The sequence below is a fragment of the Amblyomma maculatum genome, chromosome 2 (genome assembly GCF_055883805.1).
Source record: "Amblyomma maculatum isolate TAMU_Amacu chromosome 2, ASM5588380v1, whole genome shotgun sequence".
Taxonomy (NCBI): Eukaryota; Metazoa; Arthropoda; class Arachnida; order Ixodida; family Ixodidae; genus Amblyomma; species Amblyomma maculatum.
The window spans coordinates 69,086,791-69,158,879 of record NC_139345.1 but is presented as its reverse complement, the minus strand read 5'-3'; the positions used below and the strand labels follow the sequence as shown (position 1 = coordinate 69,158,879).

General features: G+C 46.9%; 3 protein-coding genes across 3 annotated transcripts; all 3 read left to right on the top strand.

Moving 5' to 3' along the window:
- The first annotated feature begins 4,593 nt into the window (after window positions 1–4,593).
- LOC146198935 (uncharacterized) lies at window positions 4,594–6,225 on the top strand. Its single transcript, XM_084592676.1, has 3 exons — window positions 4,594–4,633; window positions 5,062–5,664; window positions 6,072–6,225. Exons 1-2 carry the CDS (start codon window positions 4,625–4,627, stop codon window positions 5,644–5,646), a joined length of 594 nt encoding a protein of 197 aa, XP_084448802.1. The 5' UTR covers window positions 4,594–4,624; the 3' UTR covers window positions 5,647–5,664; window positions 6,072–6,225.
- Window positions 6,226–45,594: 39,369 nt separating this feature from the next.
- On the top strand, window positions 45,595–49,038 carry LOC146198934 (uncharacterized). The gene is made up of 2 exons (XM_084592675.1): window positions 45,595–45,690; window positions 47,424–49,038. The coding sequence occupies exons 1-2, from the start codon at window positions 45,682–45,684 to the stop codon at window positions 48,675–48,677; spliced, it is 1,263 nt and encodes a 420-aa protein (XP_084448801.1). The 5' UTR covers window positions 45,595–45,681; the 3' UTR covers window positions 48,678–49,038.
- Window positions 49,039–61,425: 12,387 nt separating this feature from the next.
- LOC146198933 (uncharacterized) lies at window positions 61,426–63,771 on the top strand. Its single transcript, XM_084592674.1, has 3 exons — window positions 61,426–61,540; window positions 62,791–63,057; window positions 63,449–63,771. Exons 1-3 carry the CDS (start codon window positions 61,532–61,534, stop codon window positions 63,647–63,649), a joined length of 477 nt encoding a protein of 158 aa, XP_084448800.1. The 5' UTR covers window positions 61,426–61,531; the 3' UTR covers window positions 63,650–63,771.
- The last annotated feature ends 8,318 nt before the right edge of the window (window positions 63,772–72,089 follow it).

Below are 72,089 nucleotides of genomic sequence, written 5' to 3'. Positions count from 1 at the left end.
GCGCGCCGAAGAAAGCGCGGGACGGGGGCACGAGCTTGCACCTCCAAGTCATTTGTTCCGGCAGACGCCAGTCAGAGCGAACGGGCGTGAGAAAATATCGAGAGTGTGTGCGGGATGGCAGAGAGGTGCTCTTCACCGCACAGCCTCCTCTTTTAGCGCCGAAAGAGAACGATGAGGAAGGACTTCCGTGCCGCAGGCAGTGGGCGGACGATGAGACCGTTACGGTCATCGCGCAAGACAAATAGGCGCGCGTGAGCGCCACGCTAGAATGCGACGCCATATTTCACGGCAACGACACGGACGACACAGCTGGACGAAAAAAAAAAACGAAAACAAAGTAATTATGAGGTAGGAGAGGCCCAGTGAGTGCGAATCACACGTGACTGGACAGTGAGTGTGGTACATGGAGCTGCGCAACCAGCTGTAAGGGGCTCAGCAGTCATCGACAGGGAAGGGGGCGTGCGCGCTGCGGATAAGGTTGAGCATTGCCCAGCCGAGGGGGTTATCTAATGTGGGCTCCGGTCCAAATCACTGTACGCTTGGGATCCTCCCACACCAGCCAATTAGTGAAAGTCGAAGTGTAAAGCCTTATCTGAGAGGCTCATTGAAAAGAAGAGAAACAAATTTAGAAAGCCCCTCATCAACACTTTCTTCGGCGATAAGTGATTCACTCGCCCGCGATTTGAAATACTATAGCATTGCCAATTTTTCAAGACGCAGCTGTGATCTCTAACAAAGTTTTATCTTTTCCGACACTACACAAGAAGTTATATGTATTTATCAGATACATATCGAACGAAAATTAACTGAGCCACAACCTTTAGATAAAACAAATACATTTGTGAATTAATTTGTAGAATTACAGTTGATATGCTATAACATGGTATGGTATGGTATGGTATGGTATGGTATGGTATGGTATGGTATGGTATGGTATGGTATGGTATGGTATGGTGTGGTATGGTATGGTATGGTATGGTATGGTATGGTATGGTGTGGTATGGTATGGTATGGTATGGTATGGTGTGGTATGGTATGGTATGGTATGGTATGGTATGGTATGGTATGGTATGGTATGGTATGGTATGGTATGGTATGGTATGGCATGGCATGGTATGGTATGGTGTGGTATGGTATGGTATGGTATGGTATGGTATGGTATGGTATGGTATGGTATGGTATGGTATGGTATGGTATGGTATGGTATGGTATGGTATGCAGAGTTTAATGTGGTCATTATATGGGAACGCCTTTCTTAAAGTCTGAAGATCAATTTTGCCAGCCAGGGCCACCGGAGCATGGGATTTTACAAGATACCAGGGCTCGGCCTCGTGTATTGGTGAAACAAGAAACCTTGATCAGCGAATCAGGAAAGGCAAGAATGGTTAATCAACTCGGAAAGCAAGCCTCTCGCCGAGCACTGTGAATGGGCCGACCACAGAATCGTCTTCCAGTAGGTGAGCGTCCTGGCCGTGGAGCGCAACCCGTTAAAAATATTGTCATAGTCCAACCGGCTCACAGCGGCGACAGTGTATGGGAATATACGAACGCTACCCTCCGCATACATCGATGAACTCCGCTACGTGTTGGAAATTGGAAGCGAAGGCTTCCACAATCGCCCTTGATGGAGGGACCGAATTGGTTCCGAAAAGTTGAGTTAAAATACATTTTTTTATGTGTTTTTTTTTTCAAAAGTTTTGTTCCAAGAACCCAACTAAGCGGATTTCCGCCGAGGATGTTCTCGTTCAAATGCACTCACGCATTCTTTGAGCCGAGCAAGTATTCACTAAAACATTGCAGAGGATTAATGTGGCTAAACCTAGTATAAAGACTGAAAGATACTACTTTGACGTATACTTTATCTTGGTAAATGGTAGATACAGATGATGTCGCCGTCTTGTCGTTCGCTGTTGTTCGCACCGCTCAGCCGGAAGTATCTCAACTGCCGACGTCACCCACAAGGGACTAGGCTCACTATCCATTGCAAACTGGACTTAGTTCATCCGGCTCGCCACGCGTGCTTGTACGATTGATCCACATGCCACGCTCGTCGCACACATATTTAGTGCAAGCAAACCTGAAAACAAATCTTTACGACAGGTGACGTCAGAGAAACCGCCAACCGATCAATGTCCGCCCATGTTATCTGTCACATACCACCTGTCAGATGCACGTTCGCGAGGAGGACTATTATGTATACTGCCCTAATTGCCAAGAGTGATATATATATATATATATATATATATATATATATATATATATATATATATATATATATATATATATATATATATATATATATATATAAAGCCCTATTTCAAGCAATCGGTACAAACACGTCTGTGTAGGCCTAGGAGCAGCATTTCTAACTCGAGATCCATAGGTCCTGGAAGGCTGTATTTTGATCTTACCTTCGCATTACAATGCTGGAGCCTTATCTGACACGGTCTCGGCAGAGGGTTCGTAAAGACACCGGCCAAACGTTTCTTGTTAGCATAGTAGAGCTTTCGCTGTAAAAGATGCCTAGTCGGCGAAGAATATGACGGGTGAAGAATCTTAAAAAGTACTTACCGAAGCTCTTTTTCGTTCAATGAAAGGGGCCCACCGCCCGGAATATCGCTCCTTTGAGCCAAGACAATCTCATCTTGGCTTTACATGATTTACATCTCTGCAGTAAAACGGTCAAGAAGAGAAAGGTCACCTTTGTTTGTTTGCGTTCTCTTTTCTTTGTGTGTGTGTGTGTGTGTGTGTGTGCGGGGGGACGGGGGAGAAAGGGGGCTATCCTTGCGAAACAGATGTCATTTTCAAATATGCGTAAAGGGGAAAGTCATGGTAAACATTTCCCCCATTGCCGTTTCACATATGGAAGAGTACTTCCAAAGATTCGGCCGTGGGCGGACCATTGTCACTGTTTACAAGAGTCCACCCCACTAACCAACTCATATGAGCGAAAGGGTGAAAAAGACCATCCGAAACAGGCGACGACGTTTGCTCTGTAAACGTTTAAAGAGGCGCGCGAGGGCTGTTTTCAAAATGAAGGTGAAAACAAAAAAATCGCAAAGCCTAAGTATCGCATTTGCATCTCTTGCTTTACAAGGTAGCGGGCGATCAGTGATTTCCCTGTTGAAGAAACTAGCAACTGGTTGCGTAAATTACTGAGCTACACCATTCCGCAATTAGTAATTGCCACGAGTTTATTTATTCGTGGCTACCTGGATGCTTCGACATCAAAGGCAATCAAACGATGAAAAAGTAGCGCGAATGTCCCAAAAGTAGGGCGTTCGCGTGTCCATCCCCTTTTTGAAGAGCAGACGCTGCGAATAGACTTCGGACACTGAAGGGGAAATCACGATTCCACATTTCGAACCGACGCCTTCTATCTCTGAACCCTAACCTAAAGCTCCGACTTCCACCAGGCTATACCACGATGAGATGAATCTTTCCTGTGTCGCATGTGGCTTGCTGTATAAACCCTTCTTTTTGTTATCCGCATACATGGCAACCCTGCGGGAGACATAGTAAGGAAACCATTTCGCGTGTGCTTTGTGAGTGTCCTGAATACTGTGCCGAAAGACGGCCTTTAAGCCGTGCACTGAAGTATCTAGTCATACGTCCGCTGACGGAGGAAAGACCCTGTGACAGCAGCGGCCATCATCTCTGATGAAGGCCTGCAAGGCACCTCTACGTTTCCTAAGAGCGTGGGGCCTGCACAACAGGCTGCGAATTTACAATGTATAGGAACTTCAATTCACTCTTTAAACAAACGCAGCACAGACGAGAGGCAAATGGAGGGAGCAAGAAGAGTGCTGACTCGCGACTGAAGGCTTATTCCGTATTTTTAAAAAACAAACAAACATAATCGCAACCAGGTAGCGCTTGCTGCAAACACGGAGAGGAAAACAAATTTGCGCATTTATAATAAATTTGTAGAGGTGCACCAGCTCTTTAAAATACAAAAAAAAAACGATTAGCCCGCCCATTAGCCCACGTTCTTGTGGGCATCTTTGGTCAGTAGTTGAACGGGTCAAGTTTACTATGTATTAGGCCGATGATGCCAATGAGGGACAAGACGAACCACACAGAAAGTTCGTACAAGCGTTGCCACAGAAAGCCACTCGTCATCAAAGTTCATGGGATCGCATGTTATCTCTCCGCACGCCTTTCAATAGAAGAATACCGCAGCTGCGATCGTCACCCCACCGGCTCCTTGGAGGCCAAAGTCTACGCGACAGCGCATTACAAGAGCGCGCGCGCGTGCTAAGGAAAGAGGAAGAACGAGGAAGGGTGCTCACGGCGCGCAGCTGACCGCCACGGCGTCCGGCGAGGGCCGAACGCCGGCGAAAGGGGCGCCGTATTGTCCGAGGGCCTCCGCCTTCTCCCTGAACCAGATTCGCCGCCCATTCCACACACGCCCCGGCATCCGATAGCTCGCCGATAAACGGAAAGCATGTTGCGTAGACGCACGCGGCGGCCGGCCTCACCTCCTCCTCGCGTCCCCAGTGGCGGCGAAGGCGAGGGCGCGGAAGGTGAAACGAGAAACGGCCACTTGGCCGAGGTATATAAGCCTGGCCAGGAGCAGAGGACAGTCAGTCTGGACACCTGCTCCACCGAGACAACACACATCATGAACACCGTGAGTATCCTACGTGCTTCACACCTAGGCAAACGCGCAGTGGGCCGGACAGAGCCATTATTCCTTGGAGGAAAATACGCCGCCAACGTCAACAGTGTCTGTTCCTACCATCCGACCAATTCACGACCTTTGGGATAGATGCCTTGAAAATGAACAACAGCCAGTGGCTACGAGCAACAATTAGGGGCACAGCCGAAGTGATCCCACCGAGAATGTGATGTCACGTCTGCAACCTACACGACGAAGCTCGAGACGTTGTAGTTAAAGGTATAAGGTGCTAGAAGTCCCAGAAGATCGCTTTCGAGGCGCAGCCCTGTTAAAGCTAATTCCGCGTGGCCAATTCCATATGACAGTACAAGTCGCCCCGCACTTCCTGCGGGTCCGAACTGCCGCGCTGCTATCATAACACCAACCGTTTTTTCTTGCAGTTCACCGCCCTCGTTGTTCTGGCTCTTGCCTATTCCGCCAACGCCGGCGTCGTCGGCCTCGGCTACGGCGGCTATGGCGGCTATGGCGGCTACGGCCACGGCGGTCTCGGCTATGGCGGTCTCGGCTATGGCGGTTATGGCTACGGACACGCCGTCGCTGCCCCCGTCGCTGTCGCTGCCCCCGCCGTTGTTGCTGCCCCCGCTGTCGCTAAGGTCGCCGTCGCTGCCCCCGCTGTCGCGAGGGTGGCCTACGCTGCCCCTGCCCGCTCCTACGCCTACCGCAGTGACAGCTTCGGACCCGCCGTCGCTGTGACCCGCGCCGTTGCCGCTCCCGCTGTCGCTGTCGGACACGGATATGGTCTTGGCCTCGGCTATGGCGGTTATGGTTATGGCGGCTATGGCTATGGTGGTCTCGGCTACGGACACGCCGTCGCTGCCCCCGTCGCTGTCGCTGCTCCCGCTGTTGCCAAGGTTGCTGTCGCTGCCGCCCCTGTCGCTGTCGGCTACGGCTACGGACACGGATTCGGCCACGGATACGGACTCGGCCACGCCGGCTACGGCTATGGTGGAAAGTTCTACGGTTGAATCACCCCAAAATCTCAGGTATCTGCTGCTTGAATAAAGGCTGAAACTTGATTTGGAACAGAAAACTATTCTTCTGTGAAAGAAGGCTGGAGATGACGGTCGTGGCGCAGTATTCAGTAAAAGGGTGCTAGAACGCTGAGGGTTTCAGGCTTTCAAATAAACCGTGACACATTAGGGTCGCATTTAAGACTGAAAGAGCCAGATTTTACCATTTATTTATTTGTCCTCTTATGAGCTTTCAGTGCGAGTGCTTCGGCAGCCAAATAGCTTTGCTCTTTTCCTCGAGTTCATTGCCTTATTTATTCAGTGGCCATAAGCGCAACGAAGCTAAACACACCTATTCTTAACTAACTAGACCACCGGCTTCGTCTGTGGTCTGAAGAACTGTGCTTTAACCTGTGGTCTCTATTTTCTTCCCCCTACAGCACACCTGAGGTCCTGGGCAGTGGAGCGCGAGTGTCCAGACGCATCTTCACCGGAGGGGCGCCACCGTTCCGCCAACCAGGATCTTCTTCGCCCTCCCCTCTCTCTTTATAGGACAAATAAATTATTTTACGTTTGTTTACTCATGCTCCATAATACTGGTCTGCTTCTTTCATTAGTTTGCTGCGGTGCCTGTAGCTCTCATAAAGGAGCGAAACGCGATGCCTACATGAGGTTAGGTTTAGAGTCCCGGCGGCACTCTGAGGTCCGTCGGATGTATACATTTCGCACAAGGAGTGGAGTTAGATGTCTAACTCGAAGTTATTTGGCGGGTGGGCCACGGCGGCGCGTCGAAATCTCCCCGGGGTGAGATCGAAAGAGTTTCGCCTGATCTTTCTCCTCAGAATCTGAGCCCTGAGTTAGAAAGGAAGTGAAAGATGTAACAACGAAATCATGAATGCTAATACACCTGGCGCAACTGTAATGTATGCCAAGTTTAGCGAACAGCGTCCAGAGCGTTAACGTAAAATTCATAATCAGGGATAAGGCGCTTTGTCAAAACAGCTCGCCATCTCCACTGGTTATAAACTTCGCGTAGCGCATGAAGGGGGTTTTGTCAGGTGCACGGGGCACCGGGGTCAGGTAAATACAGAAAAGAAATCAACCCCAGGCAAAGCGTCTCCCCTAATTCGATTATTCGGTTAAAGGAAAGCTTTCTGATTTGTTATTTCCGAGAAATTAGTCCTGTTTCAAAAGTTTCAAGCTGGGATTTGCTGCCTTCGAATTTAAACTTCACTCAAGGGTGGCTGTGTGTTCACTGGAAACATCGTAACAGTTCCTTTGCTCAAAGCAGAATGAGCGGATAGGCCGAATTAAACCCGACTTCAGTCAGCAGTTCGCAGTTCTCCGGCGGGACTTTAGCGACTTCTTGTCCAAGCACGGTTTGTAATAGAGAACTGCGCGGACTCTGGCCTACCGCAAAGCCATGGCAGAGTAGCACGCATTCACTTCGTATACCTGTGGAGGTACTCGTTGAGTGTGGCCTTTTCCAGAGCTCTAGAACAAGATGCGTTTCTTTTAAGCCCGCATGAGCTTCACCTTCCTCGAGTTTGGACCAGAAGAGCCCATTGAAGAAGGGCCCATGCTATAGCACCAACAGTTTGTCATTATGCAGAAGACAAAATAGAGCGGACATTAAGACTGTCGGGTGGGGGTGCAGAGCTGTCTTCTGCAAGAAGCCGAGTTCGAGTCGTGTGGACAAAAAAAAAAAAAAAACAAGCAAAAACAGTCTTGATGAGAGAATAGAAATTGTCTGCTATATATATATGCCTTGAACACATGGACGACCGCATTCCTGCGCTAGTATCCCTGTATTGTTTAGTTTTATATTGATTAGCAGATGATGTGTAGTTTCATTTCATTTGTGGCATGACTTCAAAAGGCAACGCTTACATGCACAGTGTGTTTACATTCAGCGTTATTCATTTCGCAATACACTAGAAGTTGACAACTTCTCTTGTCTGCATTCCAATTTATGTAGCTTTAACGTGCGTCCTGTGTTAAATTTACATCAAACAGCTATTTACTACGCATTGCTACTCACTGCTTACTAGTCAGTCCTCAGTCATAAGGCGCCTATTTTTTGTGTGCCCCAGCTATTATTTTTTTAGGAGTTCAGTCGCCCACTGATACTTATTCTGCGCAACAGCCACTTTCTGTCACTGCCCACCATAGATGCATGACATCTCAAAAGCGATCATGACTGATGCATCTCAAATGCAATGTAAGGTAAGCGAATCAACAATACCTTCTGAGCGAGTAGATAGAGTAGGTGACATTCTCAAAGGAACATAGTTGGTACTTACCAGAATCCGAAGGATTTCTGTGGAGGCAAAAACGATGAAGATCCGATAGTCCTGGCGATGAAAACATTGCAGCTAAGGTAGAGGGTAGCCGCCGGTACGATAAAAGAGTTGAGGACTTCAAAGGAAAAACGCCAATGTTAGCCCCTTATAGCAGGCACGTCTCGTGCGAAGGATTTTGCCACCGCTTTGCTGCTGTTTAACATGCGAACACGTGACAACATATACTCTATACGACAACAGTCTACGAGTGGCTGCAGATCAAATATTACAGTCCACTGCTCTAGCTACCAGCTTCACATTTGAAATAAGCGTACAGCTACATAGAACACAAACCCAAGTTTGGATTCTTAGTGGGGCACTGACTTGGCGCCCTGGCGGAGGAGAGCGTCTAACATTAGAAACTATATAGGTGATCCCTGATGAAGTTTAGCCCGCATGTCTATCGAAGCAGAACTTTCTGCGCCACCTGTCTGATTTTATAAACATTCATTCATACATGTCATAATTATTTTTTAAAGGAATTGAATTACATTAGTAATTACTCTGATAAAATGTATTTAAGTTACATCACTAATTACTGTTCCCAAAATTAAGTGCATTATATTACAATTACTTCTGCGAAATAAGGCAATTATTTTTAAGCTACTCTTCAGTTTTCGCCCCGCTGCCCTGGTGCAGTGGTTAGGGCGCTCGGCTGCTGTTCCCAAGGGTGCGGAGGCTAAAAGCAAGGCGACCGTGTAGAGTGCGATATCAGTTCACACTAAAGAAAGTCACGTGGTCAAAATTTTCGGAACCCTCGACTACGGCATTTCTAACAGCCTGAGTCGCTTTGGGACGTTAAACCCAATAAACCAATAAGCCTTCTCGTTTTCATCCATGCAAAAATTATGTAAACAAAGTAAACAAAACAAAAACCCCTCTGCAGACCTGACGCGCACATTCTTTCGTCTTCCCGCAAAATTTAGCCCCGATAGTTATTCTCTCCCTCTTTCCTACTGGTTATAACCATATAAAGAAATGGGAAAAACAAAAAACAAGGAAAAAAAGCATGGTCAAAAGCTGGTTCCTATCATTGTGCTCAAGGCAAAAACAAGCGAAGAAATTGGCATCTTGCTGACCCGGAGCTGTCTCCACCGGTTGAAGTTCCTGAAACAGGTTATTTATTGTTTCCGTGGTCCCAGGAATCGACCTCGGCACATTGTGCTCAAAAATGTTCGTGCCACGGATATTCCCGTATGGTTTTCCCCATCCCCGTCCCTATTCCAGCCCTCCCTCCCCCCGTGGCGACGAGTGTAACACAGTGCCCTAGCCGACGTAACAGTGAGCACCAGTACGCAATCTCATCTAGTTTTAAACGAAGGCCGTCTTGCACCGTATTTCCCTTCTGCGTCCCCATCTTGCTGCTTGGAGAATTGTTGCGACTACAGCCTAGGATAGCGGCAGTATGTAGCCCAGCAGCACGGGACACCGCAGGCCTCAGACGCATACTACTCACTTATGTCTCTTTTTGCCGATCTGTTACCCTGGCCTACGCTTGCCGCGCGCCGGTCCTGCTTTCGCAGCACTTTACCGTGATGTCTAGAAAAAAAAATTCAGTTTAGCAAGTAGGTAAAAGTAATTTGGAATGTAATGAATTACTTTTGCACTCAGAAAAACTGCCCTCAATATTTAATTACATTATAAATTACCAACTTGAAAAAGTAATTCCCTACAGTATAATTACAGGGAAAGGTAAATAATAAATTAGAGTAACCTCTTGCTCTAATTCAATTACTGCCATATCTGGAAATGACACCCCCCGCAGCCACTGGGAAACTTAGCTGTCAAACACGAGGGCTGTGAAACGCAAAAAGCCTTGGGGCTCTGCGATGTCAGTACACATTAAAGATGCGATCGATATTAGTCTGTCACTCTCACTAAGAAGTCTCATATAGGCAATATCTCTTAGAAGTTAAACCCCATATATCATACCGTACACCATACCATACCATACCATACCATACCATACCATACCATACCATACCATACCATACCATACCATACCATACCTTACCATACCTTACCATACCAGACGTATGGGGCTCCAATTTCTCTCGATGCCCACAACTGACCATATTACGTCGGGAGAGCTTAGTCAAAGAACGTTATCGGCTGAATGCACGCTACTAATATTGCAGAATGGGGTCTCGAATTTTTCTTGTCCAATCGGCTGATGTTAGCAGATTTCAGTCCCTCAATCAGCACCACCTGTATATTGCCAATACAGGGTCACTCAGTTTGCGCGCGCCGCATTTGCACCTCAAATTACTCGTGATCTACATCTCAGAGATGGCTAAAGCTTTCTCGGCATAGGAATTTAGCGCGATCACGAATGAACAAGTGATCGCAAAGTGCACTGACTGCTGGCGCCGAAAGCGCCGCCTGACTCAGGCTGGGTGGTCTCGGCCTGAATATGAGATGGTTCTGCAATGATAATGGCCGTTTATAAATGCGCCGATGGTTCAGTTCCTTACTTCTTTTCCTCTCGCCATGAAACAATAAACCCACATCGTTTCGATCAGTTTCTTATCTTCCTGCTTTATCTATGCTGAAGCACAATGGCGCCCGCATTACATTTTTTCGTCACGTAGAGCATGTTATTCCACCCCTGTTGCGCGACCCATAGAACTTTTTCGCAAAAAATCACAAATACACACGGCTAATTGTACCGGGGTCAAGAACGTTCCCAATTAGTTGTGAGGCCTAAACGGCATACCTTCTAGAACCCAGCCAGCTGTTCTGAACCAACAATTACCGCCCGCGCCTATGGCTTTCGCAGACGTTGACTTTAAATATGGGCGTAAGTTTACCCATAAGGAGTTCACTTTCGAGTTCTTCGCCTTGTTGCTTGCTGCAGCTACATTCCTGCCTGTCGTTGCCGCTTTGTTGGAAAGGCTGAAGGAAGACGTAACTTATAACAATAAAGAACAAATTAAACAAAAAAGATGAGTAGAGAGAGGTCTGCAGAGTGTCATTACCCTCCCACACCGGGACCGAAGCATTTCCTCTTACTGCCAAAAGATAAAAATAAATCGTACATATAGGAAGGGGGGGGGGGGGGGGGAGGGGGGGGAGGTTCCTAACGCGATGAGCGAATACGTGGGCATTACACGCTGTTTCTTTAGCGTGCATGCGTCCATCTATCGAATAAAACGGAACGACGTGCTTGCCACGGAACAGCCTAGACGTGTGCGGTGCTTTCTTCGTATGCAGCGACCATAGCAGGCAAGCGCAGAGGGCGGGCAACCATGTGAGATTCCCACACAACGTATGCTTGGGAGGAGAGTTCCACCCACCTATCGCCTCTCGCTGTCGGACAGTTAGAGATAAGAGAAACTGAAATTGCGGGGGGAGTTTGAGTATATAGGGCCTCTGATGGAGGTCAAACGGGCTACCTACGTTTTGAGCTGCGAGCGCCATTACAATGCGATCGCAGACGCTCAGGATGAGCAAGCAGTACCAACCATGCAATATCCTATATTGCAGATCGGCGCAAGTAGACGTGCGAGTAAAAGTAACAGCCATTGAAATCTCTACCCAGCTTTCGCTCCGTCTCCATCCCGCGTGTTAATTTCCTCGCATCATGCACTGTAGTTCATGCGTACGAGGGACGAGTGTCCGTTTCTTGCCAACACGCGTGTAAAACATGAAATTTGTTAGCGAGATGGCACAGAATTATGTACTATATATTGATCCAGATTTCCGCGATTTCATGTCCTTGTTTATTTCTCGCTATATTAATGAGAAAACATTTGCTGTAGTTAAGCTCCGGTTAACCCTAGTGCGACGCGAAAGCTAGTAAGCACGGTTATACGTAGCAAAGCTCTTTATTGTAGCAGCTTGTTTATCTTCTGTTTGTCGTCCATTTAGCTAATATATGTATAGAGCGATTACCCCAGATACTGTTGCGGCAGCTAAAATTGCAATGGGTTTAGGTATCGTTGTGATGATTGACAAACCAACCGGCCCTGCTGGCAACCGTGGTTAGCGCCCTGGTAACAACATATGCCGAATTGAGGGCTACACCGGGTGTTGCAGCTCCGGATGCAGCGACACCTGTGGAGTTTGTGGAATCGGCGATGGCTGAGCGGCGCACTATTCGTTCGGCGCAGCGAGGCTGCGGCGGCGGCAGCGGCGGGTACGCAACTCTGACGTTATGCGCGGCGCACCTGTTGTTCAACGTATACGCAGTAACTGCTCCGACTCCGCACAGCGACCTTGACTTTACATCACTTCAAAAGAAACGAAAGAGAGGGGAGAGGCTAGCAGTCTTCCCAATAACACGGCAAATGTACTCGCGTTTGTTTTTATTAATACTCCAAATTCATCGCCTTTATACATGCATTATTTCCCTGCCTTAAATGGATTAGTGGCACTTAACGGCACTATTGTTGACATATTAAAGAGATTTAGCTTGCCGTAGATGTGCCAGCGTCTGCGTGTACCGGTGTGCATTTCTCTCTGCTCGTCCTTCGTTTCTTTGACTGGTTTTCCTCGTAACTATGTACCAACTGGCTCAGATTTCCACTCTTTTGTACCGCTTTACCGGACCCCTCCTACGCAGGCGAAGTGGCAGGTGAGGGGCAAGTTTTGGCCACTGAGAGTATGCATATTATAGGAGACCTCTGGAGAAACCGGTACGCGTCTACGCTAGTAGTGGTTTATTGTCATCCAAAAAGCGGCTGCAGAACCTCCCGAATGGCTTTCAAGGGTAGAGCCTTTGTTGTCGCGGCGGAAGTTTTAATGTGACGAGGCCAGTCTAACGCTGGCTGATCATGACATTCATTCATGTATATTGCCTTGTGTGACTTTTTTCATGTCTTGATTGGAGTTTCGTGTTATGAAGTATGCCAAAGCCAGGCAATAACGAAAAAAAAAATATATCCGAGCCAGCCCCTGGCAGGCTTATTATATCAATGTCTTGCAAAAGTCAGGCAATAAAGCAAAAAAAAGGAGGGAGGGGGGGTGGAAGCGGCGTAGTGGTAAAGCACTGGGCTGGGGATGCAAGGGATGGAGGTTGGATTCCCCTTCAGAAGACAAGGTTGAATATTTTTTTAAAGTGACGATGAGCCATTAAAGGCTTTCACCTTAAAAGATTTTCGGGCGTACTGGCGACTGACAATATATATTTTAGGCGCACTTGGACCTCGTGCGTTCGAACAAAGAACTATAGTGAATCATGTGTCAAGACAGCCAAAATAAACAAGATAAGACTAAAATGAGGTTATTATGACTTAATTAAAATACATTTTTCGGGCTATTGGTAAAAGAATAATTTAGCATTTAGGATAGATATTGCCCGGCAAATTACCGGAAGTATGAAAATGTACCTAGTCGGAAAAAACTACAGAAAAGTTTCTGATGTTACGACAGACTTTCTGTGCGGTTTTCGACGGGAAACCTGTTGTGACAACAGAACATTCTGTAGTAACATCACAAATTTCTGTAGTTACAACAGAAAAGTGCTACAGAACTACAGACAACAGAAATATACTACAGAAAAATGCAGAACTACAGAAAAATTTGGTGGTTACGACAAAACTACAGAATATTTTGTCGTATTTTCTACACAGTTCTGTAGTTTTTTTCGACTGGGTAGCGACTTTAATTCTTCGACCAGATCGATAAAGTAATCGCAACAAGACGAATAGTTCCGAACCGTTATGAGAACGTGCATGAACGTACCAGTTCTGAATCATGCAAGACCAATAAAAAAAGGTTCAGTACAACGCTTTCGAATAACAGCAAACAAATACCTCGGAGGATTCTAAACGTCAAATGCACTATTGATCCCTCCCAGGACATTGATCATATATATATATTTTATAGGATGAATTCATTTGGTACCGCGATCGCAGTGCACGATGGCAGTGAAGGAAAAAAGAACGCCCCGAACCCAAACATAAAAATTATGGAAAAGACAATAGCGAAATGTGCTATTTCACCTTTTAAAAAGTCGTAACAAATAATATGACGCTTTAGGTCACACAAAATTAGTCGTTTTTCTTTCAAGGAGCTTTTAACTGCATCTTTAAAGATATACCCGGCTACAGCTTCCGAAAGAGGAATAATTGGTGGTTAGTAGACTCTTAATAAGCCAGAAAAAAACAGTTGCATCGGCGCCTACCGCTTTCACTCTCTTTCTGACCTGATTCGTGCACTAAGGGCACCACTACTGAAAGCCCGCGGTCAGTCAACGTCCAGACAGGCACAAATTTATTTACTGACGATTCTGGTAACTGCTACAGACATTAACAAAAACCTGTTCTCCTTGATTTTGATAAGGCTTTATAGCAAAAAAAAAGGGGGCGGGGGGGGGGGGGGGGGGGAGCAGATGCTGAATCTCAGTCATGCATAACAGCGGATTGTTTTGCATTTTTATTTTAAGCAATGGGGAAAAGATACGCTATGCTCCACTTATTCGTGGCAACTACAAGTATTTCGACACGTAGCGGAGCATTGGGAGAGTTCGCTAGAAACATATAAATGATGTAGATACACGTCCCTAGCTCAAACTGGGAGATTACCTGCATGATGACAGTATTTAAATAAATCAGGTTAGTAATAACAACAATAATAATCATAATAATATTTGTTGCCACTTTCTAACTTGCTATGTTATACAAATGGAGTTCAGGCCTATCGAAGGCAACAAGAGTCTTGAGTGACTGGGCCCGGCAGTCAAAGCAAACTGACATCATTGCGGGAAATCAAGAATTGAACGCGATAATCGCTACAAAGCACAAATAAAGCCCTGTTGAATGTACGTCACAAATTGAACTCCAATGTAAAGTCGAAGCTGAAAGCAAACCTACCTCTAAACAGAACCATGTGCACCGCCATGATTAAGAAAAAAAAGTCCCATTCAACTGATAGCTTTCAAGTGCATCTTAAGGTCGACGAATAAGATCATGGAAACAATTTCATCGGGCAATTCATTAAAGATTCTGGGCACGTAAGCGCAGCGTGTTGCTTCTCCATACCGCGTTGAAATACGCGGCACAAAATAACGAGTGGATTTTAGTGGATTTCCACAGCTTTCTACTAGGATCATGCAGCGCCAAAAACAAACGAATTAAAAAAATTTTGGCGAAAACTGAGGCTGTTATCAAGGCGGAGGCAGATGGCAATTACATGCAATGGTGTTTATTATGTCATTCAAGATAGTATTCGTGCACAGGATTGGTCCCACGGAAAGGACACGAAGCAAAAACATTGATGCCATATATAAAGAAACTATATTGGAGCGCATGCATAATATTTTTCGATGACAATGCGTCAAAGATTTGACGTTAAGAAGTAACATTGAAATTTTTGAACATTCGCACATACGTAAGCAAGGAATACCGGCCACGATAGTGATCCGCCGAAGACCACACCAAGATATTTTTAGTTTGCGCATTACACCGGTTGACAATGACATGAGAGAGGAACATGCATATGCTAATACAGAAATACTGAATTATATATAAGTGTCGAGTTTAAAAGATTTCTTAAACACGCGATCTTTGTTTTCACTTTATGCACCGAAAGTTTGTTCTCAGCAAACTATTTGATCACATGATTTACATTTCCCTACAACAAATTAATCACTGTCTCATAATTAATGCGCTTTGCTAATGGAACTGTGTCATCTACATACTGGAATATTAAAAATTTGTTATTATTAAATCGAAGTCGTTTCTATATAAATTAAATATCAATGGAGATAAAAATTTTTCCTGGAGTGCACCTGCTCTCAATGCAACCCTCCTGATATGTTTTTCTTTTATATGAAGGGGGGGTGGGGGGGGCGAGGACAGTTTAAACTGATGATTTGTGCGCGTCAACACAAGAAACGCTTTATAAAAATATAAAAATATTCTCGTCGGCCCAACCGCTGCAGATTCTGTAATAACTATTAATGGTTCACGGGATCACAATGTTTCTTAACATCGAGAAGCAGAGCACAAGTGCATATGTTTTAATCAAAAGCGGTATACTGTTCATCTGCGAATTCCTCCAGAAGTGTTGTACGGCTACGTCGTGTAATAAATGATGTTGCCGATTTGAAAGCACACAGAATTCACTGAAGAATGACTTCACAGATACAAAGATAAAATTTTGCAGTATTTGGAACAGAATCGACAGTATAAAAAAAGGACGGTAGGATTGAAATTAATTTTTTTTTGTCCTCCTTTGAATAGCGGTGTAACGAAAACCGTTTTCAAGCCTTCTAGTATTATAGCACTTTCCAAAATCCCGTTCAAGAAAATAGTATGACGTTCGGAAAAGCAGGAAAATTCTTTTGTAACAATGAAGCTCATATGCCATCTATTCCGGCGGGCTTGGCTCTTCTGAACCAAAATATTAGCTTTTCAAGATCGTCCTTTGATAGCCTTGGAAGGCATACAGAGGCTGATAAAGACTATTTTAATCTGTACTTAACATCTTGACGAGCTGCTACCTTTTCGACTAGGAACGTAAAATATTTATACAAGTCGTTAGATTTGGATACAAAGCCCCCCTTTAAAGTGCCTGAGCAAGGCGAGCTTCCTTTTTTGCCACAAAGACGTTTAATCAACGGCCATATCTTTGCAGGCTTTCTGAAAGATCTTTTGAACTGCTGCTGAAAATACCTGCGCCGTATAGATCGAATAAGTTCCACTACTCTATTTATAGAAGCCCTCTATTCTCAACGAAGGACTGCGTTTATGGAAGCACGTTTAGAACATTTCCAGGGCCAGTCTTTGTTCGTGATGGCTAGCGTAATTTTGGGATTTTGCCATTTGTAGTTCTGTCTGTTTTTACGAGTAACCCTCCACGTGGAAATATCTTGAACCCAGCTAATAAATCCTACCCCTTTACATTGCCCTCTGGTCCGCCTTGAATACAAATGTGCAACTGAACGTTGCTACTAAATCATCGAGTTTCCTTTCATTTACCAATAAAACTGTTATCTCCTTGGCATCTCTCCAACTTGCTATTGTAGTTTGAGGGATCTTCCATTAGGCAGAAAAACGACATGCAGCGAAGTAATGGTAGGCCAGCGGTTGTGTGATAATGCAAGAGGTCATGAAGTCATGTTGTGAGTCAGTGCATGCGCAGGAATATGGTCCAGATAAAACTTAACCAGCCGATCATTAATTAAGTCTTCGCATGTGGGAGCAGTAATCATGTTTTCAATCCCATACGCAAATAAAGAGGATGAATAATCAGCAAACAAAGGTTTGTTTAGGCATAAATGTCAATGTTAGGTCATCCGCCCAACAGAAGAACCCCTCTCAAAACCTCGTTTGTGGTCAAAAAGTATTTCTTCAAGTTCAAATACAGCACGAGTCTTACTGGAGGGAGTTCTATATGCCGCGAATAATGTTAAAGACACAAGCAGCAGATTCACTTCTAAAGCTAAGCATTTCGCATGTGTAAATGTGATGTCAATCGAAGAAATATTGTATTTTTCATTAACTAAAACAGCAATTCCTCCTCCCCAACGTAATGGGCGCTTAATATAGCCTGGCCGGTAACAGTTCATGGTGAACATGTCTAAACAGGGTATTGGCACCTTTACCACAGTAAAAACGAAGATGTCGACAAAGCATGGGACACCTATGATAGGTCTACAGGTGCGCTATAGTCTTGAAATGGCCCCAATTGTTGCGTAGGCTACAGGAGGAGGAGGAGGAGAAAGATGAGGAGGAAAGGCAGGATGGTTAACCCTTAAAAGAAACCGGTTTGCTACCCTGCACTGGGGGAAGGGGGTGAGTGGATATAAAAGTTATAAGAGAGGGATGGGTGAAGTTAGTACAGTCACATCACAGACATGCCACATACGTCACAGTCATATCACATAACGTAAAAGCAAATTAATAGCCTTTCGATTAGGCCTGTGCTTTTCATAAAGCTCGTAGGCTACAGACATTCACAACTGCCATTGAGAACTATTCATCTGTACCTCGCCCAACGTTCACTTCAGGGGCGGAAAAGTCCGGAGATTCCAGTTGGCTGGGAGCAAAAAGGTCACACATATTATCTTATTTATATCGGATTCCCATGTAACTCGGATGAGCGTTGCTGATTTATCCTTATTAATCTACACTCCGCCTCTAACGCAAACATATTTGTATCTGTTCTTCGCTGCCGTCCGTAACAACCATAACAACCTCCTGTTCACCTGAGTTAAATTTTCAGTGACGCATATAAAGCTCCGGCAACGATTTAAACTCACTCTCTTAAGCTTTCCACGCGATGTACATCAACGTTCTCTAACCACTGCTCCTCTGAATTGCATCAAAACCATCGTAAATGCTTCCATTTTGGTTGGAAGATGTGTACAACCACGACACCTCGTAAGTAGGCTCCTCAAGTTCAAGTTCCGAGGCCAGAAAACCGAGGGCCTCAGCATAAATGACAGGCCATGGATTTCTATCTTCAAGTTGCTTCTATGTCGTTAGTCCTTATTGCATCCTTTAAATCAAAGCCTCCTGATTGAAAGCCTCTTCCGGTCATTTATATATTTCTTTCTTGCGAGGTGGCACATTTTCTTTACCCCATTTTAGTTGTTAAACCACATCATCACATCTTGCTAGTCATCCGCATTACAGGATCTTGAAACTCACTGGCGGTTGTACAAAGCTTAGTGAATTCTGCTTTGAACAGAAGTGACGAGTCATCTTTGATAAGCAGCGCTTGTAGGTGTTTTGCATTTCGTTTTATCTCTTTCAATTCCGCTACCAGTTCTGATAAGCCACCGCTAATAATGATAATCATAGCAATATCAATAATAAAGTTTTAATTTCTCTGAACTATACATAAACGAAATAAGTCAGCACAAGCCGTAGACGCTTGTCGGTCTGTTTCTAACTGTTAGTTACAGACCTTCAGCATACACAAATAATACAAAGAACTGAAATAAAAAATGCGAACAATATCTGGTCTAATCATTCGTATATAAATGGCTGAGCACATACATTGCAGGCACAAACAAGGATGAGGCAATCATTTTAGTATCTAGAAACAAAGTTGTTCCTTTGCAAAACAGTCACAATGAATATAACTAACATCTCAGAATAGAATGCACTTGAATGCGACTAAATGCAGAGGTAGGAGCATGTATAACTGAAGGTCGGTGCGCCAAAAATTAAAAGACGTTTCTAGAGACTTAGGACCACCTATGGGTATAAAGGCGAAACCTCGCTCGCTCGACGATCGACGCCCGACTTGAAAATGCTCGCGGCGCGTGTTCATGCCATATTAAATGATTAGGGCAAACTACTGGATGCACGTAAGATGATACCACTTTAATGGCAGAAAGTGAAGTGGAACTCAAGAGACTTCTGATGCGCGTACAAGAAGAGAGTGAGAAGTTTGGGCTTAAACTGAACATTAAAAAGACAAAGATCATGGCAGCTTGTCCTATCAAGTCCTGGAGCATCAGGGGACAAGAAGTGGAAGCTGTGACAGATTTTCCCTTCTTGGGCTCCAAGATTACCCCAGAAGGAGACTGCTGCCATGAAATTAGGAGACGCCTGCTTCTGGGAAAGAGAACCATGGCTAGCCTTGACCGCCTAATAAAAAGCAGAGACATTACACTGCCAACCAAGATTCGTATAACTCGTGCTACGGTTTTTCCAGTTGTGATGTATGGATGCGAGAGTTGTACTGTGAAAAAGGCTGACCGCCGAAGAATTGACGAGTTTGAATTGCGGTGCTGGCGGAGACTCTTGAGAGTTCCTTGGACTGCCAGAAGATCAAATCAGTCGATATTGTCGACCATAAGCCCTGACTGCTCATTGGAGGGTCAAATTCTAAAGTTAAAGCTCAGCTACTTTGGTCATCTGATGCGAAGAGAGGAGTCGCTGGAGAAAGATTGGATGTTGAGAAAGGTTGAGGGTTACCGGAGAAGGGGCAGGCAGCGAACGCGATGGTTAAGTGGCATCCTCGAGGCGCTGCAGATGAAGTTATGTGATGTTAGGAAGATAGTGAGAGATCGGAAAGCGTGACGTGATATGGTACATAGGGTCACGAAGAGTCGGATACGACTGAACGACTGAACTGAACTGAAAGTCAGTTCGCATGCCTATCGTCTAACTAGACTAGAAGATGCACGCCAATTAATTAGCGCAACAATATCACACCACCTGAAAGGCTGTACATGAAATGGTCTAGTCACAGTTTTTATAAAAGGTGAAATCTGCCGTCAGATGATGGTTCGGTAAAGATTCCTTAAGAGCAAATGACACGCCGGAAGTTATAAGGTGGAACACGGCGTGTCGTGGGGGCGAGTATCTGTTGTTTTATGACGGCCCTGTAATAACAACTGTTTGTTTATGTTATAATAGTAACTTTGTTTCAATAAATATTCTTTGAATTTCTTGTGCATGCCGTTGTCCCACTCCCCGCCTCGACAGCGGCTGGCGTTGAAATTGCTACGACAAGTGTGACACGAGCGGGGGACCCGAACATGCGGCATTCTCTGGGATACATCGTCGTACATCGTTAGCCTTAGGGCATGCATGCTTGGTTTGGCCTTGCTCGGCTTTGGAGGTCTAGCGCGCAAAACGAGGCAAAACTATTGCTTGTACCTAGAGTTGTGTAGCTTTCTCTAAAAAAATGACGACGCTTTGAGTGAAGCGTGCGTCGGAAGAAGACACTTCTAGTGAAGAGAACAGATTGCTAAGCGCGGCTTACAACGTGACTTTTTGTACTAGAGCCCAAAAAATAAGTTTCAGACTTAGTTTACCGTAATGTGATAGCTTTTGCAGTTGGAAAGACAATAATTCCACCTTTTAGTATTCTACGCACAAGGCCACGGATTATTTGTTTCGCTGAACTGTTAAAGGAAGGGTTGAACTTATTGTGTATATCAGTAGTTCTCAGCCATGGATGCGTCGGGGACCTCTTGTGGACCAGTGAAAGTCGTGGGTAACACCTTGAGACCGGAAGGAGAGGGTAGATCTTGTGCGGACAGCTGCCGCAGTTCCGGGAGCACGTCGCGGAATTGCGACTAATCCAAGGCTAAGCTGCCCTCTAAAATACACGGCCTTGATAAATCAGAGGGTCAGAGCCCACAGATAACAGGTGAAAGAGCCGGTATGCATGCCGCTAGAAGGAATTCTGCTCCTACCAACACCTCTCCGACCACTCGTCGGGCACCCGAGCTTTGCATTGCAGACCCGTTCAGCAATGAAGGCAGAGCTAGGGTTTTATAGATTCAGGCATCAACAAACACCGTAGAAGCTCTCCCCTCTCTCTCCCTCTCACGCGCTCTGCCCGTTTCCGCACTCCTCTCGCGTTTATTTCGCTTTGAGGGACTAAACTGCGGAATAAGTTTTAGCTTTAAAAAACACACGGACACAAAAAACACGACACACAAGGGACCATGTGTCGTTCTGTTTGTGTGATTTTTACCGCTAAAATTATTCCAACAAGCCTTTACCAACTAGCCCAACTTGAAGTTTTAACGGATAGACTAAAGTCGGCTTTGGACCTAAACGCTTTTAACCCTACAAAATTGTGTCTAGCTAAGCCATAGCTATCACGTGAGGTTGAGGGTCACCGGAGAAGGGGTAGGCAGCGAACGCATTGGTTAAATGGCATCCTCGAGGTGCTTCAGGTGAAGTTATGTGATGTTAGGAAGATAGTGAGAGACCGGAAAGCGTGGCGTGATATGGTCCATAGGGTCTCGGAGAGTCGGACACGACTAAACGACTGAACTGAACTGAGGCAATAGCTATCACGTGACCTTTCTTTGTGTGGGCGTGAGCTCCGCGGATCCTGAAAGTCGCTTCGAGGACCCCTATTGCGAATTTGCTCGAGATTCTCTCTCGGTGCGAGTGCCTCCTCCGTAGTTGCTGCTTTACTCTCCGACCTTCTGCTCCGACATCGTGTCCACTCACACCATGACGACTTGCAACATTTTTTTACATAATTCGAGTGGCTATTCAAAAAATAATTTTATGAAATAAAATAAAAAAATATCTCACTCTAACATAGTCTATCACAATGATCTTCTTAGACTCTGAACCAAAAGAATAAAGCTTTTGCAGAAGGGTTGCTCCAAAAAAAGGAAAATGGTGGTTTTATACTCTGTACAGCCAATTATCAATCCAAAGCACGAAAAACAAGAGACAGTCGCGTTTATTTTGTTCGCTCAGTATCAGAGGTAATTGTATTCCATCAGTCGATCTAGGCACATTTTATATTCTTGTCACTTCTAACGTTCCCGCACTGTCTAACTGTAATTTTCTATTGGTAACCCCAAAATTTGGTTCCTTGAAGCCATGCCTATCAGGAAAATACTTAAGGGCCTTAAGTTCACAAAAACGAAACACTGCAATAAAATTTCTCGTCGCTTACAGTCCCTATAACACTACTATTCATTTGTCTATGCTCTTTAAACGTGGCTAGCCCGTGACGATAAAAAACACTTTTTTTTTTTTCATTTTATTCAGTGTATACAACGACATCTGAAAAGAATCATATGAAGAAGCCGCTATTTGTGTTTTACCACTGGTAAACTATAGGCTCTTGAATGCCCCTATGATTGTAGTAATAAATTTGAATTTGTGTGGTTAGACATGCATTATAATAATCACCAACACTGGTAAACACCAAGATCATTATCGGTTGCATTTGTCATTCTCTATAGTTTCGTGATGCCCAAAAGACAGTTAGTTTTGAATTAGCAGATTACTACTCACCGGAAAGAGAAAATTGGTGATTACTAATCATTTCTATAATAATATTTTCATATGACAGGAACTTAAACTGCTCCGATTATTACCACTAAAAATATAACGAGCGTTATTGTAGGGCGAGCTCGTTTACTAGGGCTAGGTCAAGATAGCCGCTTGTACCAAGAATGCAAATGCTTGATGCATTTGCAGCTGCCACAAAATATCCGAACTGATACAAAATGTTGAACTATGTCGAACTATGTCCAACTCCTAGATTATTTGTCAAAGCTAATGAGGTGAAAGATTCTCCGCATTGTGCAGTCCACCAAAGACCGATTGGCTTCTAAAGCCTACGTGAGGACAAGAAAATTAACGCGAGAGTAACTCAATTCCTTTTAACATTGGGCTGGATACTCGTTACGAAAAGTTCTACGATGAAATAAACAAAACGAAAACACCGTAAGGCAACAAAATAATACCGCTTTAATGAATTGCAAGGACCTCTGGAGAATAATTTGCTCCTTTTGAAACAGGAACTCTTCTTATAAACTCAAATCTCTCAAAATTTATTAGAGCAGATCATTGTACTTTGCCATAGCGTTGAGGGTTCTGCTGCGGAAGTCTATCCTAATTTTGTCCATTTGAAGTTATCTACCTTTCCCGGCAAAGTTATGGATGCATTTCACGAAATAAAGGTCTGTAATGCTGGTTTTGCAAGTGCATTTTGCTAATGCAACGCTAATTAATTGCCTAATACACTTCTGTTCCAAGTTCTTTAGCGATAATGTCAATTTCAGGTACGGCTTATTTCCACAACAGCCGCAGGCTAAAGTCATTGCGAATATTTAAATAGGGGGCCCTGCAAACATTTCCAACTATCACTCAGCTTCAAGATATACACTTTGTATTATTGGAATTTATAAGTGCATAAAAGAAATGACTAAATAATAAAACAAATTGCGTATCCTATCACTTTGCTTGCTCGTCTTATAAGCTATATGCTCTAGGGGCATTACCTCGTTTTACTGAAAGAATTAAGCAAGCACTCGGCAGAAATATATGCTGCAGCAGTTTTCTAGTCATTCACTGGTTACGTTGAAATCAATATTTCGGATGACAGCAGCCTCAGCTGTATTAGCTAAAGGGACACCTGAGTAAGTCTGCAGCCTTAAAATTCCTGGTTATCGAACAGAACCCAAGCCATATATTTTGCCTCCAGACACTTATTGGTTGAAGGTCTTACCAAGGGTCAATAATTTTACTACTTATATTCTGCTTTAATAACGACGTTTCTAAATCATTTACCAATTTTATAGCTGGCATGTACACAGGGGCCACAAAAACTTTAGCAGGTGGCAAATGCCTTATTCCATTGACTGTGCATTTAAGCACCTACTTTACCTATACAGTAACGTAGTGATGTAGTATGTTTACAAAGTATTCACTAAAACATTGAGTTTATACTATTATCCCACTCGATTAACACTGTTCCGCTGTATGAAGTTGTCATTATTATAATAATAATCAGATTTCTGTCTACAACGGATCTTCAGGAAGGAAGATTTCACACTAATTCGAAATATATTTGATGCTCCGCCCTAATAAAAGAGACATAAGCTGATGGGATTTAAATATTATTAGTAACGCAATTGTAGTATTGCACAAGAACATTTCTCCCTCTTAGCTTCCTAATTCATTCAGTCATATTGTATTGCCTACTGCATTTTCACATTGCATATGGTATTCTCGTCCCTACACAATGCTTTCAGCAAAATTTCAGCACTGACAAAACCAGTTCATAAAAATACACGCCTTCTTCTCAGCCCATTCTAGTGCTTCTCAATTGTTTTAAGGTTTCTCCTGAGCTCGCACCAAGTACTTAACGCTTCCACACGAGAAGAATGGGGTGCATTTTTGATAATAGCAAAAAAAATAAGACTTGATTTGCAACTATGCATAGTTGACAAATTACATTATTTCTAAGCTGCATTTCACTTTTGTTATGCAGTGTTATTTTGCATGTAGTTTAAGTGCTCATTGAAAAAAAAAAAAACTCAGCATCCACCTTAGTGTGCTTTGAGGCCTTCTTGCATTACATATTTTGTATATACTAGTTCAATAGCTTAATAAACTGATGAATTGAAGAAATTAAAGAATATGCATCAGTAGAACGTTACACCGCAACTGTACATCAATCGAAAATGTTAAAAAAATCACAGTCAAAGTCTAAGTCCGGGGAAAGCATATATATATATATATATATATATATATATATATATATATATATATATATATATATATACATCCATGTATGGAAGTATTGAATTGGAGCACGCTGCACGGCTGATGAGACTTACTTTACGGCTTAGATGGTCTGTTTATCGAAGGCAAAGGTTGTTGAAATCCTAACTATATACTGTTCTTAGTTAACACCGATTTCGCGAAACGTTAAGTCCATGCCAGCATTGAAGGTGCCACTGACTGCGCTGAAACGAGAACGTTAAAAATCCTACTAAAGTTGAAGACAGGGACAGGTAATCAGGTATCGATTAAACGAAACAAAATGGCACTGTTCCACTATGGAGCCCATAAGTTGGTTCTCCTTCGCTCCAACCAAAAGCGCAATACTTTCTCGTTCTTCTACATTACACCTTACACGAAGTTGAGATCAAAATACCTTTAGCGCAAGATAAAAAATTGATTGGTCTGGTTTGGGGAGTTTTACGTCCCAAAGCGACTCAGGCTATGAGACACGTCGTAGTGGAGGACTCCAGAAACTTCGATCTCCTGGGGTTCTTTAACGCGCACTGACATCGCACAGTACACGCGGGCGTCTTGCTTTTCGCCTCCATCGAAAAGCTGCCGCCGAGGGCGGGATTCGATCTCGCATCCTTGGGCACAGTAGTCGAGCGCCATAACCCCAGTGCCATCCTGGCAGGACGCAGAGAAGAAATGAATAAAAAGATGAAAACGCTTGATGGCACGTCACCTCCGGATACTAACTAAAATAAATGACGAAGACCTCTAACCACGATCATTCTTACTCAGCAATGCGGCTCTGTGCTCATCCTGATTGCGCACGTCGTCGGATAAATCGTAATGGATTTTTCACGGCCTCTGACACTCCGAACAATAGCTCCGATAAAAATAAAGCTCACGGCATTCATTAACGGCTACGGTGCTGCGCGCTATACATCAGCTCTCCGCGAACGGATGCAACGCACTGACCGCTTGCCCCCACTTTCCGAGCTGGTGATGAAGATTTGATGGTCTCCCTTCTCTCTGGAGCTGCGGATTCAAACGCAACAATTGATAGCCTGCAACCTTTCGGAATGGCACCACTATTATCGACCCCGCATACTCGATTCTCTTCCATTCAGAGGGGTCAAGTTTAAAATTAATGAGACTGTTACAAGACCTCCTATATTGTGGTACTTTTCTGTTAACACCGGAGAACTATATATCATGGCCGCTGCTCAACAGTTTAGGAACACCTTTAACCCTATTTTCACACTGAGACTGGTCTTATTATATAACCAGTTACTTATTTTCATGCAATATTATTATACTCAGACCGGTAATTACATGATCCCAGTGTTTGCGGATGAACATGCCGGTGTTTTCATTTTGTGCCTGCCATGCGCATCCTACTACCTCCGCACATTTACTTTTTGCCTCGTCGTAGTCTTGACAAGGCGAACATGGGTCATCGTGAATTAAACCATTTAGTCACGCACTTGTGCTTCGTTGGTGTTATGCGAATCGTAAAGTGGAATGCTGGGCATCGGTCTGTGTCTTGAACTCTTGCTTGTGTCAAATTACGACAAATTTAAATATTATGATACGGCACGATACACTGCAGTACGGGGAGGATGCAGTATGGTATGATATATCATGGCGTGTGTTGTGGTCTATTGCAATTTGGTGTGGTACGGTGCGGTGTAATATGGTGTGGAGTGGTGCAGTGTGACATGGTGTGATGCGTGCGGTGAGGTACGTGTGGTGTGGTGTGGTGTGGTGTGGTGTGGTGTGGTGTGGTGTGGTGTGGTGTGGTGTGGTGTGGTGTGGTGCGATGCGGGTTGTGTAGTGTGGTGTGGGTTGGGAGGTTATGGTCTTGTATGGTATAGTATGTTATATGATATGGTATACTTTTCTGACATCCCGAAGATTAACTTCGACCGTCTGCGGTTCTTCAACGTACGCTGATATCGCTTAACACTATGGCAGTTTCTCTTTTAGCCTCCGTCGAAATGGCGCCGCCGCGGCCAGCATTACATCTAAGAACCTCGCGCCTCAGCAAACAAACACTATAATGCCTAAGCCGCAGCTCATGGATCAGATTATTGCTCATAACCAAATATTGTTTCACCCATTGCTTCAAGACATATAAATCGGTAAGCTTAGTCGTTTTCCTGCTTAATGTATGAGCCTATGTTTCCACTTTCATCTACGTATACGTCAACTTCGTACATCATCGTGCTTCTCACAGGTCCGGGACATTGTTCGTGGAAATATACCTGACTCTTCCCTCATGCTTCTTCGGCGTAATGGACATCACGGTACTCTGCACTACGCGTGCATATCTTAATTTGTCCAGGTAATGTATTCAGTAAAGATTGACATCACCAACAACGCAACTGTACCCACTGCCGGACAATGCCCCCTTTCATATCTCGGCAAATATCTCTGCCCGGTCCCAACAGCTCCAACCTCCTTTCAATAAACTTCCTGGTCCCATCCTATCATCTGGCTTTCGCCGCCCCTGCTGCACCGTTCGCTTAAATTTCATTCCGTTACTCTCAACAGCCATAAGTTTATAGACTTCACGTTGTATGCCCTGCCCATCGCCATTTCCTCTTATTGACTAGTATAGACGATGTCCGTTTATGACTTCTCTGCTCTCTTCTTTTCCGTTGAGGTTACACTTATATAATGTTCTTTTCAGTAATTATGTGCATCGTCCTCAATTCAAGTTGAACCCTTTCTGATAGCCTTCACGCTTTGGCCTTTGGGTGAATACGGGAAAGCGCAAGTTTTGTATGCTTTTTTTTTTTGAGAAAAATGTTCATAAATTCTCAATCGTGACATGATAACCTGCCAATTTACACACTATCGCATTCTTATTCTCCTAGCTAGTGAACCCATGTAGTTTGGATCAGCGGTCGCTACCTTTACTAAGGAGACTTATTCCTTTACCAATCCCGGCACATCGTTGCCGATCGTATACTGCGGTTCCCTTTCGAGAAGGTAGAGCGTTAGTTTAGTTTGCTGTATATTAATTTTGATCACTCGTTTTGTTTTCTCTTTCTAGGGCCTCGACCATTCTTCATAATTCGTTCCTTCATTCACTCGCCAAGAAAACGATATCGACGAATCTCAAATACAAATCTATCCTGCATTGTATTTTATTCTCAACTTTTCCCAATCTACAACTCTGAATACGTCCTGCAAACAAGTGATGTATAGTAATAGGGATGTCGATCGCAATTTCCTGCGTTGCACCCTTCCTTATTTCTCAATCTGACTAGGGCCATGATGGGCGTGCAGTCATTGCAGATATCTTTCTGTTTTTGTTGCACGCAGCACTTTTGTAAGCAGAGATTACAACTGAGCCGGACATTTTCCCGTACTGCATGACGGCTGTATATTTAGGGGTTGGATTTTCTACGCATTACTATGGTCCCGCTATTACCGGTGAGTGTATATTGTAAACTTGCCATTTGTTTGACTAAGGTCTATATGGTTAATCTAATTCGATTACTCGCTAACCTTCGTAGACACACGGTAGACAACGGCCGTAAGCTGATTGCTTGGTAGTTTTTCGAGCCCCTGATGTTTCACTAATGGTTGTGAATGCTCGCGTTCTTTCAGCTAGCTAGGGTGCAATTACTCTCGAACTCATAAGGTACGGCGTATGGGAGGCGAAGGGAGGGGGGGTTGCAGCACCGTTTAATTATCGCCCTTCAGAACATTCGCATTCAAGTTACTCGATCCTCATCAGCTGCCCTCCCCCTTCGCAGTGCTTATGCTTGTAAGGCTTTCTTTACTTCCCCGTCTATTACAGACGAGATGTGTAGTTTTGTTGCGCCGAGGGTTTAGCAGATATCACTATTTCGACTGCTTTAGATCTCTATAGAACTGCCAGTCTACCTTAACCATGTTCTCTATAGTAATAATGGCATTCCCCTGTTTGCCTATCGGGGTGTGCATTTGATTCTTCCCAATAACTAATTACCGCCTGATCGGTGCTAAACTTCATCAAGTTCTAAAGTTTAGAACGTGTTCGATGATCGGCATGTCATATATTATTATGTCGGTTGCCTTCCTCTTGCTTATTAGTTATGACTACTCTCAGAGTTAGATTTTAGGTATGGAATTAGAAGGTTTCATGCTCTGGCGTTTCTCAGTCACATCTTTTTCACGCCCCTTCTACTGTGCTCGAGCTCCTTTATTATATTTATAATACTATCATTAATCGCTCGAACACTGCTGTCATTGAACTAGGCTAAAGTCGGATATGTGTTCTGGAGCAAGATCCTGAATTCCTCTACATTCACTCTTACCGCTACCTGGTCGATGGGCTTCTTTGGTACTAGCTTTTATTTCCCTTTCATGATGAAGCTTAGGCTGTTTCAACACCTTATTATCTTTTGGGCATTATACACAACTTCGAGTAATTACAAATTTTGTACTACGCCAGAATTCGTACACAATATGAAGTATATTTGTTTTTAGTGTAACAAGTCGGGTTGCGGGAAGTCCACATTCGGTTTTTCAATCTGGGGTAGAAGGTAACCATGTTCGTAAACTATTTTGCACCGTTAAACTCACAACTTCCAATACTGTACCTAGAACATTTGGGATGGTCACCCATTGGCTTTTCTCCTGCCGGCTACTTGCGTAGCTCGGTAATTAAAGAGCCCATCTGTACACCGTACCGCGCTTTTGCTTTGCCCATTTTCTCTTCACTGGCTTCATAGAGCCCCCATTTATTTGGTATTTAAGATGGTATGTAGGCTCACAAACCTCAACGTGTGAGTGTCTTGTTAAGCCTAATAACAATTACTCTCATCCAGTCACTGATCCTATAGAATCGCTATATGTGGCCGGTTTCAGTTATATCCTTATTGATACGGAATTTCAGACCTCGTTCTTGTCTGTGCACTAATTTACAACAACACAGTATGCAACCCGCCCTTATTTAGCATCGTATGTGCTGGATATGTACTCATATCCTCTTATTTATTACATCTGTTTCCATCAACCGAACCGCATCTTAAGCTAGAAGCTGGAGATATATCATTATTTAATGTGTATAGCCTCCCTGTACAGAGTACGAGGACTTTGAATGATCGAGGTAGGTTCTGCCTAGCAGGTCCTGTGCCAAAATATTTATTTTCCTCTTAACGACCTCATGTAGCCAGCCTGCAGAGCACCGCGCGGAGCACGCGGCGAAGTCCCTGGCTACCAGAAGCAAGCTTCACTCAGTACCGCTGTCGGAGCGTCCATATAGTCTCCCTGTCAAAATCTTCACTTGGTATCGCAGCCACACCACCATAATATCCATTTCAGAAGACACGTCAAAACTATGTCAAATCATAACGATTATGGGATGAGCACAGCGGCAGGCTTTTCATTCCTAGCTACGGTGCTTAATTCTCGTTAACCATAGAGAATTTTCTTCTGTACTCTCTGTTTCTATTCCAACGCGCTGGCGCTCATTTCGACGCGATTGAGCGCAGAGGGCAGACATATCATAAATGCTTGCGCACAGTACAAACGCTAAATATGCGTTCATAGCACCGAAGTTTGCGATTTCCTTGTTACCTAAAAGCCTACTTAGCAGCATGCTCTTCTGAAATATATTTGGGACATGGCAGTACCTCCGCGATATGCATCAGTCACGCACTTCTTCTTCGTGTCTATCGGCCAATCTTTCTCCGTGACCACCAGCTGGCTCTGTACTTGTACTAAGCAGCAAAAATAATATACAAATATAAGCTGTATTTGATTCCTTCCGCTCTCGAGGCCAATGGCACTGGCCACAAGCAACGAAAAGTTTCAAATAAAAAAAACTATGCACTTTTTCGAGAGGGAAGTTTCAAATACCTCCAAGGAAAGGTAAGTTTAGGGGCTCTAAATACTAGCCAACGTAAATCGCCAGGGACAGGCTGACATGACCTCTCTTCTATGAAGAAAGAACGCTGACACGTGCGTCGACACTGACACGTGTGCCTGCAATTACATGCGTGCCACTGACGAAACTCAATTAAGCAAGAATGCTCAGCTAGTTCATAATCGTTTAAGCAATGACCGGCTTGCCAAGATATCGGTTACATCACCGCCTGTCTAGTGTACAGCCAGTGCGCCCTTCCCACTCAACGTGTTTCCGGTTTCTTGTTCTAAGCACTCTTCAAACTTATTTAGAACACTGTTACAACGATACGTCTTATTTATGGACTTGGTTACATCACTCAAGCCGGCAGGAGTTCAAAGAGAGGATTGTGCATTGAACGGGGCTCCGCAATGCAAACAGGGTTCATCACTCTAATTAGACGAGAAAGAAAAACAGGATTAACCGCGACTAGGGCCCGTGAAAGCCATCCCTTTTCCTGCCTCTCTCTCTCGGCTGTGAGCGAGTCACTGGACGCAGCACTACGCTGAATATATTTTTTATCCTATCGTTTATGCTTGCATAGTCTTGCTGAGCCTTCTCTTTTGTTTGTACAATTTCTTCGGTAAGATAACTTCCATAATGCATAGAAAATCTGCGTCTTCAATAAATCTAGCATCGTCTGTTGTAGAAAATTTCAGAAAGGTTGCGAAATTGTCAAGTTGATTTTTAATATCGGGAAAGCCAACGCGATTGAGCCTACTTGCTATATTCGACTAAGGAAGGCTTATCCTCTTATTTATCTCATTTACTTCGTCTAATACATGCTTCTGAAGGTTTGCTTCATATATGAAGACAAGTTCTCTTGTCGAAGCGTTGGCTAGCACACTCGGGCTTCTCTCCAACTTTTGTTCATTTTACGCGTTGCTCCTAGAAGGTTAACTTCAGCTCTGGCCGTTAAGTAAAACGTACCGGAGATATCTTCAATTGCGAGTGCTTATGGAAAAGAACGATGTCCGTTGAACAAATTGGGTAAGTTAATGGGTCTATTGATACTAGTTTCATGGAAGAAATCAGGAGTAGACGCTTTACGCTGCTGATCTACATCCGTCGGCTCTATTACAATCTAGGAAGGATTGCAGAAGATTCCATCTCGACGTAATTTTCCTTGATACCTACTTGTCTTCCAGCCTCGGCGCCTTTCCTTTCAAAGTAGGGCTTGTAACGTATTTGGAGTACAGAAACGCCTCTAAGTCGGCTGAGTGCACAGCTGCCATAGTTCGCAAGACCACCCAATGTTGTGAATGTGTTTAGTGTTATGAACGTATTTACAGAGAGCAAACTGAAACGTTCCTTAAAGAATGACTAAGGAGGCATCCTGCTTCTATCAACTGCAGCAGAGTAATGCGCTTCTGAACACAGTGCAAAGCGCGCTGTTTTCAACCTATTCGGATTATGACTAGTTTTCAGGCTGGCTTAATGTAAAGTTCCGTCCGGGAAGTATCTCAGGTGTTATAATTACCGAAATAATGAAGCGAACACAAGCGTCAGATTTTCTCCCGCTCCTGTTCCTCTTGCAAATGGATTGATATTGCCCATTCCCGGTTGCGAACGTTGTTTCGCACTGCTTTTTGTACCCGCGGTTTCCTTTTGAATCATTATTCCAAGATCGCTTCGAAACAGGCTCCCTCAATAATCGTCGTCTTTGTTTTTGTAATCAATGGGTTTGCTCTACGTTTCTGTGATGGTTCCTCACTTGTTGCATGGCTATTGCTAGTGACCTCCGAGACTAGGCCCAGAAGAAGATAAATTTACAAAACCAAGAATTCTTGGCGAGCGAATGCGCTGCTATTATGCCAGACAGAACGGGTTTACGGGACAAAAATAAACACAAATTTTACTGATTTTTCTACTTTACTAACTGTAGATTATACCTACTCAAAAAAAATTGACAAAAATTATCAGTGCGCTGCAGTCTCTATATAAAGCAGCTGCCTAGTTTGCGCTCTACATAAGAAGCCAAACTCATGAATGCTTCTAAAGGTCAGTGACCTCTGCCCAGCTTTTATCGCACCAGGAAGCGGAGCGCGTGAAAGTAAATTTTATGCGAGGTGGAAGTGAGAAGAAAGTGATTCTCTTCGTTTTGCTTATTTTAATTTTCGGAAGCCGGAGGGCCGACCTAATGCTATTTACTTCCTTCCAACCTACTGAAACCTAAAAAAAAAAAAAAAAAAAAATCTCAATGAATTGACCCGTATAAGAACTTCTCTCCCCATAATAGGTGTTTTGTAAAGTTTTCTAATTGTAGCACCTGGTAAGTCTTCCGCACTTTCATTTAATGACGTATCTTCGATTACAGTGGCTATTAAGTTCTAACTAAAGGATGTGCCGATATTGCTTTTAATTATTCTCGGCAGATAAATGCCAGTGATGGTGGAAGAGGCTTCATGATAACTTGTTCTAATAATTTAATCAAACGCAGTCATTCATGCAAAGGTCACTTTTGCGATGGGGTTTGAAAACGAAGCCTGTTGCAGGAAGATGCAAAACAAGTCTTCCCGACTGGAAACAAGAACTCATTCATGCGCAGGAAGTCTGCCGCTAGGGGCCTTCGGGCGCGAACTCTTCTAAAGAATGCAACCCGCGCGCAGCATGCTGTTGTTCTTATAATACCGGATAAAACCAATTTTACGTGGGTTGTCTCAGTATTTAGTAAGGGTGGATGAGTAACTACAATGCACGCTCCGGCAAACCTATCTCGTGATGCAGGGAATCTTCATAGGAATTTTGTTGATGATCCTGTATGTGTCCACAGCATTATGTTTACAGATATGGCGCTTATACTCGTTTTTCAACACTTCGGGGCAACCGACGCGGCTGTTGGTAGGTCAAATAATGGTCAGTGGTTTGGGATATGCCCAGAGCGCCAAAGCTTGACTCTGCATACAATAGCCTGGCATATTAATCCATAACTCCAATGAGTATCAGCCAGAAGGAGGAATTGTACTTATTCAGGCTGAGCCAATTTTAGGATTACGTATTTGCTGCCAACGTACGTTGTGCAAATGTGGCCGCCACATACAGCCCATTTGCCTTGCCGTAAGCCATCTCTCCAGGGCATGGTATTATTTCCAGCATGCCATGTACAAACGGCAGTTTCTTTCTCGTCTTGGCTGGGAAACTTCCGAACGGCCGGGGAAAATTTGGCGGCCAGCTAATAAGATTTCAGTCACCAGTCGTCCGAACTGTAGGACACGAAAGAGTGTGCTAATTGCGTTTGCAGACATTGCGTCTCCGGCATTTATTTCCGGGGTTTCATCGATCATTGACCTAATATTTCTTGCGTCTCTGGCAGTACACCCGTAAGGGTATGAGATAATGCTCGGAATGACGTCTAACTACGTAAACAGATAGACATGACGTGTTAGGAATCAAATTAGCGTTAGCTGCCACCCTGCAGGCGGAAGAAGAGCAGACACTGCTTTTTGGTTGTCATCTGTTTGCTATAGAAGCTAGGAAAAAAATGATACCCTTGCTGTTTTTACCCGCAGATCACTGACCCAAGGACTACAGCTACAATTGAGGTAGCACACTTTTATTTTATGTTGTCAGCAAGAAAAACATAAATTGGGGATGATCAGATCGCCCCGCCGGGGTGGTGCAGTGGTAAGACGCCCGACTACTGTGCCGGAGTTCCCGGGTTCGAACCCGACCGCGGCGGCTGCGTTTCGATGGAGGCGAAACGAAGAGGCGTCGTGTGCTGTGCGATGTCAGCGCACGTTAAAGATCCCCAGGTGGTCGAAATTACTCCGTAGCCCTCCACTACGGCTCCTCTTTCTCTCTTTCCGCTTTCATTCCCACCTTCCTCCCTTCCCCTACGGCGCGGTTCGGGTGTCCACAGAGCAAGTGTGACAGTTACTGCGCCTTTCCCTTCCTGTGAACCAATTTATTTATTATTTATTATGATCAGAATATACCATTTAATGCCCAGGTCCCATCTTACAACGATGAAAAAGGAACAGTGGTGAGAGTAGTCTTGCTGAGAGTAGTCTCATCGGGCTACTCCCCCTCTATTTGATATTCCGTTGTTGCTGTAGTTTTTAGAGCTGTATTTTTCCCCTACTGTAGCGATAGTTGCAATAACCTGATGCTACGAGTCAAGGAGGTAAAATCTATTATCTACGTTTATAAGTTAGGACAGGACAGTAATTGCGCAGACTTTTATACAATTGCCGAAATATTTACGACTATGATGAGAGTGACAGCATGGAAAGCAGAGTAAATGGGCACTCCGCCGACTATAAAGAGAAAGTAAAGAGAGCCTTAGAAATCAATGCAGAGGGATGAAACAAGCCGCTCATGATTCATTAACTGAAAGTCTATTTAAGAATGGTTGGGAGATCGCGCTAGAAAATTAGACATGCCATCTAGCAAGGCCTGATGATCTTGAGGGTACCAATGTCGCCCCGAACCACCAGGTGTAACGCTCCAACTGCACCCAGCGAAATGCATGCCTGAAGGCGGGAAATATCGGAAAACGTGAGATGCATGGAGCAGCATTCGTCTTTTTTTTTTTTTGTAGGGCGTTTCCCTTAATTTGAAAGAAAAACAAAAAACACTATGTGCCATATATATCTATTGAAAGAAAAAAAGCGTTGCCATGCAATAACCTCATACAAGCTTTATCATGCAATGTTATGAAATAGCATAAGAATATCATACTATGTCATACATTGAAACTACACAACGGGCGCCTCTGTCAACATTATCTTAAAGGTGCGTCAGCACTTTAAGTACGTAGAGAGCGCACACCGGACTCTGAGTGACAGGCAGGCCAGAGAGAGACAGTTCAGAGGAAGCTTTTATTCAGGTGTCAAGCAGAGAAAACAGCAAAGGAACGATAATCAATGAAGCGGCGAATTCCGAGACAGCCACTGCATTCTTTGTGTAATAGAGCCACTCGTCGAACTCAACTGCAGCCTCCGACTTTGCCCCGGTTAGCGCACAACCTTCGTTCCTTCAAAAATGGTTGCGTGCGCTGCAGTACGACAGTGTACGAGTGCAATCACGCGTAATTTTTTTATATTTCGTGCGCTTTCTTTATATGCTGGAAAAATAGGTCACGCAAGATATGCATCGATATAAAAAATATAGGATCGCATTACGAAACGCACTTGGCCTAAAAGTGAATAATAAATGTTTTGCATAATTAATCCTAGCGGCTGGGGACCCACAAGCGACTGAAGTCTGTTTCCTGGATAGTGTGTCATCTACATTTTTTTTTTTTTCAACTTCTCTGCCCTCTGTGTTACACCTCACGAACGACGCTAGACACCTGCCATTTGCACCTCTGACAGGAGTATCTGCGGAACAAAAGCAAAATGGAGGTATTTTAGCGTAGTTTCAGCCTATTTAAGTAAGCGAAAGCTGTGTAAAGCATCGTTTTTGCATGGTTTAGCTAGTTGCAGACGGTTTAACTTTGATTCAAGTTTATTGCCTTTCAACTGACGAGACCATGGTGTGACTCCTGTGCTGCCTCCGTTGGCATTTCCTTCCTCCTCCCTGGCGTTGCTTTTGTCCTTTCCCCTAACACCCTACGGCGTCCTTAGGGTAGAGAAAGAGAAATATAGACTATTTCTCATTAAGTCAACGTGGACAGTTCTACCTGTTTGCGGGACGTTTTCAGAGCTCGGCCTGAGCCGACCGGTTGTACGAGCCTGTTGAAAATTCGTCTACATTGAAGAAGAGTTAGAGTAATGTGTCAACGCATGTGATGTGTCAATGCATTGTTAAAGCACGGATGAAAAAATTCGACCTAGAGTAGTCAGGCCGGAGGTCGATGCTGCGCAGCATATACCCCACGTACCATAGCACACTGTTCTCTGAACAAATACTTCGATGAATGTGGTGGCTCTGCGTGGCGATCTGTCATGCGGCTCCTCCATAGGTTGACCTTTACTACATGCACGTATATGTCTACCGGAATTTTTATGTGTGGCCAAAGTTAGAGCTCGATGCTGGTGTAACTGTGTATCAGAGGTTGTGGGATGCGACCTGGTTAAATTGGCGCGAAGTACTTCCATGCAATAAAGTAAAAAAATTTGACCTGGGGTAGAGGTTAGCGCTCTCGGCTGGGGCATGGACGGATGATGGTTCGAGTCCTGGCATAGCCGCAATTTACTTACATTGTTTTTTATTTTATTCTAAGTTCCATTTTGACCTTTTTCAGCTCTAAATGGCCATTCGGTCACAGCGAAGCGAAATATTTTTACGTTCACAAATCGGCCGGCTTCGGTAGAAGCCAATGCCTGTGTCTCAGGACGACACGAAGCTGGCGCGTCATTACTAGTAAATGTCAATTTTCCTTCCGGGAGGAGAGGAGAAGAAAAGAAAACGTAAGAGGATAAAGAGCTTGAATCAGACTCTCGACGGGACTAATTGTTTCTCAAGCCACAGCAGGTAACGATGAAAACCCGAGCTGTGCGCTGACAGTTAGAGGGAACAAACTAAGCGCACCACTGCGCTTCGCCCAAGCCAAAGGTCCAAAGCTACAGTTAGTGGAAAGCATGGGAGCGCTGAAAGAAAGCTTCGGTAGCGCCACAACACTTGCCGGCATGTGGACAGTGCGTTCGACAAAGAAGGCTCAGCGCTGCCCGATAACGCTCATGTATGCAGCGCTGATGAATCCCTCATCCGGCCGCCACCTTTCACCTAATATAGTGACGTCCCTAAATAAATCACGACCATTCGCACATCTGACGACAAAGGATGTTCTGGACTTTCGTCGCAAGCAGCCAGTCCGCCGCCTCTTCCGTAGTTATCGTTACCTGCACTGCACCCCACTGCACTCTACCCCACTCTACGATGACCTCAAGGCGGCCGTAACTAGCCACTGCGCTCCCACCAAAGCCGCCTTTCCAGCGTGCATAGTTGGAGAAAGTGCAGCTAGATAACTCTCATGATCATCACTGTACGACAATGCCTTTTCCTTTCTCAATCGTCACAGACGCCTTGCCTGTTATGTTTCAGGAATCGACGACGCCGCCTTCAGACCAATCAAGAGGTGCTTCGGACTGGGCTCGTTGGAAAAACAAAATTTTAAAGGATGCGCTGCTTAGGCGTACAGAATTGTGTCAAAGAAACAGACATCGACGTTAAGCGCAAGTGGTTTATTGCTTTTCCCCTGTTTAACGGCGGACCATTGTCACGCGTGCTTGTTTTCATCATTCCGATCTTCTGGAATAAGCCCTCAGTTGGTAGATCCCGCTTAACGTCTATGTCCGTTTCTTTGACACAGTTCTGTGCGCCTAAGCAGCGTATCCTTTCAAATTATTCAGACCAACCCCTTAACTGCTTTCCCCAGCCGTGTCCTCGTGGGCAACAGCGATTCGTCCCTAGATTCCTACGTCATCATGCTACCGCTTTTAAACCCTCGTTACGATGTCCTATTTCCACCACGAGGCGAAGAAATCACATGCACACCCGAGCCTTTAAAGAAACGAACATCTCGTGCCCCTTTCATCAGCAGTGATCTAACTAATGTGTTCATCCAGCCACATCTTCCCGTGCTGCCGGCCTTCGTCCTTCACCTCTGTCGTCCTTGATGCGTTGCATGACGCACGCCAGCTGGCCTCACTGCTCACTCAACCCATAAATGGCGCTGATAATCTACTGTCTCGTGTACGTCACCCCAAAGGTCCCACTTTGTCGAGTATACTCACCGCCTACATTCAGCGGTACCACTCCCACCGACGCAGTATTCATTCTTGATGGAACAGCGCAAAACATCGGGACAAGAGACAAGCGCTGGTCTCTTGTCCCGATGTTTTGCGCTGTTCCATCAAGAATGAATAACCAACAAGCTCAAGCTGCTGTCCTGGCAGTATTCATGCCACTGACAAGCTTATGGCAGTCGGCGGTCTCTACATGCCCAACAGAGCACGAGACAAGACTCAGTAGCTATACGCATAAAGGCTACCTACTGCCTTCCCAAGTCCCTTCCACTTCCGCTGAACCTTCCATGCTGCGACGCTACCCACTGGACGTTCGCTACGTCTCAGTCAGGCCCGACCTTCTGTAAACTTCCCTTTTCAAAGCGAAGGCACCCATTCAGGCTTGCATGCTCTCCTCAGGGTCATCTTATGTATGGTCGCTGCTTGGCCGGCAGAGCTGCTGCCGCAGCAACTGTGATGCAAGCCGTTATCGAGCAACCGAAATGATCCCTTCTCTTGTGCGCCATTTTCTCGTACGGCACTACTAATGGAAGGCATCCTAACGTGAGATACAAAAGACGGTACCAGCAGCTGTAACAACAAAAGAACAAACTAGAGGCTGGAGGATGACCTTATTCGAAAGCGCATTAAACGCGCTAACTGAAACGCTGTACCAATTTTGCACTGCAATTGGTTTAACCATGCTTGCACCTTCCTAGGTTGTGTACACCATAAAAATTAATCACCCGCAGAATCCCCTTCAGCAGGCTTATAGCTTTGGTGTCTCCTTGTTCGCAATAGGATTTCATGCTGGCTACTGACTGGCATGTGTATGTGTAGACAGTTTAAAATGAGTGTCTTCATTGTTCTTTCCTTTACTCTCATTTCTTTCCACTTGGTCGCATTGCTTTATCGACCAATGTTCTATGATGGAGTCCTATAGCGCCATATCGAATTTCAGCATGTGGAGGACGACGTGTTCAGCGCTACCCGATAATTCTCATAGCTGCCCCGAGTTGATAACGCATCCTTCATTTGGCCGGCGCTTTTCGCCGAACATAGGTAGCACCTCGAATAAACGTGGGCCACTGTCCACACATTCATGACAAGGCAGCTCTCGCGAGTGCCGAGCGCTTTCGAAAAATCGAAGCGTTCTCTCTCGGGGGCGCATTACAAGCGACATCACATTCGCAGACAGCTGCTAATGACTGCTCGGCACGCGCGCCCTCCGTTCTCTGCAGAGTCGCCTTCATGTCGCACTATAGCTTCGACAGCCATCCTACAGAGCCCAAGAGAGAGGGAGTGCTGTTGGCGAGCGTAGCGAGTGGTGGTTTCCGTAGTCCTTCCGCTCATGCGCTTGCTAGCTCGTCGGCTGGTTGACTGCCCAATTGCTGAAAAAGTCAACGATATAGTGCACCTACTCCCTTTCAATTCTCTCACCGTCAAGTCTATCGGCCGAAAAATATATAGCACAAAAGTACTGCCGCGCTTATTCTAAGCTACCACAGCGCCTGAGTAATCTGCACCTATCGTGCTGCTAGAGGCAGCAGCTTTTTGTCAGCAAAAAAAAAAAAAAAAAAAAAAAAAAGTCTTAACACGTTTTTGATCGAGCGCATCCCCGTCTCAGCAGGCGATGCTTCATCAGAGAAGCGAGTTCGAGCCTGTTTTGGTGTATATAGCGTTGCCGAGCGGCTGCTTCCGAAGGCCTGTCATTGGTTTGCGTTCGAAAGAATCGGTTTCGATGAAACGCCCGCACGGCAGCTTTGTTGCCGTTTTTTTATTGCGAGATGGATGGAATAGCGATTGTACATATACACGCGCCAGGTGGCGTACTCGTTCACGCGATGAACAGATTAAAACTTTCGGAAATTTCCGGAATGTCACGTACGGCCGTATCCGAACGAAGCATGCAAAGCAGCCGCTGCTCGTGGTTCCATCACCTCTTGCACCCGCTGCGTTACGTAGACTTCGAAGAGGAAAAAGAAACAAGCGTCGCGTCAAAACGGAGAACGGTGAAAAAAAAAAAAAACGTATGGGAAAAAACAAGTGTCTGGTAAAATGGCTCAGAACCCATGCCTCGGTGAATAAAATGAGCGCGCTTTATTTTTTTCAAGCCAAACACGCTGACGGCACAAGCTACGGAGTTGTCTCTCAATTTCGCGGTGGAGAAGCACAAATTTTGTGCTCTGGGGTTTCGTAGGATACGGTATGCAGCCATTTCTTTCGAAGTCCTCGTGACAGCGAACGATGTTATGGCGTGCACTGAGGCGCATACACTCGCTATTTCGAGATGACGAAACGCCACGCAAGATAAATGCTGAAACAAGTCACCATGCGCTTTATCAGAGAGCAAAGTTATTCAGTCGCAGTACTGCGGTGCAGCTCACATGACATATTTGAATTTCAGTGTGTTAAAATGTCAAAATATCTCAAAGGATGTCCCGTCCCTTGTTCGCTCTTTTTGTCAGCGCATTATCTCGAAGTATTAAGTTTGAGTACATGGTTGTTAAGGCGTTACTTGTTCCTTAAAGAGAGTATACTTTTGCATGGGGTTAAATCAAGAACATGTAATCCTGGTTATACAGAGCTGCCGCTGCTACATCCCACCCACCCCTCTTTATTTTTTAGTTATTCCGAGCAATTATCCCTCAGAATAAGCGTTACTCTTGTCGACATCATCTCTTTAGTCGAAGAGATGCGTCGTTACAGAAAAGGGATCTTTTGAGTAGGTCTTACGAACATCATGCGCACTGACAAATCGTAAAGGAAGAAAAGATGGCAGTGCAAGCTTTTTTTTTTTTTTTTTCGTACAGTATTAACAGTGATGACGTGTAATGGTCCTTTGGTTCTCCAAGCTGGTCGTTCAAGGTTTCCCATCCACCTTACACCCGCGAGCATGACCTCAGACGCCTGGTACAGGCATTTGTCCTGAGCCGTGTTGTGTACTCGCTCCCCTACCTTTTCCTCACGCGGGTGGAGGAAGAGAAGGTTAACGCCCTTATCCGACAGGCGTACAAGGCCGCCCTCAACTTACCCCGCTACACTTCCAATGAACGCCTTCTTCACATGGGCATCCATAACTCCCTAGCTGAGCTCACAGAAGCCCACCGCTCAGCCCAGTTGGAGCGATTATCATCTACCCTCACCGGCCGGAACATCCTTGCTCGCATCCATCTCTCACCTCCCGGTCACTGCTCTACACAACATACACTTCTTCCTGCGATACACCGCGTTCTTAAGGTGCATCCCCTGCCAAAGAATATGCACCCAGAGCACCATGTCGATCGCCGCAAGGCACGCGCAGAAGCTCTTCACAAAAACTATGGCTTCCAGCCAGAGACCGTTTACGTAGACGCTGCCTCATACCCCTCCCGCCCAGCGTTCGCCCTCAGCGCTGTTTCCAACTCTTTGCAACTGGTCGTGGCCGGTACAACTTTTGCCTCCACTTCCCTGGAGGCGGAGGAGGCGGCGGTTGCCCTCGCCATAGCTACCACCCGAGCCACAACCATCTTTAGCGATTCTAAATCCGCCGTACGGAACTTCGCCCGCGGTCGGATCTCTACCCCAGCCTTCCGGTTCCTCGCCTCCCTCTCCCCACCCGAACACCCTATTCAACTAATATGGGTGCCCGCTCACACGGGTCACCCAGGCAACGAAGCAGCTCACTCTTTTGCTCGAGGATACGTCAGCCGAGCAGGGACTGCCACTGCCTGGGGAGATGCTCGCGAGCGCATGGTATCCTATCACGAAATCTCTCTCCATTACCGTGATCAACGAACCATCTACCCTCCTCCTCATAAATCTATGACTAAGCTACAACAGGTGACGTGGCGCCAGCTTCAGTCCCGTACATTCCCATCCCCCGCTTTCTTATCTTTGATCCATCCAGGACTGTTCTCGCCGCAGTGCACCCTGTGTGGGGCACCTAAAGCTGATTTTGAGCATATTATGATCAAATGCTCGCAATTCCACCCTCCAGCCACTTGGCAACTCTCCGACCTCGAGCGATGGGAGGCTGCGGTGTCCAGCTCTGACCCGGCCGTTCAAAAGCGGCTGACAGACTGGGCTTTGGGTGTCGCTGTGAAGCACCAGCTTTCGGCCACAACACGCAGCCAAGAGCCGACCCGTCATTAGAATGTAATCCCTTAAGGCTCCCAAATATAAAGTTTTTCACCACCACCACCACCACGTGCTTTGCAAGCATATGATCACTTAATTAGGAGATGACTCCAACGCAGGCTCAACCAATAATACAGGAACACTTTATATGCTTTTGACAGGATGGCGGCTTCCAAATGTGTCATCGGCGACGACACTGCCTCTAAACTATTAAGTCACTTAGTATTTTTCCACCGAGCGGCCGTGCCAGGCGACTAGGCAGTTTGTAGACAAGGTCTTTTCAGATGGCACCTTAAGGAGCCGCGTTTCGCTTGAGTGGCCGTGCGCCTTCTCACATAATCCCGGTAGGGACAGTATCATTCAGATAGCGGAGTTATACCACGCACACGCTGGTGGGCTCTCGTCTCACGTGAAATAAACGTGCAGCACAAGCAGCGCATATCTTCCACGCGCACACACCAGTCAGCATCTAACTTTCCCTTTATTCCCCGTTTCTCCTGTGAGGAGCAGCATGACCTGGGTCCCCTTACCCCCGACCGACCTCTTCACCATTTTTTGCATTAATTTACTTTCTCGCTCTCTCCGAGATAGTGGAGAGCACACGCCATCAGAAAGCCTGTTATTCCTTGACCCCAGTTGTCGCTTCGGTACTTGCAACCCTTATTTGGTACTGTATCCTCGAGGCACTGCAGATGAAGTTATGTGATGTTAGGAAGATAGTGAGAGACCGGAAAGCGTGGCGTGACATGGTCAATAGGGTCACGAAGAGTCGGACACGACTGAACGACTGAACTGAACAGAACTTGCAACCTACCGTATTGTGCCTCGGGGGTCGCTTGGCGATTTCATATTCAGATCTCCTAGCACTGGATTTAAGAGGAGTAATTTAAGGGAACCACAGAGCCCTGCTTTTACCTCTTTCTTTGTTTCAACGTCATATGCTTAGCCTCACTGGAGGTCCTTAAGTTAGGAAGCACCCAGCCCGCGATTCAAATGCTCTATATTAGCAGAAAACCTATTCCACTGTTGCTGCGAGACCGGACGCATGCCCACAATCCCAATGCTAACAGGCATGTGCACTATTCTTCTTGAACGTTTAATATGGGCTCTCAACTCTTTTCCCATCTCTTCTTTCCCTTTATGCTGCTGCATTTTATGCAGTCAAACATATTCTATTTCGTGCGCTTTTTACTGTCCTTCTATCCAAAGCCCGTCATACCTAGTGGCACGGGCACATTATTTTTTTTTCTTTTTGTAGCCTCACCATAATATATGTCCTTCTATCCAAGCCCGTTATACTTTGTGGCACGGGCAAAGTCTCTTTATTTTTCTTTGTTTTTGCATACCTCAGCATAATATATGTCCTTCTATCCAAAGGTCCCTGCCATTTGTCAAGCCCTAAAACTTAAGTGATAGCGCTGAAAAACCTCCCACACGAAATGTTTAAAGCGCGATTTTAAGGTGGACGCACGCGACACCTACTCTGCTTCTCGTATTAGCTAGCTTCAATAAGGATGTGAGCTACGAGCCGCAAATGTATGCGCACTGTCACAAGAAAGAGTTCATATAAATTATGAAAAGTTGCAAAAGTTTTGGAGTTGGAGCTCAGAGCCGCGAAAGGCAGCTTCGGAGCAGCAACGCCATGCGTAAAAACGGGCCTAATCTGGAGGTTCTCGTGAGAAACCACTTGTTGAGGTAAAGGCTTGAAATATGTCAGTTCTGAAGGTAAAAAGACAGAGCAGGTTGTGCATTCCGATGGGGCAGAATGAAGGGTACTTCTGCTCTGGGCAAAACCACTCCCATGTTTTATCTACGGGTTCTCACAGCCCCAAATACCAAAGTAAAATTAATTCTTGGCATACGGTGTTCGTTCCTTGCGCAGATGAATGACGTAAAGCTGTTAATGTGGCAGGGTAATGAAGTGTGAGCCGTCAGGGTTCGCAGTCTCTGCAATATAGAGCATTTCGACCACGTGGACTTAAGAATATAAAGACGGTGAGCAGAAAAACGTGTCGAAACAAAGTGCCCCGCTGCACATAACTGCTGCGCAAGGTCATTGGTCAATGTTTTCGACATCGCCACTGCCGTTTCGCTTATGTGTGAAACGCCCCGGGCGGTCCAGACGCCGTGTGCGCACTCGGAGGGCTGCCACAAGAGAATGGTGTCGCTCGGCCCGTAGGGGGAAAAAAAGAGGGCTGCCGCGAAGAAACGGCCGGCGGTGTCGGCGGTAGTGGTTATAAAAGCCGAGGAGTGGCCAACACGCGTTCCGATTCCGCTCGTCGGGCCCGTTCGCACCGGCAGGCTCCGCCCGGCGCCGCACGCTGCCCTCGCCGATGTCGAGGGAGGCCACGACGGCGGCGGTGCAGGAACCAAGCCGCACTTCACTCGTTGCGAGGCACCGCCGTCGAAGCCGTTCGGTCATGTATATGTGATCGCGCGAGCATGCACGTCACAGTATCGTGTTGTAGATGTCCTTCGCCCGACCTTCTTCGAGAAACTAATGTCTAGAGCGCGCTGCGCTCGAAAAGAAAAAAAAAGAAGAGGCGGGAGCGGGTAAGAAAAAGCGGGCTGGACATTTAAGTCTGACTTGGTTAAATGCCTGGTGTTTCGGGCAAAATGTACAAGACGGAGTGAAAATTGTGCACTCCCACTTTAAACTACCCACAAACAACCGAACGCAATGCACCAGCCGGTCTATCGAGAACGCCGTTGCGCAGGAGGAGGGACTCGATGGTGAGCGCGATGAGTCGTCGTAGGGGGCCTCGAAGAAAGAAGTAAAAACGGCCGGTGGCAACAGCGGCGTTGGGATACACAGTCTCGTTCACGTTTACCAGTGACCAAGCTTGCGCGAGGCGGTCGTGGTCGTCGCTGTGGTCGTCCTGTGGGAACAAAGCAGGTCGTCTCCCTGCAACGGGGCGGCTCCTTCGCCCGCGGGCGGGCGGCTGGCCCCGATCGGCGCTTATACTTAAAGACGGGTGGGCAGCCCAAGGGAAGCCAGTACGCACGAGCGCCTATACCGGAAGCCCCGAGTTGCTGCGCTGCTGCTGGTCCCACTGCTGCCCTTACCGCCGCTGCCGCTACTGCCGCCGACCGCGACGCAAGGCGCCATGATTGCTGTGAGTCGCCGCCTCGCCCTTACAAGCAGGCTTCCAGCGCGCTTGCGATCGTGTTGCATCGTCGCGTCGCATCGCTCGCCGAACAGTTCCGCTCTGGTCTCTCGGCTGCCAGGTTTTGTCAGATGACCAATGTCTTCTTCGTCTTTCACGCTTTTTTGACGCCATGTACCATATTGGCCACGGCAGCGGATATAACAGTGTGTTCCTGTGACACCGCCGAGGGGCATACCATAATAGTTTCTTAGCGCATCGTGGTGTTGCGTATGAGACCGCTACCTGTCCATATCGTCTATTTAGCTTGAACGTATTGCGTACTCCAGAAGCGGCCCGCCTTGTGCATGCTGCCAACCAGGGCGTTAATAATGGGATATTATTCATCGATTATTGTCCTGTCGGGCATTCGTATAATATCCAGAAATAAATTATGTCAATGTGCAGTCACCCAAATTCGTAACGTGAACGCACATAACACGCATCTAGTGGACCTCTGCGCAATCTATAACGCGAAGTGTCCAACGTGTACCTTTGAGGTTTCGAGAACGCAAAGTACGCGCGTCACGCATGGCGCACCGTCATCCGAAAGCTTCACCTACACAGGAACAAAAGTGAACTTCTGACTTTTCCTCGCCATGCATGCGGACGTTTCACCATCCTTGCTGAGAACATACAATGTGCAAATTCATTTTTTAATCACCCGCTGTCACAAACCCCCGCCTTTACGGCGAACAGAGGTGCGAGATCCCCTTTACGGTTACCCGTCGTCCTTCTATGAAATTTGAGGACACAGTTAAACGTTAGGCCTTGTTATCCCCTCTATTGGTTGTGCTGCGCCCCTTCATCAATGACGCGCACTCGCCGGTCTCTGCCCCGGAGTGATGTCGGAGCTAGTTCGGAGGAGCACGGGGATCCCGTAACTTCCGCTCCCCCATTCCGTAACTCTTGCGTCTAGGGAGGCTAAACAAGCTGAAGAGATGGACAATCTTCTCGAACAATACATTGCGGTCGCATAAAAATATCGTGGCGTCTCGAGTATAGTATGACCCAGAACCAAGGTTGAAACTGTTGACGGTTGTTAGCCAAAAAGTAAATTGCATATGCCTCGCCGAAGAGGCAGTCAACGGTCTCAATTGTTTTCTGACCGTAATATGATTCCACAAGGTAAGTTTTCATATGCCGAAACCTGTTCGGTTTAGATTTCGGCCAAAATAAATACATACTACAGTTGTGCTGATTGTCCAGTTTTGCTGTTAAGAGGGTTGGTGTGCTGTGAGTGAAAAAGCGACAGTGTATCTTTCTGCACGCCCCTGATATAAACCACTGCGATTACAGCCTGATTTTTGTTGCACTCGTACGTAGAGTAAGAAGCACGCGTTAGTAATATGGAACGGTGTATGCACATTAGCGAAACCTTCCCCGCGTTTAAAATAACAGTTACCGTCTGCTGCTAAGCACTATTGTCTCACGAAACACTGAAGGTATAATAAAGCGCGCGCCCATTTGATAAAGAGACCACCTTCTAACAAACAAGGATCCTTTCCTGCCTCCTTTTTAGGCGCTTGTGCTCGACTGCGAAATGACATTTTATTGTCGCCTGAAATAAAAACATGCGCTATCTTCACACTACGTTCAACTGCCCATTAGTTTCGCTGATACTCCCGTTTCAGAGCCACTATATTATGCGGCCTTTCGTTTTGTATGCTCAATAACACATAGTTGCTGTTTTTACCGCGCAGGCACTGGGCATTCTTCTCATCCTGTCCCATATGGGACCGCACGTCCTCGCCGGGGATGCTGCTCAAGGAAGCTCTGGCGGCGGTTCTTCAGCGGGTACTGTTGGCACCCAAGTATCGAATGCTCCCGTCTATAAGCTGGCCCAAGGGCTAGGACCCAGCTCTGCTCACGGCCAATCGGTCAAGGTACCGGCATCGGTCTTTGGAGGCCACGCCGCCGCTCAAGCTCCAACGGCAGGTCAGGCGCCCGGTGGCTACCCTGCAGGGGCCCACGGAGCCGGCCTTCCCTTGCACGCGACCGGTCTTCCTGCCGGTGGCTACGGCGTACCTCCCGGCTATGGTCACAACGTGGCCGCTGCCGGTGGACCAGGAGGCCCCGGAGCTGCGGGCTATGCTGGAGGCTTCCTTCCTCAACAGTATGCTGGGGCAGGCGGAGCTCAGCAAGTTGTGTCTGCAGGAGGACCCGTCCACGCTGGTCAGCCGGCGTATGCGGGTGCTGTGGGTCCGGCAGCAGCATTCGGACCTGCCCTGGGCGGATACCCCGGTGGCGGCCACGCCGGAGCCGTATATGGTGGGGCCGGACATGGTGGGGCCGGATATACTGGGGCGGGGTATGGTGGTGCCGGCGCAGGAGGGGCAGGACTACCTCTAGGTGGACCACAGGCCTATGGACTGCTAAGCCAGCTCTACGGAGGAGGGTATGGGGCTGCCCCCGGTGCTGCCATTTCCAACGTGGCACCTGCACACGGAGGCCACGCCGGAGGCTCAGGAGGCCCGATCTACGCTCTGCCTCAAGGTGGCGGCCACATCGCCGGAGGAGCCGTTCCCGGCGGAGCCTTCCCAGCCGGTGGTGCTTACATCGGCGCCGGTGGACAGGCGGCTGGCCACGCCCTGCCTGCCGGCTTCGCGCGTGGGGCTCCCTTCGGCCAGTACGGCGGTGGGCAGGTCGCTCAGTACCCACTGGGTCAAGGTGCTCCTTCAGGAATACCCCTTCACGCCCTCGGATACGGAGGTCAGGGGGCTGGCTACGGGGGCCCCCAGATAGTAGCCGGGCCCGGAGGGGCAGGTGGTCATGGATTTGCCGGTCCAGTCGGTGCAGCGCCGCGTTACCCAGGAGCCCACGCTGGAGGTCACCCTTATGCGCAAGCAGGGACCGCTGGTGCTTCTGCACAGGCCGGCGGCGGAAGCCAGTCTGCAGCCAGTCAACCCGGTCATGGTGTTACGTACGACCATGGGAAGCAGAAATCATCTAGATGAGGATGAAAGCCCTTAGCTTTGCTGAAGAAACAAAAGCTCGCACATTACAGACTGAGAATATACAGCCGGCGCGCTTACCGCACTGCGTTCAACGTTCGTATACGCGGTCTGAGCAGGAATAACCTTATTTTCCAGAACGCCGGCTTTGTCGTACTCGGCATCATCCTTCAACTAGTTGCCAGTCACTTTTTTTCACACCAATGAGCAGAGAGTAGCAATAAAATGCTGCTTTCAACACACCACAATAGAGCAGCGAAAGACATTACTCGCCTGAACCATTGCCTATTGTGTAGCATGTACGGCGGCTGCAAAGATTTTCGAAGCGATCGCCGCTTAAGTTGTGTACAATAAACACATTACTGTCACCAACCACTCTTTATTCTTTTCATTCGTGAAGCACTTTGCTCTGCCTTTCGAGAATGCTGGAGCAAGCGTGCAGAATGCAAATGGCATGATTGCGTGTTTGTATGTGCGTGCGTATGTACAAGTTTGCGCGCTCCTGTCTGCGCATGCGTGCGTGCGCGTAGTTGCGCAAATGCTATAGCATACATACGAGAGCGCTATTACAAATTCAGCCCGCACACTCGCCCGTTCGACGCAAGCGAGTGAAGCTCAAGGTACACACATGGTACACACGTCGCAGCCCTTCTTGCCTGCTTGCCTGCGAATCGGCGGTGTCAGCTGGCGCGCCACTAAACGAGCGTATGCGCAGAGAGAACTGGTGAGGCCCGCGACGCTTAGCGTCGTGTCAGCAGCACGCGGCACTATCCTAATGCATCCCAAGTTTGCCCGCAGAGCATGCGCGCGCCTATTGACGAGCCGCGGCGAACAAACTGGGACAACTCGTGCGGGCTCCATTGTCTCTAAGCGGCACGGTTTTGAACTTGGGGCTAAACAACCGCTTCGGGCGGCTGCTCTACGCCTGTGCACGCGTTCCCTCTTTCCTTCCACGTGAGGCGGGAGCACGATCGGAAGGAAGCCAGCGTCGTGAAAGGAGCGCAATAAACTTTTCTCCAACAAATCGACGAGTAGTTCGAAGCGGATCGTTCCTTGGAAGAGCGAAAGCCCGTCACGCGGCGCTCGTGCTGCCCGGGGCACGGATGAGGCTAAACACCCTCGGCCTTGCTGTATCGACGACGGCTTGCGCGCACACGCACGAACGATGTAGCGCCTGCGGAGAAAGACATTCGACGTGTGTAATGGCCTCGCGATAATGTTTGTCCCCTGGGCCAGCGAAGAAAGCTCACACGCGCTTTCTCTCTAGGACCGGCGCTCGGGGTAGAACGCGGTCATCCTGCGGATCTCGAAGCATGCGCCAGTAGACGTGATTTTCAATCTGCGTGTCGTCGAAAGCGACCGCAGTGTCAGCGCGAGGAAGCGACGACAGTACGGATTTTTTTTTTCTCGCTTTTTGCAACTGCACGGATCTAAGAGAATAGAGTATCACATACAGTTTTTTCTATTAGCCTGCCCTAAGCGTACTCTTACTGTCATAAAAAATAAGGAGTGACAGCAACTACGTACAAAGCAGAACATTCTCCTTTGAATCGAACCATACAAATACAAAAACTCACATAAAGCGTAATCGCTGCCTAAACGCGGACTAAAGACCTGCAAAATCAAGCGTGCACCAGAATGGAGCCTTTCTACCGAGAATCTATGTTGAAAAGCATTGGCTCATTTTAACTAACACATTGTGGTTTTTAACTGGGAGTAGTGTCTCTGTATGATTACTTATTCCAATGGTAGATGGCGAAAAGCACTGATGAATTATTACACGCATGCATGGGTTAATTCTGAAGGGATGATCTCAGCCTGTAGAATAAATAATGGCTGTGATAAAGCCTATGAAACTCAGAATGCTGAAAGCAACCTTTGCTGTTTCCACTTGCGACTGGTGCCACTTCTTCCGATTAGGACGGAAATCGGCAGGCCCATGGTTTAACTGTTATGTGGGTGGGCGCTAGCTCGGTGGTTTTAATCGATATTCAATATTTTGTCTAAACCGGGAGGGGGTCTTGGTGATTGGCATTGACTCTGGATACTCAGGTACTGTGTTTTACAAACGCGACCAGGTTTTATGCCTTGCGGATTCGGTAAAAAAAAAATATATATATTCGTGTTCAACTAACTAATGGCAGATGATGTACGTTCTAACAGTTTTCGAGAGATATAGCGGTTAAAGACATAGGTCTATAATTTGACTGCCCATTGGTTACATGACCGGTTAATAAACTTGCACTAAGCACGTGGAGGTAACAGGCACCGATGACACAAGTCACACTAGTGATAAGTGCAGGGCCATCCACAGAAACTTCAACTCTCTAACACTGTCTATAGCCCCATTTCTAAACACATTTTTGACCACAGGTGTAAAACAGATGCTTTCTGAAGTCATCGTATCTTTCCTAAACATAGTGAAACAACTTGATAGCGAGAGATCATTGTATTAAGCATAAGAGTCATGAGTGGAAAATCAAGCATTTTTCGCAAGGAAGATATCGGCACACAGCATTAAGTGAAAGCACGCCAGTTGTCTTGATAGTTTAATAAGGCTATAAACTTTAATACAGATTTAAAAATAGCTTTCAACGCTATTAGTGTTTACGTAATTTGGTGCAGGAAGCTCTCTAAAGCCTTTCAAGTTAGACTATTTAATCTTGTAGGCTTTCCTAAGCATAAAAATCACTGCCAATTGAAACCCTCTCAAACGGCAGTGTATACTTTTTCATTTCGTTTGTGTTCCACACGCACAAATACATGCTGCTTCCTTGTTATCAGCTGAGTTCTGGATAGAAATCTTCTTTAGTCCAGATCCGAAACGTTGCTATGTCTGCAGGCGCGTCGTTAGCACGTTTCACGTGCATTTGGAGTTAAAACATATCGCATTTATTATAAGAATATAGTCATGTTTAGGTTTTCCTACCTTGGCGACTCGTTCAATTCCCCCTATCTGGACGTCAAGGTTTCTTTACGCAAGATCACAGATTACCTTTCAGTACCCTTCCATTTTCCCCGTGACTCTTAAAAATACGCTTAACAACTAGACTGTTCCCTCATATTCTGCAGTTCAGGGCGTCAAGAACCAGTTTTACTTGTTCTAATAGCTTTGACTCCAGATACTTTAACTCATCGCGAAGGTCAACGAGTGAATAGTCCTAACTTGTGAAGTCCACACACGAGCCATCGGAAACATCATGGCGTTCCTTGCGAATCAATATTGATATAACTCTTTTTTCGGAGAGCCATTATACGTAGGCGACCCTTGACCTGACGTGCAACTGAGGCCCCTCGTAAGTTTAGTTGTAGCAATCCGCAATGCGAGCCAAACCAAGAACCAAGCCAAGGTGGAAAAGAAGAATACAATAAAAAAAGATGAAGTGGTCTTACCTTTGTGGCATTCCGATGCTGATCAAAGCCGATGGCAAGCTTTAAAGTATCTTTCTTTTTTTCTTTTTTTTTTGTGGACATTAGTCTGGCACTCTGCGCTTCTCATTAGGAACATCGCAAGAAGGAAATTAAATTAAATTGGTTCACAGGAACTGGTTTAATTTCAAGAATGCTACAAAAAGACCCACTTCATTTGATTAGCTGATGATGAGGCAGGATTTGGATCAACCGGTCTAGTGATCCCGCAGTACACGGAGAGCTAACTAATCACCTTCCTTGCTTTTTTTCTCCCTTTCCGAAAACATGTTCGTCATCTCCGCTCGGCCAATGCAACCAAAAAAAAAAAACAAAAACAAATAAGTGCCGATATTTAAAAGTATGAAGTTAAATGCTATGTGCAACTCTATCATGCCGATTTATTCTCTTGACAAAATAAGAAGCACTCATTTGGTCTTTACAACCAATGATGCTGGTCGATATGTTGCACTGCACACGTGAGAAGTGATTAATAAATTTTACGCCCCATAGAGGCACTGGGCGCGGTGGGGTTCGCTGAAATGGTGAGCTGGACATCAATGTTCTCCACCGGAATTTCTTCGCGTGCAATCAAATTTCAATACAGCGGCGACTTTACATTGGCTGACTGCAGAAGCGCCATTGCCGTCCTGACACCGGCCACCTTCGCACAGGTGATGAATGAGAAGACGTTTCACTGCCAGTGTGACAGAAGATTTCCTGCTTCTTGTTCCACCTTTCACCTTACATGCGAAGGCCCTGGCTGCTATAAATTATTCAGGAAACATGTATTTTGTAATGGATTAACGCAGTTTTCAGCTTCGTACTTGCATTTATAGTTTTTATTCCTGATTGTGCTCAAAATCTGAAAGTCAACTATGAGGTGAATCTTAATTAACCTTGTCGTTCCGGACAGAACATTTAGCGCAAAAAAAAAAAAAAGCCTTTTTTTTTAACTACCCAGTGCGTTTTCAATAGCCTAACGAAAGTCTCGATTCTGGCTTTCTCGATTCCACTGCAGCGTAAGGGAGTTCTCCTGTAAGCTGCCTTCCTCGCTGTTTGGGGATGTTTCACGGGGCACGTTTGGTGAGGGCAGCCTATTTTACGTTCTCTGCTAGGATTGAGGATGTCGCTGTTAATTGAGGATATATACATCCTAAATACCTAAAAAGCAGGAAGTTGGATAGCCGTCGCAGCAACATCGGACGTTGGACCGGACGTAGCACCGTTTGCTAAAGCACCTGACGCGGCACGCACGAGCTCGTTAGTTCAGATCCCTCTGGCGGTATGCCGTTTTCTTTCCTTCTACTTAATGAACATCGAGAGAAAAAAATGCGCTACCAGTTTCTGGCTCATGGAAACAACAATAATTACATTCCTACATTCTTTCCGCGTCTGTTGGCTTTGATGATATGCCTCTTACTCGCTTTGGCAAGGCGTACAAATATATGCGTCCGATATGTCTAAATAATAGTGAAAATTTTTTGAGGAGTCCTTGAGAATAAAGATCAGCTATGCTTGCGTTGAATGAGCGAGTTTATTCTACGGGGTCGTTTTGAAATGTCGCTTATTACCGTTAGCTCTAAACGAAGTATCCGGCGCCGTGGGGTCGACAGCACGACCACAATTATTACAAGTTAAATTCTCACACCAAGTAACGTGATACAATTTTGCCGGTATTGTGTCCCTGTCACTTTACGAACCTCAGTAAATGCGTGTAAAGTTTTTGTTTAGAAAGTGAGAGCCCTGGTTGTGTTTTAGTGGCGACAGCGTATAGCCTTGAGCTGAAGTACTAAGGAACGAATGCAGGCCACGCCAGCCCCGTTTGATAGGAGGACGGGCAAAGGGGAGGGGGGGGGGGGGGGGGGGGGGGGTAGAGTACACGAAAGCACCTGCACGCTGTTTGATGTCATCGAACGGTTGGTCGCCCCTGTCAATTAATCCAGAGCCTAGGCTCACATTTGAACAATTTAACCGCACGTATTACAATTACAAAGTATGTTACGCATTCTCTGTTACCGGACGCAAAAATATGACGACTGCGAAGAAGGTGACACTCGTCACAAGCGCTCAGCTCATTACGAAACGAGCGTTTATTAGAGAAAAGAAAATCTGCTCGTGGGCATCGCAACTTTTGGGTGGTTATCTTACCACGCCCACGTAATGGCTGGAGGTTCACGGCATCGTAACATCTGTCGGCTCATTATTCAGAGAAAATCTGAAGGGTTGGCGCTTTGTATTTAAAAAGAAGCCGCCTGTGTAGTTTTGACCACAGATGTCCGAAGCGCTCAAAAGATGTGGTGCGAAGCAAAAATAATATAATTTTATCCGAGATTATTGGCAGTTGGTAAGCAGCCAGCGCTTCTGCTGTTCATAGGTCGATTAGGCTCACCTCGAGCGTGAGCTGCGTCAGTGAAAGCTAATTACTGCTTTAGAATTTCGCTTTAGTTCCTGAGCAAAAAACCCAGCGAGAGATGCAGACAAGTTTGATCTAACCTGTACATCGTACTAGCTATGATAAGCGGAAATAACGGCTGCGCATAGGCGTTATTTAGAGCTAAGAAGTGAAATGGGTAATTAACAAAGTAACCTGAAAAAGTGGACATGCCAACTTTTTCACTGTAACATCCTTTGGTTCCATCGATTAACAAATTATACTTACAGTCTAGAAAGCGAATGTTCCATAGCGGTACTCTGGCGGATAAGATAAGGAGAAGGATGCGAAAACCCGACTGGATAGCCCAGGATCCAAGAACTATGATGCTGCTTATGTAACGTTCTCGACGAGTGTTTTTATTTTTTTTTTTTCATTTTTTTAGGGGTTACCTATAGGTGCAGCTACTAGATCGACTGCATTCGAAGCCAAGAGCACGTGAAAGTCGGTCTTTTTTACTACGGTTGATCTTTCTTAAAGCAAGCAACACAATTTTCCTATGACAACAAGCAATTCCGAAATGGAGAAAATGGAAACGCCATGTCAAAGAGACGAGGGGTACAACGTGCTCGCGTTTTTATAAAATTCCTCCGCCTATTTAAAGACTAGACGCGGAGCTGCTGCTTTAAAGAGTCTTTATCATTTCTCCTTGTCCAATCTGAATGATACCCTCCAAAAGCCTAGGGTAATCAATAGCGGCTAGTTTTATAGCGTGAACATAATACTCTGAGAGAAAACCTAATTCTGATTCATATTTTGGCGGCGCAAAGTAATACCCATTGTGGACAATCCTAATGCTGCGCTCATTGCAAAAACCGATATTGATTTCATTTTTTTGCTTGAACAGCAAGCATATGTAGGGCTTCCACTCCATGCTGCGAACTTCCTGTCTTTTTTAATTAGTATTCTTTCTCTCTTTCCTTTCGTTACACGGTTTTGCCCTGCTGGAGAAACGTCCCCGCAGAGACGCGGAGTTACAACAGTGCCCCACCATTCATTCCCCAAAAACGACGAGTTTAATGAACACGACATCAGCAGCTTCCCCTACTCCCTAGAGAAACACGAATGGCGCCGAAAAGACCGATAATATAAGCGCCAAGGGTTAAAACAGTGAAGTTTCTCAACTTTTCCTCCCCGCTTACCAGATGCCTAATGTGCTAAGGGAAAAGGGAGGCGGCAGTTCGCTTAAGGCTCCACTCATAAATTCAGTTCTCTGATTCTTCTTTATTTCCTGCAATCCCTGATGATTTCCCGATTACAACACAACGCACTAGGGAGGAGGCCGAACGAAGACTTATGAGCGCGAATTCGAAGCCCTTTCATAAACCTCATCGAGAACGAATCCTTCATCTGTCTAGACCGTCTGTTGCGGCCCCGCTAGCTAACATTGCTTCATTCAAATCCCAGTGATGTACGACGCCTTTACCCAGTGGTGTTCGGTCTTTCCTTTTATTTCATATTCGTTCTTGTAGCTCTAAAAAAAGAAAAGGTAACAGGATCAGAAAACCGGGCTGCCACTTGACGGCAGATCCTTTATACACACAAAGCTGTCATGTATCATCGCGTAACAGTAGCGGCCACCGACATGAATAGCGCTCTTTCTCCTTTTTCCATTGTTGCAACAACGTCACCGCTTACTGGCGGCGCTGGTCGCACTTCGGTGGAGTCTCGAAACGTTCAGAGACAACAGTACATCGGGCAGAGCTCACCGCGCTAAAACATGCATGCGTTGCGATATCGATTACTGTGGCGCAAGCTTCGTCTAACGAGAAGAAATATATCTTTGAGAGAGAAATATATTTTGTGTGTGTGTGTGTGTGTGTGTGTGTGTGTGTGTGTGTGTGTGTGTGTGTGTGTGTGTGTGTGTGTGTGTGTGTGTGTGTGTGTGTGTGTGTGTGTGTGTGTGTGTGTGTGTGTGTGTGTGTGTGTGTGTGTGTGTGTGTGTGTGTGTGTGTGTGTGTGTGTGTGTGTGTGTGTGTGTGTGTGTGTGTGTGTGTGTGTGTGTGTGTGTGTGTGTGTGTGTGTGTGTGTGTGTGTGTGTGTGTGTGTGTGTGTGTGTGTGTGTGTGTGTGTGTGTGTGTGTGTGTGTGTGTGTGTGTGTGTGTGTGTGTGTGTGTGTGTGTGTGTGTGTGTGTGTGTGTGTGTGTGTGTGTGTGTGTGTGTGTGTGTGTGTGTGTGTGTGTGTGTGTGTGTGTGTGTGTGTGTGTGTGTGTGTGTGTGTGTGTGTGTGTGTGTGTGTGTGTGTGTGTGTGTGTGTTTTAGAGGGGGAGGGGGGGGGAGCATTTGCGCTCGAAAGCAATCGCTGCAGACAAGGAAAATGTGCCAATTTTATCTAAGATCAACCCTTCGGCATTCTTACAGGTTGGTGGTTACTGCCTTACCGACTATCCTCCACTACCCGCTTCTGCGTTCAAAAGTTCGTGCTCGTAAATCTGTAATAACTCACCGAAGGCGCGGCGAGCTTCTTTCATTTGTTCCCCTTAAGATGAAAGTAAGCTCAACTTTGCCCTGTATGACTTTCTACGTTATTGTTTACTTAATTACTGATCCTGAAACTAAAAGCTTTCACATTTACTATTATGTTTATAGTCGGAATCAATTTTTAATTTATTCACAAAGTGACGGTCACGATAGCTTTCCCTTGCCTGGCCTGAGCAAACAATAAATACTAACACACTGTAGCTCAACACGCCTTAGTAGCGGCCGTTTTGTAATGACTGCCTGTGAAAAACGGCTTGCGGCAGCAATTTTGTAGCTACAAGACGAGTTTCGTTTCGAATCTCAGTGTGCCCAGGGTCAAAATAGAGCAATTATGGGCTTACTACTCAGGGCGGAAGAGAGTGAAGTAGAACGCTTGGCGAAATTATCCTTATTCTTTCCTTTCGTACATGCACGCATTCTCGCTATAGCAAGAAGTTTGGGAACTGTCTGCTCCAAAAAGCAATGCTATAAACAACACAAGTTCTAGATTTACGTTGAGGTTTTCATTTTTTTTTTTTTGTGCTAAAGCGCTACTGCCCGACCGACTGTGGTGTCAACACATTCCAGTACATCAAGCAATTTCTCACGGATCGTCAATCCTACATTCGCATCCAAGATAATGAGCATGGTCCTTACCTACTCGGCACGCGGGGAACCCTCCAAGGCGCAGTACTTTCCCTGCTGCTCAATTTGGCTATGATGCACCTGCCTGCTCAGCTCGATGGTGTCACTGGTGTGCAGCACGCCCTGTATGCCGATGACATCACCCTGTGGGCCACGCAAGGCAGTATCGGGGACATTGAAACCAGCCTGCAAACAGCGGCGACGATAGTAGACCGCTACGCCCGCCGCTGTGGTCTTCAGTGTTCCCCACAAAAATCACAATTTGTGCACCTCCGCCCCTCGCGAAAGTGCACAACTCAAATCACTCTTTCTTTAGACAGTGGTCCCATACACGAAGCTGACGAGATACGGGTAATCGGACTCTACATACACAAACACAGACGGTCAGACATTACATTGGCCAAACTCCGTAAGGTGGGGGAACAGGTGGGCCGCATGGTCCACCGGGTTTCAAACAAACGCGGGGGGTTGCGAAGTAAGGATGCCTTGCGGCTGGCAAACGCCTTCGTGACCAGTCGGATTCTATATTCGACACCTTATCTCCACCTACGGAAACAAGAGGAGGATGCCCTTGAGGTTATCCTTCGCAAAATTGTCAAGCGTGCCCTGGACCTCCCCATCACTACTTCAAACAGCCGTCTTATGGCCCTTGGGGGGGTGAATACTTTCCGGGAGCTCCGGGAGGCCCACCTTACAAATCAGTACACGCGTTTGTCGCAAACGGAGTCGGGTCGCCGCCTTCTTGCTCAACTCCATATCCAACACACCACACTCACGGAAGACAGGTTTCGCATCCTAGGATTGTAGAGACGCGCCCTCTGCGTGCGACCTCTGCCAGCGAATATGTCACACGAAGATCATAATGGTCGACGCCTGGCACGAGCGGAAGCCCTAGCCCGACATTATGGCAACAAAACAAGTGTATACTACGTGGACGCCTCCGGCCCTCACCACGGGGGATGGTACACGGCCGCTGTAGTTCACAACAGCAAAACGGCTAACGGTCTCACGTTCAGAGCCCACAGTACAACACACGCAGAAGAGTTGGCGATTGCTCTCGCGGCCTCTCATTCCGACTCAAAATACATAATTACCGACTCGCGAGGAGCCTGTCGGAACGTCAGACAAGGCTGGACTCCCTTACTAGCCTATGAAATTTACTTAAATTGCATACGGGATATGGACCCCGCACACCGCTACCATATATGGGCCCCTGCTAATCAGCATTTGGCAGGAAACGAGGCAGCAGACGCAGCCGCCCGTGCGCTCTCTCACCGGGCTGTTTTCTCCTCCCTACCCGATCAGGAACCCGATTTTAATCCGGCCTACACCTTCAAAGATATCACGACGTACTATCAAAATTATCATCGCCTTTACCCAGCCCATGTAAAGGTCTCAAAAAGGCGGATGAGCGGCTCCTTCTCCGCCTTTTCACCAATACATTGCTGTGCCCGGCAGCCCTAAAACATTTTGACCCCTCCTTTAGTGGCAGCTGCCGACACTGTGGAGCAGTGTCTTCTGACAACTATCACTTGGTGTGGGCCTGCCCCTCCAACCCGGCTATTCCCCCCATCCCCAACCCAACCCGGGAGAACTGGGAGGCGGTCCTGCTCGGCTGCCACGACTTACAGGCCCAACAAGCCTTAGTCGGACGTGCCCGAGCGGCGGCAACCGCCACTGGAGTCCCCAACTAGGGACCTCCACCTAGTGCTTGTAAGGACCGGTCCCTTATGGGCCGATCCAAACATCCTTGTGTAAATAAATGTTCTTACCACCACCACCTACTGCCCGAGGGGCTAAATTCGAACTCGGGCTTCTGCGTTCTTCTTCCTTGAAGTAATCTTGTCAGGCCAGCATAGCAACAAAAAAGGAAGCGGTCGGAGCGGATTGGACCCCAAGTATTTATCGTCGGAAGAGAGTGCGAACCTTTTAGCAACTGCCCCAGCCGACCACCCTGCATGTTCCCTTGCCATTCCTTCGTCTTACGCATTGCATGTCGTGGTCTTCAGCAACTTTTAGTTTGGTTTGGTTTGGTTTGGTTTGTGGGGTTTAACGTTCCAAAGCGACTCAGGCTATGAAAGACGCCGTAATGAAGGACTCCAGAAATTTCGTCCACCTGGGGTTCTTTAACGTGCACAGACATCGCACAGCACACGGGCGCCCATGCTTTGCGCCTTCATCGAAAGGCAGCCGCCGAAGCCGGGATTCGATCCCGTATCCTTGGACGCAGCAGTCGAGCGCCCAAACCACTGCACGCTTGCAGCGGGGCTTGTCAGTTTCTAAACACAAATAGAAACCGTGCGGCGATCGACAATGTAAAACACATACTTTCGCACGCTTACCTGGTTTAACTACTTTACAACACTACAAGTCTTTCTTTATTTTTTATTTTTAGACTTCTAGCGCTTGTTCTATGTCCCCAAGTTCAAGAACAACAGCCAGCCTTGGTGACGGTTTCTCTGTTTCGCCCTTTGGCGGGTAGGGAGAGGAAGTATTTCCATTAATGGCCCTTGCGTAAACAGGTCTCACGACCTGACTATTTCCGTTTCCTTTTATTTTTCTCCTATTATGCACACCATCATTCTTTCGACGTTTATCTGCGGTGCTTTTTTGTTTTGTTTTCGCACTGTTGCTTCTCTTGTCACAAAACAGTTGTTAGTGATGTGCGAATAAACATATTCCTGAAACATTCGCTCTACCACAGCGAGAGTCATACGGCTTATTTCCTTTTAAATTTTACGCCTTTTCCGCAGAATTATTTCGTTAGTTTTAACCTCTTGCGAATGCTCCCCGCTGCATGAGTCGCGATCGTTATTCGACATTCTCCACCATACCGTTAGCCAGGAGTTATTCGGCGTCGGTCAACGTAACTTGCCTAAACTATCATCATCTATATCATTTTATTTGTCATCGCTTTACGCAGTAGCATGAACAAATGACTGCGAAGCATCCAGCGCGACATACATTGACCATTTGAAATTAGAACGCTTTCTAACTCGCAAAAAAAAAAAAAAAATCGGAAGCACTTTGCTCCTTGCAGCACCACAAAAATAGAGGCAATTCCCAACCCTAGCTTTCAGCAGCTTTTCAAGTTTCCAGGAGCATCGCGTTAGAGATCATTAACATCCGGTGGAGGTAGCTTAGACATCTCTTACGGGAGCATCTTAAACGTCCTCTACAAGGTCCTCCAGCGTCCACGCCCGTCCCCGCGCTCTTGCCGGAGGTCGACGCACACCGTCCACTCTCCAACACTTGGGAGCGTGCCCAGTTAGGGCACCAGGAAATGAAGGTGGTTCGATACGCGTCTCAGAGCAGCCGTACCGCGCTCGCAAAAAGGGGCGCCTGAGATCCTGAAAATCGCCCCGAAACCAAAAACAAAGAAACAGGAGACAAAGAGCGCGCCGTCCTTCCAAGGCTGAACGCTGCCCGCCGATCGCGAGTTCGCACGCGCGACACCAGCTGCGCGGTAGTGACGGCGGCCGGGCAAGCGTGTCAAGAACAACCGTTACCTAATCGGGCGATAGATCCGAGTGCAGCCCGCGCTTGCGAGAAGGGAGGCGAGGAGCCGCCTCTCCCCTCCGGGCGGTCCGGCGCGCCATCGAAAGCGAACGGCGGCGCCGGCGCCTATCTGATGAACGGGAACCCAACGGGAGCGGCACACGCCCAACACTACCACGGCAGCGGCCGAAACGCATTCCGCGGTCAAGCGGCGAGGGCTCCTGCCGCCGGTATGGACGACGGCGGCCTAGGTCGCACCAGCAGACCACGGCCTCTCCACCTGGACGGGCTCCCCTTCCCCGCATCTTCTCGCACTCTCCGCCGAAGCAACGTCATTGTTCGGGCCACTATATAAGCGACCTGCCGTCACTGGGGAAGTCGCAGTCTACTGACAATCAGCAGCAGCATCACCATGAACGCCGTAAGTAACGCCGCGAATGGGCAGCTACAGCACGCAGCGTCTCTGAAGAACGCGGGGTCGCGTCAACCGTTACCCACCGTGGGACTGTGCGGCGCTGGTTTGGACTAAGCACACCGGAGAACTCGGATAGCCGCACAAAATGGTACCCCCCATAGAGCTTATTTCGACGTCGCCTCCGGTGGGCTTTTCTCCAACGAAGCACCATTAAGCGTAACTTAAGTTCTTCCGAGTCACCTGCAAAGATGAGGATAGTTTTGCATCGCGGAGCTCGATTCAGGACAGCTGGCAGCAGAGCATTAGTGTAAACGAACGAGAAAGCGAGTAGCGGTCCCTTTCCTACCCGCGGCCGCAGCGCGTTATTCTTACCAGCACTTGATTTTATTAGCTTTCACTGTTGTGGACGAGATCTCCGGTCGGCATCTGCTTCCGCTTGCCAGCCGTCCTCAATGACGCTAAGCGGCGCGCCCGCCGTCCCAGTGGTTGTCATGTAATTACCGCCTTCCAGCGATCCACTTCGAGGGCACGCTTCCGTTTGGGACCGCCGCTTTCGTCTGTTATTGTTTCTTCTTTTTATTTTAACTCCGAGCTCTCTCTCACCCACACCCGGGGGCGCATACTGGTGCAACAAGATTAGCCTCGAAATCAGGACGCATCGGTCGTTTGGCGAGATGGCGGACGCAGTCGCCAGTGCCTAGCTGGAGACCCCTTGGCGCCTTCCTTAAAGAGATTTTCTTTCGCGGCGCTGACGCAATCATTACGAGCTGCTCGATCCCTTCTTCCTCGTATTCTCAAGAGGAATATGCATCCCACGGCATTTCATTGCATCGAATGCGGGATCAGCAGGATGGCTTCTTCCGTATACAACTGAATGGAAAAAGAACCAAAAGTAATTAGCCGCAAAAAAAGGTGTGAAGCTAAAACAACTGCAGTGTAAGTGCCAGCAAACAATCTACCCACACTTTACGGAAAGTAACAGTGCCAATCCAGCCTAAGCGAAAGTGAAGTAAAACAGCATTGGAGAAACCGTGAGAACGAATCATAAGAATGGTGTTAACTTCAGGTCCTTACACCACCTTGCGCACGTAACGCCGTAAGCATGGGTTCTAATGTCATTGCCATTTTTTGCATAATCTAGTTGGCACAACTCGTGAAACTTACTAATAACTAAACGAAAATATGAAACTACAGTGTGCGCTTTACATTAACGCATGGACAAGTCATGCATGGTTCCTTCGGGTTATCTCGCACAGCTCACCGCCGTCCTTGTTCTCGCCGTCGCCTACTCCGCCAACGCCGGCTTTGTCGGCGGTTATGGCGGCTATGGCCTCGGCTACGGAGGCTACGGAGGCTACGGTGGCTACGGCGGCTACGGCGGCTACGGCCTCGGCTACGGCCACGCTGTCGCTGCCGCCCCCGTGGCTGTTCATGCTGCTCCCGTCGCCAAGGCTGTCGTGCCCGCCCAGGTGACCAGCGCTGTGACCTACAGGAGCGACGTCTACGCCCCTCGTTACGCTAAGGTGAGAACACGTAGGGTAAAGATTGCCAGCAGAGCTACCCTGTAAACCCCAGTCTGCAACGTTCTATGTGGAAGACAATTCTCTAGGACAAGCGATAAAGCTTCCACGCATTTTAAAGCAGAGAAACGGTACTAATATACGCAAAGCATCTGCCCAACAAAGGCAACAGAATTATTGCGTTACGTTAGTCAGACTAAGCAGTCAGGTAATACTACCAGCCACCCATACTACCAGTAATTCACGTCAAGAATTAGGTGCTAGATATACAAAAGGGGATTTTTATAACCACGTAGAACAAGCAGTCGCTATATTCCAGTTTTATTGCTCGCGTTAATGCGTGCTGTACCTTTTTCTAGACAACAAAAAAATGCTTCTCTTTGTCTCATCGCAGGTCGTTGCTGCTGCTCCCGCTGTCGCCCACGTTGCCGCTCCCGTCGCTGTCGCCGCCCCCGCCGTTGCTGTCGGCTACGGACACGCCGGATACGGTCTCGGTGGCTACGGACTCGGTCTCGGCTATGGTTACGGCCACGGCTACGGCCACGGCTACGGACTCGGTCTCGGATATGGCTTCGCCGGCAAGCACTACGGTTAAGCGCCCTAGTCCCTTTAATTAGATCACTACAACAAGTTCAAAAGTATGACTCTAGGCGACCTGTACTGCCCGCAGGCTCAATAAACATTCGGGCGGATCACCATCACGCCCTTGGGCACACAGCAATGCGTGCTTCGTCCTTTCTTTTGGTGAACCATCACCTTGCATGACCATGAGTTTCGGTAACTTGCTCAGCAGCTCCGCAACGGTTGCAAACCGAACATCTGGATGCTGAAAAGTAATGAGGCCCTGGAATCGGAACAAAACATTGCATCTAAATCTTCATGGCCGAGAGTTCAACGAATAAAACAAAAGGCGAAAACGCCAGCCAAGAGCTTAAATTGCTAGGAGAGTATGCGCAGCTGTTCGCAGTCAGCTCGACTTCTTTATAATAGGGTGAGGTGAGACTCGATTTGCGAATGTGTCCGGCGTTAAGTATCGTCGGCCAGCGCCGGGGCCTCAGCTCTACACTGCGTCCTTGGGTGATGCAAAGTGTAAGTGGCTAATATGCATCAATAATAAATTAGCAAAGCATCGCTTGTGCTCCCCTGGCAACGAAGGACGAATGAAATGAGGCCAAGAAATCTCGAGCATTTTGAGGCCGCATTTCTGAGCCACGCCTCATGGCCCATGCAGTTACCAGAAGCAAAAAGAGCCTGTGGGCGGAACCGCATCGTACAAAGCAAGCTGGCGGTGCGGGGCTGGCAGCGACTTTATTCACGGCTCTCGTGCAGGATTGCAAACCGTGGGCTTGATCTGAATGCACCTTGAGCGATTATGCTTGGTTGCTGACTGGAAATTGGATTGTAAATTGGAGCCGTCTTCGTAGGGTGAGCAATTGGCTTTTAAAGCGTATCTCAAGGCACCTTTCGCTTCCTCGGACACGAGAAAGAAATCCTTGAGAGCAAGAACGCTCACATTGCCTACAATATCCCGATTGCCTCACGTTCAACAGTGACACACGAGATCGAAAAATTAATAGGCAACAATATGAAGCGGGAAACGGGGTTTCTGACAACACTTCATGGTCGGGTGAAAAGTCGGGGTTTTCGTTCATTTAGTGTATTTGAATTCTGCATTAGGAGGAGCTACAGAAAAAAAAGTGAATTAACCTGATCCCATAGACGCAATATTCAAGGTTACTGTTGTACAAGGATGTTTATGTAGAAGCTCACAAAACCCGGCTATGCACTGCACAAGTCAGAAAAAATGCGTTTCTTTCTATTCTAATACAAAAAAGAGACGTAAGTTCACCTGTAGACAAAATGAGACACCGGAATGTACCAGAACATGTGTGCCTGCCTCCGCACTGCGCATGAGACGTGTATCGGTAGCTTTTGCGAAACTTCCCAGGCCGCACACCCTTGGCCAAGCGTAATGAAAAGTGTGCGCTAGAAGAGACTATTAATTTGTCCCTGCGAGCTTGTGATCGATGGGGGAATTCTTGCGAAAGAACATTAATAGCGAAACTAGGCGATCAGCAATAATGGCGGCATCGCCTGCGGGCACACGCTCAGCCCAATCATGGGCTCATTGGTCCAAAAATATTTGCTACGTATGGTACCTATGCCACATTTTTGTATCACTATCATGATGATTTAGATCCAGTAAGTGTTTTTCCTTGCGCTGCATTAACTCACGTAGAAGTTTCAATGAAAATTTTAATGTAAAAGTACCAAAACAATTCTGAAATATCCAGACTTAATTAATGGCTTTGCTCAGGCTTGAAACACTTGTTCTAGCTCCTTTCTTAAATCCTGCGTTCAAGGTGCTTCGATGTGTGCTGTCAGAACTGAAACATTTCTCAGGGGCTGAGAATAAAAGTATGAATCCGGCATGTCACAGTCAGCTCCATATCAGAAAACGTAAAGTCCTTACAATGCACTGTGATGGCACTTTCAGTGTAGCTGCAAGATGGATGTCGAAGAAGTAATGCGTTCCATGAATTAGTGGTTATATGATCATTTGATTATATTGAAATCGGAGTACTCGTGGCCACAGCGCGGTTGGTGACGCTATGTGATGTCATTTTGTGTCTGCACACCAGTGACCACTGTGCGACAACCGTTTAAGCGCTTACGCTGTGCACTGAGTGACGAGTGACGTTTAGGAGAAGGCACGTGTCGAGAGTGCAGGTGAGTGGAGAAAGGTCGTGGTCTGAAGCTGGGGAATTGGCCCATTATGACGCTCATTATTTAGACACCCGGAAGAAGGAGAAATGTCGGCTACGAACTTTCGCTTTACAATTCGGTCGAGGATTCTACCATACTCGCTGGTAGCGGGGAATCTGGCCCTAGGGGCGGTGACACCGTGGTGTGTGCCCGGTCATATCACAGTGGTAACCCATTGGTGGTTTGCGAGCCGGCTCGGCTTATAGTAGTCCTCGTAGACAGGGCCGAAGCTGGCCAATGTTGAGCGGCCGCTGGTAAATTGAGGACGAGCTGGCGCAGTGGCATAAGAGTGATTGACTCAGGCACTGTCATTGGTATCGCTGGAAATCCCACCGGTAGGGGTGTGTGTGTGTTTGTGTACATCAAGGAGTGGTGCCCCTACCTGCCTGCAGGAAGCCACTGTCGCATGAAACTGTACTGCGGCGGACAAAATAGATTTGTGGAATGGTGTGAAGCAAATTATTGGGCTGATTGAAATCGACGCGAGAGACGGTGGCGACATCAAGCAAGCGTCTGAACGTTGGGGTAATGTGACGCCCCTTGAGTGGTTCAAATGTATGTCAACATTGATGATCTCCGCAGAATGCAAGTTGCATTTGGTGGTGAGAAAATGGTACAGATGATCTACGATACCTTTGATAAAATGGGCAACCTTGTCATTTTCAGACATCCGTGGATTCACCACTTTGCAGAGTTAGTACACATCATTATAGTTTGCCATGCAGGCCCCACAAGGCACTTGCGCTCTCGGTCCCAAAGTCTGTGCAGAGTATTCCGTTTCTGCAGCGGTATCACTGAAGCAGTTTCTGATCACACCCACGAAGCCATACAGGTGGGGAAGAACACCTCACGGTTCCAAACCCATGTAAACGCTGTAATATCTAAAAACAAACCGCACTGGCCAGCTTGACGGTAGCATCCTAGCGGTTGTATCTGCTAACCTGGTGGTAATTGGCAAGCCGTTCATATACGTTTTTCCATTGCCAGAAAAGGTTCGCGGCTAGCGTAGTACTACCAGGACGATGCCTGCCCCTCCGTTCTGCTGTTCGTCGCATCTTTCAACATTACCACAAATAGGTCAGTCCGGCAAGACCTCTAATGCGATGAAGCCTGATGGAGTTCATGAAAAATTACCAGCACCTTAAAGCTGGACGTCGGTCGACCAACGCCGCGCGCTTAAACGTGAAGACCTAGCTTCCCCACTCCACTCTTTCTTTAACGCATGAGAAAGTATTTCTGGGATTTCTCCCGGCTACTGCCATATCTGACTTTAGGCCGCAGCGGGTGTTGAAAGTGTTAGTGGAAAAACGTGTTTAGGAGAGAGGAATTTGGCACCCGTAGGTGCCTAGCCCCATCAATAGCCCACAATGGTGAAAACGCAACATTCCTGCACCAAAGGGACATAACGTCTGGAGCCTAGCTTGCAACGATGACATGGTGGACATAGTCCTCCGAGATCTAGGGACGCTTATGCCTTCCAGGTAGTAAGGTGCTCCAGGCCCCGCCTAGGTGGTCTCGCCTAGGATTTGACGAGGAGTGGCAGAGCGGTAGCTTGAGGTTCAGGGCAAAGGGAGCAGGCGGAGTGCTGGTAATACAAAATAGATTGGGGGGATGAGTATGTGTGTGTTTGGAGTCATCTACACAAGGCGGCGTGTTTATTCTCAAGGTTTAGTGAGGTGGGGAAAAGAGCTGCTGGGTGGAGGTATAGGCTCTGGTCAACTTCTGAAAGTGTGCATGCGTGTCCTTGTGATCCCCGAACCTGAGGCCATCTGAGCCCGGTGAGTGGTACTGTAGGCATCAACCAGGATAAGATCGCCATTATGAAGGCTATGGCTAATTTGTTGACTGGGATTTTAAGGTGCCTAAAGCCAGAAAGAATAAACTACGCTAGCCTTAGTGCTAGGTGGCGGCTCAATTCGGGTGCACTTCATGGTTGTCGTCGGCCGCGGCTGGTGCCTCTCGTGCCGGGTGAGACGGTTTTGCTGCAACAACGACTCTGGTATAGCCTCGCGCTAAAGAATCGGCTACCTCGTTACCGCGATTCTCAGTGTCACCTGCTAATAGGTGTAATTTATTAACGATGCGCCACTATTGGCGCGCACACTGCCATACACGCTTGCAGTGTGTGGGGTAGCTGTCCCGGTCCCAAAAGAGATGCCCTCGACTACTACGTAGCAAGCTAAGCCGGAAGTCAGCTACCTGTAGTGGCAGAATTGGGTGGCCGTGGTGCCCAGCTCTCGCCGGTTCAAGCCAGAGAAAGGGTTGAAGTCAGGAATAGCAAACAAAACAAATTTTATACACAGCAAGAGACGATACAGAGAAACGTGCACTACATTTAAAATACACAGCACGAGGTTCATAAGAATCATTGCAGCACATGCAACCAGACAGGCCCTAATAACATACAAAGAGGCATCAAAACTATAAATAATGTACGAGAGAGTCAGAACAAACAAACACCAAATTGTTCACCGGGCACTGTCACAGACCGACATCTGGAGAGTCACGATGTGGCCATCCGTAGACGAGTGCCGCTCTCTCGCAGGTCAGCGGGCCTGCCGAACAGCGGGTTGACCCCGGGAACCGAGCTGTAGCACTTGATGAAGCACTGAAACACTCGCTGGAACACTGGCTCCAATACTGGCTATAACATTGACTAGGCCTGCCGAAACGACGCGACCTGAGTAAATAGGACGCGCCAAGGCTGCCTGTTACAACGCGCCAACTTAAATTCAATAGCACGAAAGTTCTCTCGTCCTCCCGCAGAGATGCGCGTCATAATTGTCCAGCCTCAGCGGAACTTTCTGGTCAAGACCAGTTGCTTCTCCACCAGGTGAGTCATCGTCGCCGAATAGTGATGAGGAGGAGGTGACGCCGATGCGAGCAAGGCAACGAGTTCTCCTCGCGCGGAAAAGGAGACATTTCCATTGTCTCCTTTCCGCGCGAGGAGAGCTCGATAACATTCCAATGATCTGTATAACGTGTACGTATAACGTATAATAATGTGTATAACGTTCCAATGTTCTGGAACGTTATACACAGACGCCGCGCGTGCTTCCTTCGCACTACGCTGACTTAATGAAAATGTTCGCCGATGTCATGGCAACCGGATGCGCCGGCATTCACGTCGGCTTCACTTGGCGAGGCGGGCTCAACACAGGGTAGTCTATACTTCGAAGACCGAAACGTGAAATCTGTCTCACACAAACTATTGAATGGTGGTTTTTGAATCAGTGACAATGTGCCCGGCTTCCGAGAAAGTGATTTCCACGACTATTTCAGCCTCCTCTGCCTCGTTCTGGGAGATGTTGGAGAGAATCGTCCATGTTAAAGTGGAGTGAGCGAAGGAAAGAGGATACCTGCTGTAGCACTTCCGTCACTGCATGTGACATCCACCCAGGCGGTCTCTGCCTCGGAAACGCCTTAGCATGAGTAGTGCGACATTTTTCTTGTAGTTGTGGGTGAATAGTTCTGAGGAATGGGATATTCAGTAGTTCATTTGGCAAAACGAAAAGGGTGGGATGATTTCTAGCTATTCAAGGGGCCCAGGTGGGAGATTTCGCGGCCTGAGAGTGTGCTTGTTAGCCGTATCCATTGAGTGTGTTTGTAGGCTTCTCATGTGATCCTCAATTTTGTTATGTATGCGAAGACCGGTGAGTCAATCGTTTGAGGGTGTTGCGGGCTAGTTCGAGAGTGATTTTATAGAAATTATCTATCTTGTATTTGGGCGTTGATATCTTGCTTGGCATGTGGTAGGCATGGAATAACATAGCGTGTACGGCTGTGAATAAAGCTGTGCACTGGGCGACTTAAGACGCTATTTTGTTGCCTCTGTGTTCCCCCATTACTCCACTTGTGAGGTGTGTTATCGCTCCTGCGATATACTTGATGTTTCTTATGGTTGTGGTGTTTTTCTCATCTAATTGGACGTGGGGTCCTATAGAATCCGGAGGGTATCAGTTTACAGAATAGAGCCGCTTTCATCTCGGGGTTGGTGGGTGCAGTTAGTGAGTTCCGATGTCGAACAATGTAGTTCAGAGTTTTCTCACAAACAGGCGAGTTCTAAGTTTTCTGCATTGCCCTAGACTGTGTGGCTGCAGTTTGTAATGGCCCCTCTGTATCGCCACCACTACCGTATGTAGATCGTAGTCTGATGTCGACAGCGCATAGAGTGTGACGAAAGCACGGATAAGGTCTAGCTTAGTGAGCCAGGAGGATAAGAGTAATGATAAATAACAGGGGAGAGAGTACGAATACTTGTGAAGTGCCTATATATACTTGGAGGTGTGAAGTGGTGTCGGGGACGTGTGGTGGGGATGATTCCGGAATGGATCTGAGCTGTGAGATGTGGTAGAAAAGTTTTTCCGTAGGCTCGTATTCGGGCTCCTGGATTAAGCGAGGATAAATCAGCCAAGATTGCTCGGGATTGTACGAAATCAATAGCTTTGAATAGATCAAGAGTAAGTCTTCCTTCTGGGTCCTGATATGAGAAACATAAGAACGGCACCAACAGTCACTGACACTAAGGAAAGCATACGGGAATTTGTGGCATTGATGAACGTGAAGTACTAATTAATCGTTGAGGTAATTTGTTATAAATCAGACGAAATTAGATGACCAACGAAATTAATTTCAAAGCACCATTGTTCAATGGTGTCATATTGTGCACCCCAGAGTTGGACAACACGGCGGTCACAGGGTTATAATTTCCTCATTGGTTTACGTATTTGATGCGGATTTGGAGGTCTCGTGTGAAGAAGTCTACTCTCGTCTCTTCGTTGACGATGGGTTCTGATTCTTGGGCTTGTTCCGCTGCTCAAGAATCATTCCAATTTTTTAGTTCGTAGGCAATGTGAGCGCAACCGTGTATGAAAGGAATATAGGAGAGGATAATATAGAGCTCACTGCCAAGCGTGAGGTGGGTTCTTTTCCAGCTTATTTTTGATAGCGAGCGGCTAGATCTAGGCAGGTACATGCACATGTACTGTTGCCAATCCGCGTGGGCTATTTGAAGTTGCTTTTTGCGTACAGTAACAGTGACGTTTTGGAATAGGGTCGCCCTGTGTGTACTTTCGGCATAGCAACAATAGGTGTGGGGTCTGCTAAGGCAAAAGCCTTTCTTGGCCCATACGCACTGTGTACAGGAAGTGTGATCAGACATAGTCCATCGCATTGTCACTTAAAAGGAAAAATCTGTCGTCTCCACCAGGAATCGAACCAATATCCCTCCGATCACCAGCAGAGCGCTCACACCCCTACTCCACATCAGGCTAGTGAGAAACAAATTTTCATTCTTGTCAGCGAGTACGCGGTCTTTATAGCAACGTAGGGGTGTGACTAGGCCTCAACAGAGGATTTAAGGGGGAGAGGGACGCGGTAGCTATTGGACGCGCGACGACGGCGGGAAAGGAGGAAGCGTAGCCGGCCACAGCCGCGCATCGACTAGGGTGCCTGGATGCGCATGCCCCCCATGCGTCGCCCTAGCAATGGTTAAGGCTACTATGTAGTTTTTTGGCAAAGTCTATAGTAACTCTGGCATGGACTAGAATTACTATATAGGCTTTGCCAGAGTTGCGCGAAGGTACCGTATAAGCAACAAAGTTGCACAAGAAGCCGTACATCTTTCCTGGAGACAATCAGCCAGACTGGAAATCAGTCGAGAGGGAATTACTTTAGATTTCCTAATCAAAATAAGTCATCATCCCCACAGCTCGCACACAGCGCGGCACGCCGTACTCACGGCGGATGATGCAATGCAGCCGGGATGCCCGTATGGTTGGCTTCACGGCGCCACACGGTTGCTTGGCGGCGAAAAAAAAGAAACGCGGAACTGTATGGAACACCACCGAACGCTATCTGCCGGCAATTCCTTAGACAAAGTAGCGCAACGAACGCGCGCCACCGCCGCCGAGTGGAGCTGCTGACATCGAATCCGTCTTGCAAGAATCCGCTTTCCTGTCCTCCTGTCATCTGCATGTGGAGGCGCCTCGCCCGATCGGCACAATTCTCGCGAATCTTCGTCCGAAGATGGGCAGGAGCACAGTGACCGTGACAGCCTTTATGGAGAGTCGCGGCTCTTGTCTGGGTAGGACATTTGCGTGAAATAAAAATCCGTGCCACCTGGGAGAGGTAGGCGGCGTTACCGGGGCATCGGATGGAGGATTATAGGTTGATGGATTATGTGTGACCTTGGGAAACGGCCCGTCAAGACCTCTTCCTATACTGCAAACACGAATAAGCCGAGAAGAGCGTAAAAAGGGAAATCATGT

What these genes read in the sequence shown, in the direction of transcription:
- LOC146198933 (XM_084592674.1), top strand. An exon ending in ACGCCCCTCGTTACGCTAAG is followed by an intron (nt 63,058 to 63,448) that starts GTGAGAACACGT and finishes GTCTCATCGCAG; the next exon opens with GTCGTTGCTGCTGCTCCCGC.